Source organism: Primulina eburnea, chromosome 10 (assembly GCF_022965805.1).
Source record: "Primulina eburnea isolate SZY01 chromosome 10, ASM2296580v1, whole genome shotgun sequence".
Taxonomy (NCBI): Eukaryota; Viridiplantae; Streptophyta; class Magnoliopsida; order Lamiales; family Gesneriaceae; genus Primulina; species Primulina eburnea.
The window spans coordinates 4908672-4979739 of NC_133110.1; the positions used below are offsets into that span (position 1 = coordinate 4908672).

General features: G+C 33.1%; 7 protein-coding genes and 1 pseudogene across 9 annotated transcripts; 3 read left to right on the forward strand and 5 right to left on the reverse strand.

Annotated features, from left to right (window-relative positions):
• The first annotated feature begins 9021 nt into the window (after positions 1 to 9021).
• On the forward strand, positions 9022 to 10201 carry LOC140842700 (FCS-Like Zinc finger 13-like). Its single transcript, XM_073210791.1, has 2 exons — positions 9022 to 9751; positions 9931 to 10201. Exons 1-2 carry the CDS (start codon positions 9165 to 9167, stop codon positions 10088 to 10090), a joined length of 747 nt encoding a protein of 248 aa, XP_073066892.1. The 5' UTR covers positions 9022 to 9164; the 3' UTR covers positions 10091 to 10201.
• Positions 10202 to 11576: 1375 nt separating this feature from the next.
• On the reverse strand, positions 11577 to 20441 carry LOC140842701 (oligouridylate-binding protein 1-like). The gene is made up of 12 exons (XM_073210792.1): positions 20175 to 20441; positions 19124 to 19185; positions 18786 to 18888; positions 18187 to 18263; positions 18056 to 18117; positions 17844 to 17931; positions 17685 to 17760; positions 17569 to 17599; positions 16870 to 16989; positions 16443 to 16528; positions 15650 to 15823; positions 11577 to 12030 (listed from the first exon to the last, which is right to left on the reverse strand). The coding sequence occupies exons 1-12, from the start codon at positions 20253 to 20255 to the stop codon at positions 11773 to 11775; spliced, it is 1218 nt and encodes a 405-aa protein (XP_073066893.1). The 5' UTR covers positions 20256 to 20441; the 3' UTR covers positions 11577 to 11772.
• A 2096-nt stretch (positions 20442 to 22537) lies between these two features.
• Positions 22538 to 30150, reverse strand: LOC140842702 (uncharacterized). Its single transcript, XM_073210793.1, is given in 14 exon segments — positions 22538 to 23117; positions 23814 to 23921; positions 24821 to 24895; positions 25187 to 25323; positions 25326 to 25353; positions 25625 to 25725; positions 26062 to 26139; positions 27134 to 27290; positions 27765 to 28034; positions 28420 to 28536; positions 28732 to 28821; positions 28902 to 29114; positions 29230 to 29382; positions 29617 to 30150. Coding segments are annotated over 14 exon segments (2262 nt in total). The 5' UTR covers positions 30010 to 30150; the 3' UTR covers positions 22538 to 22775.
• Positions 30151 to 31545: 1395 nt separating this feature from the next.
• On the reverse strand, positions 31546 to 36406 carry LOC140842703 (protein trichome birefringence-like 16). The gene is made up of 4 exons (XM_073210794.1): positions 36177 to 36406; positions 35302 to 35528; positions 33011 to 33206; positions 31546 to 32495 (listed from the first exon to the last, which is right to left on the reverse strand). The coding sequence occupies exons 2-4, from the start codon at positions 35456 to 35458 to the stop codon at positions 31661 to 31663; spliced, it is 1188 nt and encodes a 395-aa protein (XP_073066895.1). The 5' UTR covers positions 35459 to 35528; positions 36177 to 36406; the 3' UTR covers positions 31546 to 31660.
• Positions 36407 to 39171: 2765 nt separating this feature from the next.
• LOC140842704 (cation/calcium exchanger 4-like) lies at positions 39172 to 41677 on the forward strand (annotated as a pseudogene).
• Positions 41678 to 48872: 7195 nt separating this feature from the next.
• LOC140803754 (protein LURP-one-related 6-like) lies at positions 48873 to 50246 on the reverse strand. The gene is made up of 3 exons (XM_073159637.1): positions 49804 to 50246; positions 49430 to 49668; positions 48873 to 49299 (listed from the first exon to the last, which is right to left on the reverse strand). The coding sequence occupies exons 1-3, from the start codon at positions 50081 to 50083 to the stop codon at positions 49156 to 49158; spliced, it is 663 nt and encodes a 220-aa protein (XP_073015738.1). The 5' UTR covers positions 50084 to 50246; the 3' UTR covers positions 48873 to 49155.
• A 4452-nt stretch (positions 50247 to 54698) lies between these two features.
• LOC140803599 (uncharacterized) lies at positions 54699 to 57619 on the forward strand. 3 transcript variants are annotated; one of them, XM_073159502.1, is made up of 6 exons: positions 54699 to 54716; positions 55438 to 55752; positions 56651 to 56703; positions 56850 to 56894; positions 56983 to 57030; positions 57144 to 57619. In XM_073159502.1, the coding sequence occupies exons 2-6, from the start codon at positions 55609 to 55611 to the stop codon at positions 57583 to 57585; spliced, it is 732 nt and encodes a 243-aa protein (XP_073015603.1). In that variant the 5' UTR covers positions 54699 to 54716; positions 55438 to 55608; the 3' UTR covers positions 57586 to 57619. The 3 variants fall into 3 exon arrangements, with proteins under 3 accessions (XP_073015603.1, XP_073015601.1, XP_073015602.1); XM_073159500.1 differs by lacking the exon at positions 54699 to 54716 and adding an exon at positions 54795 to 55076; XM_073159501.1 differs by lacking the exon at positions 54699 to 54716 and adding an exon at positions 55205 to 55352.
• A 3566-nt stretch (positions 57620 to 61185) lies between these two features.
• LOC140842705 (serine/threonine-protein kinase RIPK-like) lies at positions 61186 to 64008 on the reverse strand. Its single transcript, XM_073210795.1, has 5 exons — positions 63376 to 64008; positions 63009 to 63144; positions 62277 to 62413; positions 62072 to 62195; positions 61186 to 61989 (listed from the first exon to the last, which is right to left on the reverse strand). The coding sequence occupies exons 1-5, from the start codon at positions 63757 to 63759 to the stop codon at positions 61451 to 61453; spliced, it is 1320 nt and encodes a 439-aa protein (XP_073066896.1). The 5' UTR covers positions 63760 to 64008; the 3' UTR covers positions 61186 to 61450.
• Positions 64009 to 71068: the final 7060 nt, after the last annotated feature.

The window sequence follows — 71068 nt, forward strand, 5'->3', positions numbered from 1 at the left end:
AGCTCATCAACTTGATGACTAATATTTCGTAATACAGTAAATTAAACGTTACTTTTGAGAGAGATGGAGATAATAAATCAATATATCTAGGGATGTTTATTCGATCCAAATCGAATCGAATATTCAGTTAACCAAAGCAAGTTACACCAAAAATCCGAAAAGAAAACCAAACTGAATCATATATTGAAACTTTATTTTCTGAACACTTCAGCACTCACGTGAGTACAACTGAGGTGACTATTCATATATTAGATATATACATTACCTAAACGTCAGCGGTGCTCGCAGATGTTGTCTAGGAGATTAAACATATATATTTGTCATATCTAATAGGTTGACATTATCTAAACGTCAACGATGCTCATATAGATACCAACTGTGAGTAGGGGTGGGCACGGGTCGGGTTTTTCGGGTTTCAGGTAGTTCGGGTCGTATACTCGATTTTTTCGGATAGCATTTTAATTACCCGAACCCGATCCGATTTAGGCCACTACCCGAATTTCGGGTAAGGGTCGGGTTCGGGTTTTTTTTTTTTGACAAAGTTACATTTTATCATTTTGTGTCTAACAAATAATATATGACGAGAAATAGGCTTATCAAAATAATATCATCTCATAAATGTGTACAAAAGTTACACAAATAACACAATATAGATTACTAATTTTATAACATATTAAAATTAATTAAACAAAAAATAATTGTTCTCCTAATTGACAGACTTTTTTAATAAAAAAAATTGAATTATATTCATTGGTAATATTCATAATTTATAAATTTTCAATTTTTTTAAAAATATTGATAAGATAAAACTGGTCTAATTGATGAACTCTTGAATTTTCTATAATCTCATATCTGAGTTTGATAACCGTTCTAAGTAGAAGTCTTGCGAGGTGCTTTGGCTTTGGCATTTGGAATGGATTTTGGAATTCTGAAACGTAGAATTATAAGCTTTGCCTTTGGACTTTGACCTTTCCAATTTATTAAAGTGGATCGGTCACTAGAAGCCCATATATTTTTTTTTTAAAAAAAAATCGGGTACCTGATCGGGTAATTCGGATACCAACTCTATACCCGAACCCGACTATTTACCCTATTTTACCCGAAAATTTTACCCAATCGGGTTCGGGTCGGGTGGAACCCGAAAAACCCGACCCGATTGCCTACCCCTAACTGTGAGTGGCAGAATATCACATAGATACCAACAATTTTGATATGATGTCCACTTCTTGTTGGGCAATACATGAGTCTATTAGTAGGTCTTTTGTGAAATGAAACAGATCAAACATGTCTACATTTATAGTAATAAATTGTGTAAATGTCTCACGAGTCTCTTTTGAGACAGATATCCTATTTAAATCACTCATAAAAAGTTATATATATTACATTTATAATAATAAATAATACATTTGACTTAAAATGTAATATATATAATTTTTTATTAGTGACCCAAAATAGGAGTTCTGTCTCAAAAAAGATTCGTGAGACATTTACACAAGTTTTTGTGTCAATATATTACTCTATTTTATAGAAACTCTCTATTTGATGAATAACATAATTTCTATAAACAAACACAAAACAAATCTCCAACTCACTTATTTCAAATAAATCGCTTTAATTAAATCTAAATCTATTCATAAAGAGTTGAGCCTTAGGCTATATCTAATCTATTGCTCTATTTTTATAGAAACTACCTATTTTTAATAATGTAATTTCTCTACACACAGAGCAAATCTTTAACTCATATACTTCAAATTTTATTTTAAAACAGAATATCAAATTTACATTTATCTTTAAACATTTTTTGACATAAAAGCACTCGATTTTTTTTTTAAAAAAAGGTTTTGCACTATCAAGACATATAATTATTCATCATATCAAATATAATATATTTATCTATATATATACGATTTTCCCATTATTTTGTTTTGGGAAAAGAACTAATCAATTTGTAGAATAATGCCAGAAAGGGCACATAAGTAATTTACCACTGTACAGCACAAACCTGTGAATGAATGGGCCCACGGATCACTTTCATTTCCAAATCACATGGGCCCCAAGAAAGTGGGCTTAGTCTCAATAGTCCACAGAAATGAGAAAACAAGATAAAATAAATGCATGGGCCCACGTTCCTACAGAGTGGGCTTAATTATTAATGAATATGACACGTACCCAATCCCCGGCCGGCGAAGGGTTCACCGGAATCTTGTGCTGACTCAATTAACGACTAAATGGGCCCAGGTTGTACATCGGGTCCAATCATTGGAGTGGACGTCACTCAAAATATTACCCACTTCTAAGTGATTTGGAATCCAATTTAATAATGGTAGAATAAAGTGGTTCATGTTGAAAATAAATGATTTGAATATTGAAAAGTAATAGTTGAATATTTGAATGTTGAAAATAAGAGTTGTAAAGTTAGAAATTTGTGTGTGATGATGTAGGTAATGATGTATTTTATTTTTTGGATTATGTGTAATGAAACTCTATAAATAGATCTCTTATTTGTGAAGAAAATCACAATTGAGTAGTGAGAAAAATATTATAAAGTGTGTAGTTTGGTAAATTTTGAGAGTTTGAGATTTTTACTTTTTACCATAAATTTTTACTTTTTCACAACACGTTATCAGCACGAAGCTCTAAAAGTCCTACATACTTTTCCAAGCTCCAAACAGAAGAAAAATGTAACAAAAGTAATAATATTTATTTTATTGTTATTTATTTATTGTGTATTTATTTAATATACAATATAATGTTATTATTAGAAATAATAAAAATAATTTTTTCATAAACTTGTTATAAATCCTGGGAGGATGTTAAGACGACATCCCACACTCCCGGTAAGGGATACGACAAGTATAAAAGCCTATAAGGTTTTTAAACAAAATAAATTATAACACTCATTATAATATTACGATATGATATACATAATTATTTAAACATGTCTAATATTATATATACCATATTATTACCATAAAATTGTACAAATACATATCTTTATTTTTTTGTACACCAACGGTCATAAATGATAAAAAAACGGCTAGTTTTTGCCCTATAAATATGATCTCACAAACACATTCAATCACTCCAACTTTCTCTTCTTTTCTAAAAATTATTCATCATCAATTTTTTCGAAGAAAAAAGAAGATGGCTTTCTCAAGGATATTTTTAATTATTTTGGTTATCATACTCACGAGCCTTGTATTTATCGGAGAATATCCTCCTCGTGCGTTTTCTTTATTTTTACAAATACTTGTACTTTTTGTTTATCCGTTACTTTGTATTGCAATATTTATTAACTAATAAAATGCATCGTAATTTTTTTAGTACCACCATGTCAAATTTAACAAAGCTCAAATTTGTTGCGCTCGACATCACGGGAAAGAATTATATGCCATGGACTCTAGATGTAGAAATGCATCTTGAGTCATTGGGTCTAAGCGAGACCATTAAAGAAAATGGCATATGCACGTCACAAGAAAAGGCAAGAGCCATGATATTTTTGCGTCGACATCTCGACGATGGATTGAAATGTGAATATCTGATTGAAAAAAATCTCATGGCTTTGTGGAAGAGATTAAAAGAAAGATTCGAACATATAAGAGAAGTTATACTTCCGACCGCCCGGGATGAATGAAATACATTGAGATTCCAAGACTTTAAAAAAGTCAGTGATTACAATTCGGCGATGTATAGAATAATCTCGCAATTAAAATTTTGTGGACATGAGGTCACATAATCTGAGATGCTTGAAAAAACATTTTCCACGTTTCATGCATCAAATATTACTCTACATCAACAATATAGAGTACGTGGATTCGCGAGATATTCTGAACTCATCGCCTGTCTTCTTGTGGCGGAAAAAAACAACGAGCTATTAATGAGAAATCATCAGTCCCGACCCACTGGATCAACAGCATTTCCAGAAGTAAATGCTGTAAGTAAAAATGAATTTAAACCTGGAAACCAAAATCAATTTCAAAGACAAGGTTTTGGTCGAGGTCGAGGTCAAGGACGTGGACGTGGACGTGGACGTGGAATTGGTCGTGGTCGTGGACGCGGTCGTGGTTTTGAAAATAATAGAGATAGTTATTTTTATAACTCATCTCAAAAGAGCGTCCCAAACCATCCACTGAAAAGGCATCATGAGAATACAAGTGTTAATGAGAATCACTCAAAAAGATATGAAAGTTCTTGTTACAGATGTGGTACTCCAGGACATTGGTCCAAAGTTTGTCGAGCCCCTGAGCACCTTTGTAAACTTTATAAAGAATCATTAAAGGGGAAAGAAAAGGAGACCAACTTCACTGAACGCACTGACCGTTTGAGTGATTCAACTCATTTTGATGCTGGTGATTTTATGAATGATTTCTCTGGAAATGATCAATATGTTGGTGGGATAGAAATGAACAATATTGATGCTGCATATTTTCTCAACGATTTCTCTGAAAATGAACAATATAATGGTAGAATATAAATGTACAATAATTTATTTTTCATGTATTCATAGAATAATGTTTTATTGTATAATTATGATATGTGTTATATTTAAATATATATTGCCAGTAATTTATTTCATTGCATATTTTTTTGAAGTTCAAATATGGAAAATTCTATGAGCAAAGCTGAAGTTTGCATATCCGATAGTGGTACAACGCACACTATCCTCCGAGATAAAAGATATTTCTTGGAACTAAAACCAACAAAAACAACGGTGAATACAATATCAGGTCCTGTAGGACTTGATTAAAAGATGTGGTAAAGCACAATTTTTGTTACCTAATGGTACAAAATTTTTTATCAATGATGCTTTATATTCACCACAATCGAAAAGAAATTTGTTGAGTTTTAATGATATATATTCCCATGGGTATGATACTCAAACAATGAATGAAGGGAATGAGAAATATATGTGTATTATCACATATAAATCAGGAAAGAAATATGTGATTGAAAAACTATCAATGCTCCCTACTGGATTGCATTATACACATATAAGTCCCATTGAATCAAACATGGTAGTTGATAATTCTTCGATATTAACCAATTGGCATGATCGATTGGGACATCCTGGTTCAACAATGATGCGAAGAATTATAGAAAATACACATGGTCATCCACTGAAAGACCAGAAGATCTTTCAGAATAATAAGTTTCAATGCAAAGCATGTTCTCTTGGAAAACTTATTATAAGACCATCACCAGTCAAAATCCAAACTGAATCACCAATGTTTCTTGAACGTATTCAGGGTGATATTTGTGGACCAATCCATCCACCATGTGGACCATTCAGATACTTTATGGTATTGATTGATGCCTCCAGCAGATGGTCACATGTATGTTTATTGTCAACTCGAAATGTTGCATTTGCAAGATTACTTGCTCAAATAATAAAATTGAGGAATCAATTTCCCGATTATACAATCAAGAAAATTAGACTGGATAATGCTGGTGAATTTACTTCCCAGACTTTCAATGATTATTGTATGTCTATGGGAATCATTGTTGAGCATCATGTTGCTCATGTACATACACAGAATGGATTGACTGAATCATTGATTAAACGTCTGCAAATGATTGCTAGACCAATGATTATGAAAACAAAGCTCCCTATTTCTATATGGGGACATGCAATTTTACATGCTGCTTCATTAATTCGCATCAGACCAAGTGCATATCATAAATACTCCCCATTGCAGCTTGCATTTGGTAAAGAACCAGACATTTCTCATCTGAGAATTTTTGGATGTATGGTGTATGTGCCTATTGCACCACCACAACGAAAGAAAATGGGACCTCAAAGAAAGGTTGGAATTTATATCGGTTATGATAGTCCATCAATCATTCGATATCTTGAACATCAGACAGGCGACGTGTTCACAGCACGTTTTGCTGATTGTCATTTTAATGAGGAAATCTTCCCAATGTTAGGGGGAGAACAGAAACATACCGAAAAGGAAATTACATGGTATGTATCATCATTGTTACATCTGGATCCAAGAACAAAACAACGTGAAAAAGATGTACAACAAATTGTACACTTGCAAAGAATAGCAAATCAAATACCAGATGCATTTGCAGACACAAAAGGTGTAACTAAATCATATATACATGCTGCAAATGCCCCTGCTCGAATTGAAATTCCAAAGAAACAAATGGAAGATACTCATGATGTCATTAAATGCCTGAAGCGTGGAAGGCCAGTCGGTTCCAAGGATAAAAATCCTCGAAAAAGAAAATCCATAGAGAAACACGATGATCACAAAATAAAGAATGCTGTTTCTGAAGAAACACATGATGATCACAAAATAGAGAATGGTGTTCCTGAAAAAACACATGATGATGAAAATGTTCTGTCAGAACCACAAACTGACGAGAATCATGAAATCTCTATCAATTACATTAAAACTGGAAAAATATGGAACCGAAAAGATATAGATGAAATTGATGATATATTTTCTTATAATGTGGCAATCGACATCATATCATGAACCAAAATCTTTTGGTGAATGTAAAAATCGGCAGGACTGGATAAAATGGAAAGAAGCCATCCAGGTTGAATTGGATTCGCTAAATAAACGTAATGTTTTTGGACCTATAGTCCTTACACCTGAAGGTGTAAAACCTGTTGGATACAAATGGGTTTTTATTCGAAAGCGAAATGAGAAAAATGAAATAGTAAGATATAAAGCTCGACTTGTTGCACAAGGTTTTTCTCAAAGGCCTGGAATTGATTATGAAGAAACGTATTCTCCTGTGATGGATGCAATTACGTTTCGGTATTTGATTAGCTTGGTGGTATCTGAAAATTTAGAAATGCGTCTTATGGATGTTGTTACAGCTTACTTATATGGATCACTTGATAGTAATATATATATATATATATATATATATATATATATATGAAATTACAAAGTTCAAAACCCAGGGAATGTTATTCTATGAAATTACAAAGATCATTATATGGGTTAAAGCAATCAGGTCGAATGTGGTATAATCGACTAAGTGATCACTTGATGAAAAAGGGATATGTAAATAATTCAATATGCCCTTGTGTTTTCATTAAGAAAACAACATCCGGATGCATAATTATTGCTGTATATGTTGATGATTTAAACATCATTGGAACGAATAAGGAAATTCAAGAAGTTGTGTCATATTTGAAGGAAGAATTTGAAATGAAGGATCTTGGAAAAACCAAGTATTGTCTGGGTTTACAAATTGAACAAAAAGAATGTGGAATGTTTGTTCACCAGACAAATTATACAGAAAAGATCCTTAAACGTTTTAATATAGATAAAGCAAATCCTTTAAGTACTCCAATGGTTGTTAGATCATTAAACATAGAAAAGGATCTATTCCGTCCATGTGAAGATGATGAAGATATTCTTGGTCCAGAAGTACCATATCTAAGTGCCATCGGTGCCCTTATGTACCTTACAAATTGTACAAGGCCTGATATATCTTTTGCCGTGAATCTGTTGGCAAGATTTAGCTCATATCCAACAAAGAGACATTGGAACGGAATTAAACATATATTCCGTTATCTACGAGGAACGACAGACTTGGGACTTTTGTATTCAAAAGATGCTAATCCAAGTATAATTGGTTATGCTGATGCTGGATACTTATCTGATCCATACAAGGCACGTTCCCAAACTGGATATGTATTTACTCGTGGAGGCACTGCAATATCTTGGCGTTCACAGAAACAAACGCTCGTAACAACTTCATCAAATCATGCCGAGATTATTGCACTACAGTGAAGCAAGTCGTGAATGTGTGTGGTTAAAATCAATGACCCAACATATCCAAATTTCATGCGGATTATCATTCGATGAGAAGCCTGTGATACTATATGAAGATAATGTTGTATGTGTTGCTCAAATGAAAGAAGGATACATAAAAAGCGACAGAACTAAACATATTCCTCCTAAGTTCTTCGCATTCACCAAGGAGCTTGAGAAGAATAAATGTATTGATGTTCGTCACATCCAATCAAGTGAAAACTCATCAGATCTCTTCACAAAGGCACTTCCTACGTCAATATTCAGAAAGCACATATATAATATTGGGATGCGCAATCTACGAAATTTGTGAAGAATTGTTCATGTCAACATCAGGGGGAGTTTACGTGAATGCACTCTTTTTCCCTTACTATGATTTTTATCTCAATGGGTTTTTCCAAGTAAGGTTTTTAACGAGACAGTACAAAACACGTAATGAAGACATCATCGTATCATGATCATCATCACAAGGGGGAGTGTTGAAAATAAATGATTTGAATATTGAAAAGTAATAGTTGAATATTTGAATGTTGAAAATAAGAGTTGTAAAGTTAGAAATTTGTGTGTGATGATGTAGGTAATGATGTATTTTATTTTTTGGATTATGTGTAATGAAACTCTATAAATAGATCTCTCATTTGTGAAGAAAATCACAATTGAGTAGAGAGAAAAATATTATAAAGTGTGTAGTTTGGTAAATTTTGAGAGTTTGAGATTTTTACTTTTTACCATAAATTTTTACTTTTTCACAACAGTTCAATTATTTTGAGATCAACTTTTACGATTGTATAAATCTCGTCTTTTAATTTTATAACAACTCAACTAATTTTTTATTTTATCTATCTAAATAAATAAGACCAATTTGGAAATTATAAAAACAATTTTCTTAGCAAAAAAAAAAAAAATCGATTTTATGGCAATAGGTCTCTTTGAGACGGTCACTAATCTTTATATGTGAGACTGGTCAACCCTATCAATATTCACAATAAAAAGTAATACTCTTAGTATAAAAAGAAATACTTTTTCATTGATGACTTAAATAAGAGATCCGCCTCACAAAATATGACTTGTGAGTTTCGTACAAGTTTTTGTTTTTAAAAATAACAAGATTTTATTTTTTTTATATTATAAAAATTATAAAAATTCAATAAAATATAAACAATAAAAAAAACAAAACGCTTTTAAAAATAAATTAATTTAAAAAGAGAGGAAAAAAAAGCAACCTCACTTCCAAGTACAACGACTCCATCAAGCATATATTGAGAATCCTCCTAATGAACCATTTTTCAAGACTCCATTGAGATATCAAAATACATCTCTCGATTCTTTCTGCAACAAATTGGATATCTTTCCAGCTAAGTAGAAAAGATTAGTCCAGCCATGATCGGGAAAAACCCGAGGCGGGTGATCGGGAGACTCGCCGGATCATTGGTTTCCGGCAATAGATCCGGCGTGGTTGATGTTGTCACCGGTTGGAGAAGCCACTTAGAGCCCAAAGCTCAGTCCCCGAAAGGGATAAAATGTTTCGATTTTGGTGGGGTTGGATTAGGAATTGTGGCGGCACTCGACAAATCCGGTGATCGCGTGGGTGAAACTCCGGCTAATATAGCGTTGTTCAGCCGAAAGATGAGTCGATCCAACCCCATTCCGGTGAAGAATCCGTTAAAATTTGGGGGATATCTGGAGGAATTTGAGATGGGAAGTTCAGAGGAATACACAATTGTGACGTCCCATGGACCAGATAACCACTACACTAAAGTGTATTATGGTGGGATGGAGCATGGTAGGAAGGGTGACGAAAGGGCCCCTTTCAGAATACAAAGCAGTGGAACGAGCACCCGGGCCAGTGTATTCCACATATCTCCGCCAAGATTGGGGGAATTCGACGGAGCTCCGGCGGCCGATTTCCTGAGCTCCTGCAACTTGTGCAAGAAGCAACTCCATGGCAAAGACATATACATGTACAGGTACAATTCTATGTTCCCTAGCATTAGCAAGATGTGTTTTCTCCATGAAACCATATGGAATCAAGAAAATAACTCGATTCTTGATCGATTAAAAACCTTTGAAAAGTAAAGTAAATCACGGTGATTATTAAGTGAGCAACTGGACATCTATCTCATTTCTCTTGCATGGAATTTCGCAGGGGTGACAAAGCATTTTGCAGCTCAGAGTGTCGATACAGTCAAATTGTAATGGACGAGCGCAAAGAGAAGTGCAGATCAGAAAACTCGAGACCCGTCGAGGTTTCGAGCTCGCCCCTTTCAAATGGACATGTTTTCACTACTGGGATCCTAGCAATTTAGCTTTCATGTGCAAAAAAATAACTTGTGCGGTGGCAAAGGAGTCCGTAGATATAATATACCTGTATTATCAGAGTATATAGAGATAGAAACTCAACAAGTATATGAGCAAGGTGGGTTCTTGAGAATCGATCTCTATCGTTGTAAGTGATGATGATATTGACCAAGTTTTGCTGACAGAAAAGTGCGTCAATGGTTAATTTTATGTAACTGTTGGTTTTCCCAAATTGTCATTTGGGATGGTACGTGGCTTGTGATTTACGTGGTCGAGTGGGTGGGTTGGTCAATTAAGATAATATATTTTGCTAACTTACAGAACTGTAAGTATTGCAATATATAGTTCCATGTTATTTGTTGGATTTCCCGAATGATGATAATGTTTGACGCTGGCAAATCCCGCATATATCAAATCTGTCTCAGAAGATGATCGATTACTGTTCGAACATGGAAGTTTAAGAAATAAGCCAAAAACTATCTCCGACCGCGTTAGATGATTCCTAGAGAAACTTCACCTGACACTCGCACGAGGAAGAAAAGGTGAAAATACTCAAGGCAGGATGTTAATATGTCTAGAGTAGATAAACTTTGTTATACCGATCCACTTTTTACCATGTTTGCTTATTTACGGCCGTTGTCGGTGCACATATGGTTCTCTGTCATATCCCCTTGTTTACTTGGACTCATGTGCCATTCAACTAGGGATGTAATATTCGGAGATCGACTTGATAAAAAATTCGTTTGAGCTCGTTCGTAGATTATATCGAGCCTAGTTCGAGCTCGACAATTTTATCAAACAAAGTTTGAGCCTGAGGATATTCGGCTCGTGAGTTCCAACTCGGTTTGTTTAGGTGGCTCGTGAGCTCGAACTTAACTCATTTGTAAAGTTGACAATTAAAAATATTAGTAATAATCCCAATGAAAGGAATTGAACATAGATATATTTAATTTTTAACAAGTTCGAATCAAGCTCAAACTCGATATCAATTGTATGTTTTACGAGCTCGAAAATGGACTCGAACATGGTTTCTTTATAACAACACCTTAAGGTTGATCCAAAAGACACGGAGTCTCGTCCATTTTTTATATGATGATTCTATGCATTGGAATATGTGAAAAAACACACTTGGCTCGTTCATCACCGTAGGATCGACCTTCTTTGGGTACTACGCATCGAACAAACTTAGCTACATACACCACGTGGTTTTATGTTGAAGCCCGCCTGCTGAGGTATAATTTACAAGTCTCCTTCAGACCCAACTTTAAAACTAAAAAAATATCGCAATATTCAAAAAATTTTACTTAATTAAGACAATTTTATCGAAACTTGAAATTTTTTTATAATTGTTAATTAAAATTTTGTTATAGGAATTTGAAAGAACAAAAAAAAGAGGGTTCTGTATCATCTTTTCAAAAAAGATTTTTTTTTTTAAAAAAGGATCCATTTTGCCACTCCCAAGTCGCATCTACGAAACAAATTCGATAATAATGGTGAAATCGAACAATAAAATCCAGAATCTATGTAGTAGTATTCATAAAACAAAAGCTACAATCACTTATAAGACGCACTTAAAATGAAAACAAAAGGCAGCAGCAAAAGTAGTTTCGACGGAAAAAAGAACAGCAGCAACTTGCTAACTTAAATTCCTGCATGCTATTCCAAGCAGCAACACTGTAGATTACCATTGCTACTGATAGAACATGGGTTGTTGGGATGTGCCGATGCTCGAATACATGGTGTCATATAGCGGCTGAGTAGCAGCAGCAAATCGCTGACCCTGTGGATGCATCAGGGCTTGTGCATCACCCATCATTTTACTCAAAGCAAGTTGCCGCTCATAGGCAGCAAGATCGGCAGCCGTAAATCCTGGCATATAAGTTGCAGCTGGAGGAGGTAGAGGGGTAGAACTGGTTCCTGGAGGAGTAGGCTTACTACCCCATGAGCACTGCAGTATGATAATACTTATTTATTAGGTCTTTAATTTGAGCCTTTTTCAAGAAAATATGAACCCAAAATGTTATGTTGTGTAATTGACTGGAACCTGATCAATATGGCGTCAATTAATAGCTGTATAACTATTGTGACAAGTTAAATCAAATGTTATCTTTTGTATAGGATGGTTTTATTTTGTGATAGGATTTATTAATATATATTTATAGATAGATATAGATTTATATTCTTACCAAATATACAAGGGTTCGATCATCATTGTAATTATTTAAGTGGGGCTGCACCAAATGTAAAAAAAAAACATAAATGGAAAAAATATTCTCCGTTTTTAATGGTCTCACAAGCCTAAGGTTAAAAATGGCCAAAAATGATGCCTCATCTTCGAGTAACAGTTTTGTTTCCGGAGATTCTAAAGCCAAACAAGCCCTTGCTCCGATTGCAAGCTTTCTGGGGAATGATCACTCATCCTTTTCAATTACAATCCATAAACTAGCTATAAAAAATTATCCCCATTGGGCACAATCAGTGAAGATCGTGATTTGTGGCAGGAAAAATTAGAGAGTATATAACTGAAGAGTGACCCACTCCAAATTCCACCGTGTCGTCGACTTTTTGGAGTTTTGACCTGTCAGATACGTTTTGGATATGGCGCATAACATTTTTCCAGATACGCTTGGACAAAATTGCAAATATTTTAAAGTTTTTGGGGTCAATTGAAAAAATCCGAAATTTCCGAGAACTAATAGGAAAATAATTAATTAAATGGAATTGGCCCTTGGGTTTTTTAAACATGCTGCACAGGTATAATCCATCTTTCTACCAATCTTTCTCAGGCTGACGTCGCCAGCCTCCTTCGTCGCTCGCAGCTGACGCCGCATGTTATCCCTAAGTTATTGTTTCTGACTTTCTGCTCCACTCTATATAGTTTCTAATTTTCTTCTCCACCAAAAGCCCTATTTTGAAATATTTATATTATTTTAATAACTGTCATATCCTAACCGTATTGTATCTTATATTTTCAGAATTTGTCATTTCCTTGCCGTATTCTGAAAAGAAAAATAATTCTTGGTTTCCAAACCTCTCACAAAATTGTCCAGACCCAATTTCAGGCCCAAATTCGAATGTTAAGAACTGATAATGAGAGGAATACTTTAATTCCATTCTCGGTGAGTGTATTTATCACAGCATGAGATCATACATCAAAACTTGTGTGTTGATACTCCACAACAAAATGGACTGTCGGAAAGAAAGAATAGGCACTTGTTAGAAGTTTCTAAGGCCCTTATATTTACAAAGAACATTCCCTGATATTTGGGGGGAGATGTCTTAACTTCAGCCTACTTGATAAATCGCCTACCAAGCCGCCCTCTAAAGTTCAAAACTCCTTTACCCACTCATTCTTCACCCAGCAATCCAGTACTAAATTTCGATTCGCCTAGCAGTTCATCCTGTAGCACCTCCAGCTCGTCCAGCAGCATTCCCAACTCGTCCAGTACACCCAGCCCTCTTCCAGCCATACAGAACAAGCACATTCCTAGACAGCAAGAACTACAAGTCTACTCTGGCAGGAACAAATCTCACGTTGAGAAAGCAGTCGCGAATCCTACTCACGGCCAGTGAATGACCCGATAGCAAAACCTCCCAAAGAACCAGGTATACCCATTCTTGATCTAAACTGGCCAGTAGCTGTTAGAAAAGGTGCAAGGAATTATACTCGACATCTTATCTCCCAGTTTGTCTCCTACTTGAAATTATCTCTTCCATTTCATGTTTTTACTTAAAATATATCTAGTATATTTATTCCAAGGTCTATCGAGAAGGCATTGAGAGTTTCGGAGGGGAAAGCTGATGTCCTAGAAGAGATGGATGCCCTTGAAAAAAACAAAACATGAGACTTGGTGAGATTACAATAGGGCAAGTGTGCGTAGGATATAAATGGGTTTTCATTGTCAAATATAAGAGACAGAAGACTCTGTAGAAAGGTAAAAACCCCGGATGGTGGCCAAAGGCTTCACACAAACCTTCAGGATTGACTATAATGAGACTTTTGCCGATGGTGCCAAACTCAATACGGTTCAGATCCTTCTCACTTTAGCAGTAAATCTTGATTGTTCTTTGCAACAATTTGATATTAAAAATGCATTTTTAAACGGTGAGTTGGAAGATGAGGTCTATATGTGTCAACCTCCGGGATTTGCGGAGAATCGAGGAGGGGAAACTGTTAGTAAACATAAGAAATCTCTCTATGGTTTAAAACAATTCCTAGAGCTTGGTTTGACAAGTTTTCAAAAGCCATCAAGAGATTTAGTTACAAGTAGGGCTGTTAGTGAAACACACTGAGTAGAGGAAGATTATTGTGAGCATTGTCTATATCAGTATATTGATGTTCTGATCACCGGAGATGATAATGAAGAAATGAACAAAATCAAAATGATGATGCCCAAAGAGTTTGAAGTCAAAGATCTTGGAGCAATAAAGTATTTATTAGGAATGAAGATAAAAAAAAGCAAGAAAGGTATTTTTATTACTCAAAAGAAATACACCTTGGATCTTTTGGAAGAGACAAGCATGCTAGGATGCAAACCAAGTAAGACCCCAATTGAACATGGTAATAAAGAAAAGATGCTTGAAGGTGAATTAGTCGACAAGGGAAATTACCAGCGCCCTGTTGGAAGGCTTATCTATATTCCGCATACAAGGCCAGGCATTGCATTTGGACTAAGCTTAGTCAGCCAATATATGAAGGCCGTCAAGGTCATCTCAATTTTGTGATATTTGAAACAGACACCTGGAAAATGTTTATTCTTTACCAAAACCAATGACAAGGAAATAAAAGGATTCACTAATCCGGATTGGGCCGGCTCAATTAATGATCGAAAATATTGTACACTATTGTGGGGAAATTTGGTAACTTGGAGGAGCAAGAAAAAATCTGTTGTGGCTAAGAGCAGGGCAGAAGCTGAACATAGGGTATGTCACATGGAATATGTAACTCATTTGAATAAAGAATGTAATGGAAGAATTGAGGATTGAACTTGAAAGCCTATGAAGCTATATTGTGATAACAAGTCTACGATCAGTATAGCTCAAAATCATGTCCATAACTCCATCGTGATAGAACAAAGCATGTGGAAATAGATCGTCATTTCATCAAAGAAAAGTTGGATGAACGCACAATCGACATTGAATATGTTCTCTTTTCTCATCAACTAGTTGATCTACTCACTAAAGGTCTAACAAAAAACCATTTGCGTTTCTTATTTACAAGATTGGTCTTATCATCTATAGACAAGCTTGAGGGGGGTGTAGAAATATTAAGACTAGACTAAATCAAATCTTATCTTCTGTTTAGAATCGTTATTTTTTGTGATTTGATTTATTTATTTGTAAATAGATAAAGATTGATATCCTTATCAAAGATATGAGGATTGGATGAGCATTGTAAATTATTTAAGCGAGTTGCACCAAATGTAAAAAAGGATGTGCTGTGTGCATAAATTAATAAAATATTTTCCGTTTTTTAAACCATTAGTGGAGCTTTGAGAGTTGAATGACAGGTTCGTATATATAGATATAGATAGACCGACCAATGGGTGTATATAATGAATGTGTACCTTTATCGGTTTGCCAAAAAGGATTCGAGCATTTCCCAGCTGGATAGCGCGAGCTGCTTCAGCATGACTACCATATCTTATGAAGCCAAAACCTTTGTCTCGCTGAACACGGATATCCTCAATTGCTCCAACTCCAAGTGCATGGAAATGACGGTGTAGATCAACAGATGTCACCTGCAATGAGTGTTGTTAGCAATATGAACAGAAAATATTTTTTGTCCCAACTCCTCAAACAAGAGCAATGAATAAATCACTATATATGTAACTATTAGCGTCATCAGCAGGGAAACAAAACTAGTGAACAAAAAATTAAATAAATTATTATGTACGTAAAGCAATTACACAGTAATTCATTATTGATCGGAGTTCAGAAAGTAGGCAGGTATGATACATTGAATATCCAGACAAAACAGATTGACAAAAACATATATAAAGGAAAACTTTTCTAAACAAGACGGAGGATTGCAGAGATCACAACCTCAAGGGTGTCCTAGTCTCCTAGAGATGATTGTGGTTCAGTAAGTTTATATATGACCAAATCTGAACCAGTTGCAGTTCTAATTTTTTACAGATCCAAAAGAGTAACTAGTTACCATATGTATGATACTTACAAGGATTCATCAAGTCACATCAAAACAACTCAAATAGCTGATGCAGTTCCTAGTTCACCTCTAAAATTAACATTAACGAACCATCACTTCATTTCAAAATAGAAAGGCCAGATTACCATGGTCGCATGCCACAAAAGACAGATTTTTTCACATAATATAGATAAGCTTAAATATATACTTACTTCAGGAGAAAGATTGCCAACATAGACAGTCGTATACTGTGGATTGTTTTCTGGGGCATCTTCATTCCTCTTTTCCAGACCATCTTCTGCAGAATGAATCATGAGGAAAAAATAATACAACATACGACAAATGTGGATAAACCCAAAGAAAAACCCATATCCTCTTCAACGTAAACCAAATAAATCAAAATTCTAATACATCTAGCAACTGGGGATCCTGCTTGGTTCAAAACCAAGTGCCTCATCATTCAACAACATCAATCATTAAATTCGAAAACAGATGTACAGTAACAATATAAATTGTGAATGGTTAAACCCAACGTTCCACTTGTTAGTTCTACAACATTTGTTGAAACAGAATACCATTGAAATGGTCACTAACATTCAGAACCAGATCTATAAAAGCGATTTATTGTAGATAACTAACCTGATGTTCCATTTGTTAGTTCCACGATGGTTTTTAAATCAGAACTCTGCTGGTCATCACCCAGACCGGCACCTTTTGTGGCCCAGTTGCAGCGGATCTGTCTACTTCCAAGCCACTTCCCTGCAATTTCAAGGGGAAAAGTATTGTTTTAGAACTAAATATCAACCACAACTCGTACCATACAGATTATAGCAAAATCATCATTGCAACCAATTAGGTGTCATAAAAAAGAGCTTTTTCTGAGTCAGCCAGAGGATATGAAATATGTTTGAGATTCTTCGCAAAACAAGTATAAACAGCAAGGGCTCACTAGATCTAACATAGTGATTTTTGTAAAAAAAAAAAATCTTATCATGCAGCCACAATCATCATAACTTCATTCAGACTTTTCATGAATGTATCAACATTACATCATTATTGCATGAAGCAGTAAACATGAGATTAGAAACAAGGATCCCTGAGGTCCAATACTGATACAAAAATTCATCATCAGAGATAAATTATCTTTTTAATCATTACATAACATTTATTTAAATATATCATTTAACGTGAAAATCTAAAAAAACACTGATACTATGCATAAATTTACAGCCCAAAAAAACCGAAAATAAATTAAAAATAAAATAAAAGAATTCCACAAAAGAGACTCAGATTTAAATTTTTTTTTAAAAAAAGAGCTACAAAGTAAAGCATACCCACCATTCAAGTCATTTATTGAACTTTGAGCTTCCTGAAAGTCACACAAAATACAGAATGATTAAATAACTAATACTTGCCCAAATAGCAAAGACAAATAAAAAAATCCATGCTCAGACCTGCTGATTACGAAAAGAAACAAAACCGAAGCCCCTTGAGCGACCAGTCTTCTGATCCCACATGACCCTTGCATCTCTGCATCAATAGAATGATGGCTGTTGAGTTGCTAGTGAAATCAAGGGGGGATCTCAAGGAATTGCAAACAAAATTGAACTTACGAACAACTAGGATAGACAGAGAAACATGCAAATAAGGTAGCATCCGTAACCTCTGGGCTAAGATCACCAACAAAAATATTGAATTGATCTGTAAAATCAAGTGTAAATATAATCAACAAAACTTAGTCCCAAACAAGTTGGCGTAAAATAAATTCGCTAATGGTGACGAAAAAGAGGATCAAAGGTAGAGATTCTGGATATATATAACATACTTGTTGTGTCCTCTCTCTGCGAACTAGCATATGCCCAGTTAACTTTAATAGGTTGACCAAACCTGCAAATTTGCATTTAAATAATCAAGAACCCACTGTAAAGCAAATAATTTACCAATCCACAAACTTACAATTGCCTCCCATTCAAAGTCACGATAGCAAGGGCGGCCGATCGGCGATCAAAGTAATCCACAAAGCCATATGATGACTGCATTACAGGTTGGAAGCACTCATTAAGATGAGAAGATTAGCACTTCAATAAATAAAACCTCCTTCAGTGAAGTAGGTCGATCACTGAATAAAAGGTGATTAAAATGCAAACCTTAGACTATATTCATTATCCTAATAAATACTGGGTAACACAGATATTAACTTTTCTATCATAAAGAGGAAAAAAATGGGAGCTACGCCACACACTCTTTAGGGTAAATTACAACAATAAGAATATTGATGGCAACCAAAGTAACAGAAAGTGTATATATTTGGTTGGAGCATACTTTACTAGTCGTGGATAACACTGAGACAACCTCTAGAAATATTCATAATGAATCAAACATGGATATCTAACAAAACATTCAAGAGCCACAATGAAATTACAAGTCATCTGAAACTGCATAAGCATAGAAGTCAAGAGAGTAAGGGAAGCATGAATACATAGGAGAGAAAAACAAATTTTTCTCAGAGTACATGAATAAGTGAAGAGGTGAAACAATGAGACATAAGGCCACACCTTCTCTTTACGAATGAGCTTGCAACCTTCGAGAGGACCAGTATTAGCAAAAACCTCTTGAAGAAGTGGTTCCGTAACTTGTGGGTGGATGTTTCCAACATACCTATGCGGCATCACAAAATGGTTTATTAATCAACAAATATTGCTCCTTCTACATTGAGATAGCTAGTCCTGAAGTATCATATGCCAAGAGATAATTCAATCAGCATCTATGGAATAACTTAATATTTCAATATGGTGAAAACTGCTTCAGCACAAGGACGAGAAATGAGAAGGTAAATCGGAAAAAGAACAAAAACACAAAGGGCTCAAAAAATCAGGGTTCGCTGGGAACTCACACACTACGGCATGTACTTGAATCAAATCCGGGTGGCAAATTTCCACTCAAGATAGGCTCTATCTGCATGAAGTAAACAAGTCATAAGAGATGTCAGACTGGATAATAAAAAACCGTGAAAACGAAATACAAATATTTAATAGGATACGCTAGATCAAACACAATTTGCATTTTATTATCACCTCAATTCCACATGGACAAAGACATAGAACACATTGAGGTTTACAGAATCCAAACGCAGAAGACACATCTTGACAACAGATTTAAAATCCCACTTGTACATTTCCACATCAACAGATACTTCATCAAACTTCCCGAATTCTACGTACTGAATGCTCCCATTTTGTCAAATTCTTTAATGCGAAGGGACCGGCCCCATCAATTGTAGATACATGTCATAAATTAAACATTCACATTTGACTAACAAAAAGCTCTCTCAAATTTAATTTGTAAAAAAAAACTAGAATTTAAGAACATAATTTCAAAAGTCTGCCGTCTGACTAGCAACAACATAGCAGATATCCAAACATCTCTCTTACATATTTATTATGCATAGGAAAAAACCCAGGAATGCCACGTCTCTAGAAACCGCTTGCCTGATTGCACTCGCAAACCAAGAGGAACTTGAAGGAAATAATTTTTCAGTATAGAAATACAGCACAACTTACTGTGACAAAGCAATTTAACATCAGATTGTCCAACTTTGATCTTGAACTGAAATGGAAAAAGACAGTGATACTACCTAGCTTCACTTAAATAACCAACCATTTGAAAACAATCATCGGTATCCCATTCATGAAAAATTCACCTTTTTTAAAACAAGTAATTATTTATTATACAGATTCTCCACTGAGTCAGGTAAACAAGCAACATCGTTAATATGTTACAAATAATCCAGTTCCGGAATTTTCTTTATAATTTCATTCACCAACACAGATCCGTAATACGAACAATTCAAGCAACAAATTTTAACTGGAAAAAAAAAATCAAACAAAAAAAATAAATGAAAACGTGACAAGGTAAAAAATTAAAAACAAAAAGGTAATAAAAACCTGAGGCTGAGCAAGGAGACCCGGATGATAAAGAGATTGCTGCATTAGCGCTTGCTGTTGCTTCAACCTCTGCTGATGCATCTTCGCCTTTACTCAAAAAAAAAGGGCAGAAAAAAGGTGATAAAACAAAAAAGAAATTAAGGTTCTTACAGGGTAAGAAACAAGAACGGAAAAAATAAAAAAAAATAAAGAAAAATGAAGAGAAAAACAAAAGAAGAAAGGGGAAAAAAACCCTCGAAGGCAGGACAGCAGGTGAGAAAGCACGGGTAAGAAGAAAATGGTGATCGATTATATAGGCCAAGGGGTTCGATTGCCTGGATCTCGTTATTTGTCTTCACAATGTGCCTTAGTTGTTTCTGACCGTTAGATGTAATCGAGGGAATCAGTAACCAGACAATACACAAATATACTAGAAACCAAATATTTAATCCATACCAAGTCAGTAAATACTTGAAATAATTTTATAAATACTATTTGTTTATTGTGAAAATATTTATAAAATTCGTAAAATCTAATTGTCTACAATTTCTTTGTTAATCAACAACATAACTAGCTCATTTAGTATATATTATGACATTGTTGATCGACGATAAATCTTTATTAACTTGGACCATAAACAGAAATCTGCTATATGCAAGCATGATTTAAAAGTAACAACTTGGCAAATATAATCAGTTCTTTATATTTCTTTTGTAAATTTTATTGTAATGATCAAAATGCCCGTAGTGGTAATTAAATTTATATATTTAAAATAATTGGCCATATAATGTAATATTTATATTTGTAATTTAGATTTAATAAAAATAATATTAATATATTTATTATAAATAAATTCGTTAGTATGCAATTATTGTAATAATTAAAATATGAGTAAAATTTTGAATCGTGGGGTACAAATTTGATATTATTCAATTCATTAATATTATTACCATCGTTGATTTATATCTTTTATTTATTATTTTTCTGTATAGTAATATTATTTGAAAATAACTAAAATTGTGAGTAATAACATAATTAAAAAGTACTATCTTGATAAATATTTAAATATTAATAAAATTACTTTATTAAAATTAATTTTATTCAAATAAATAATAAAATTAAATTGAGATTTAGAAATAAGTTTTTTTTTAAAGAGAAAAACATATATTTTTTTTTGGAAGGAATATGATATTTTTTATTTTTAAATTTAAAGTTATAAAAGTCAATATTCAAGTGATGATAATTTATCACAAGAAGAAGGACAAATCATCCTGAAATTAATGTGAACAGTTCGGGCCAGTGCGAACCAAGTGGCTCATCCAACTTTTGTTAAAAACGAGACAAACATATGATCGATTGAGACTATTAAATAATCTCTTTTTTATCCCACAAACCAAAATAACCTTATTGTATGATAAGGAATACAAAAAGTCTTTATCGATCGATGGATTAAACTATCATTGTTTTTGCTTGTATAAAATATTCTAGATAATTTATTTTATATTTTAATAAGGTCGAATGCAATATAATAATTATAATTAGGAAGTGTGGCTCCTTTAAACTATAGGGGCCATGTGGATTGGGGACTATAGAATGTCACAGATTAATTTTCTATTGGATGTTTGGGGTTATTTGCCATTAGCAAGGTCGAAGATTAAAGTCCTCCGACAAGCTGCACTTGCATTCATAAATTATAAATATATGAATTTCAAATTTATTTACATGCGTTTTTGTTATTTAGATAAGTAATACATGCACTTCAAATCTACCTTTTAAATATTTATATAATATTTCATGTTAATTATGATGGATTTATGGTCAATTCAATAATAATATAATTTGAAATTCATTCTACTTTGTATTACTATTGTACAAAAATTAAGACGTGTATTTAATATTTGATCTATTGTTTAATTGTAAATAATAAAACTAACTGAAATTCATGGATTTGAAATCAATTAATCTTTATTTAATTTGGATGAAATTAAAATAACATAAATATATAAATATTTTATAACTATGTTAAGAATTAAACCGTCACAAATATCATTTTATTCTTGTATTTATTGGTGTTCATGTATGTTTCGTTGAATCGATTATAGTTCTATAAATATGTTCATTTGGCCAATTTTAGTCACTCTCCAAATTAATGTAAATTATCAAATTTCTGTAAGTAGTTAAAAAAACGAAATAGTTCAATAAACATATTTATTTGATCAATTTTAGTCACTCTCCAAATTTATGCAATTTAATGACCAAAATTTTGTAATTATGTAAAAAAAAAAAAATCGAAATATATATGTATGTTTGATAACGTAATTATAAATTATAACATATATATTACAAACTAGCTAGAATAGGAAACAAAATAGTACAAACATCAGTTAGAACAACGATTTCATTTGAAATTTCATGATCTTTCAGGACATGCAAATAATAAAATTTTACAAGCTCGCCTCCATTTACATGTAAAATGTGAGACTAATCGCCTTAACCGACATTTAAATGACCCCCTAAAATACACGATAAACAGTTCCTGTCACGATACAACATTCTTATAATCTCATATCTAAAAATTTTATGCCAAGAATTTTGATGTATATCTTATGAAGTACTGTTTTACTAGTGTTGACCACCACAACATGCCTCGCAGCACGCGTAGCAACCTAAACATGCCAAGGCTCCACACAACTGAGTGAGCACGATTGCACATTGATCATTCATTCGGGAGCACATTTGGATACAGCACGGGCAACAGCAGTGGCCGCAAAGTCTTCCACAGCAGTTGGACGTGGCTTTGATAAATATTTCTGCAGCTTCAGGGAGTTTGGTGTCACTAGATCCTGGAGGTATGTTTTCCTTCGTTGCATCTATATTGCCAAAACCGAGTCCAACGTTGTTCAGAACGATCAACTTTTGTGGTTTAGAGTCTTCGGTCTTCTTATGACGGGTTTTGTTGGACACCTGCGAGCAATGCATATAATTGAAGTAGACATTCATGTTATTCTTGGAAATAACAAATGTGACCTAGAAATCAAAAACAATTCTCAAAAATCGGAAATTACATTTCTTTTTTACTTGATGCAATATGTTGGAAGTTCTCAATTGACATATTTGTACAAATTGTTTGTGAGCTGTGTACCAAGTACACGCAGCCTTTTCCCCGGTCTCGCCCCTGCTAACTTAACCACTAGCAAAGAAGCCCATGGGAATGCCTTAGTTGAGATGAAGTGGGAGGAACTTGAAAATTCTCTCCAGTCAAATTCTCTAGTTTACTATCTGAAACTCTTATAAGGCTGATTTGCTAGTCTTCGCAGAGTGGCGGACTTGATATGATGGGTAAAATTAACAAATGAGTTTAAAAGGTTGAGTATGTAACATATAGAGTTCAGGCCTATCTTTCATCCATTTATTTTTTTAGCTTTTAGGTCTTGTTAGAGGGTCCAATATTTAGTGCTTATCCCTTTATGTATTTGATTCCTTCAATAAGTTTGCCACGGTTCAAAATGTTCAAACTGTATTGTTGTTTTGTTTCATTAGACTTCGCAAAACCTAAAGAAACAAACACAAAGTAATCTGCATATGAATGATAAAAGTGACATTTAAATTTAAAAAAGAAAAAGATAAAAGTGACTTTTTCAAAGGTTCAAGTAAATGCACCTGTTTCGAATTGGTTGAATTTGCACTTGTTTTCCCCTCCGCTGTCTCAAGCAAAACCACTTGAGTATACTCCGAAAAAATGGCATTTTGGACACTCATTTTAGCTATCTATCAATACAAATTACAGCTCATCAAGGGCTACACTATGCCAAATGCCAACTAACCAATATATTCATACTTATCTATGCAAGCTTTCCACACCAAGACACAAGTCATATCCTTAATTAGTAGACATATTTTTCTTCAAATAATAAATTAGTAGACAGATTTTCCCTTTTTTGATACATGACAAATAATAATAGGCATCACAATGAGTACATAATGGCGGGCGAATGTAGAATGAAGAGTTCGTACGACTAGTTAATTTCTGATAGTGAGCACCTGCTCCAGCAAAGTTTTAAATTTCCTTGGAAACCTAAATGGTTCAACAAAATTTTGGGCTTCCTACCCAACTGAAAAAAAATTCCACTCTTGGTTTAATTTTGTCAATGTTTCCACCAAAATTCTAGAATATCCTGGAAGAACCAATAATATCAAGTTTGATTCTCACGAAGTTCCATGGGATATCAAACAATGTATTAGATGCTGTGCACACTTTGTCATAGCCAAAGTCATTTAATCAACAGTTTACCTCCAAAACATGGTTACTTTCAGTACTTTAAATTGAATGATGGAACTTTCAATTATGTCGTGTAATAAACAACCCCACATACATCTTACATACAGATATCTTCATTTAAAGTACGAATAATTGTACTTGGTTGAAAACATTCAAAATTTCATTTGAAAGTTTGAACAATTTATGTATATTGAATTTTTTTGTAAATAAAAAATGGAGTTTCGTCATCCACCATATCATCAATTTCCAAGAAGTGAGAAACATTTGATACTTTGTGTTCTCGTGACATTTCCCAAACCGAACCCACTATTTTGTCTTATGAATATCGTCTCAAAACCAAAATATGTGGGGATTATGTGTTGACTGTAATATATCAAACTGTTGTTACCTTTTCCTCGAGCTCCTTACTTTCTGAATACCAGGCCTGAGCTGTAAGGAGTTCAATATGCTGCTTGGCTACTATCTGTTAATAATACAACATTAACATAATCAAAAGATGCCATAAAATGAGCAACTAGATGAAGTTGGTTGAAAAAATATAGCTAAAAAATGCACTTGTAAAGGAAAATTTAAAAAAACCAATGAATTGATATTGCAATGAAACAGATACATAGAAAATTTTGCTAAATATAAATTCCAATAATCCCGATCATGATGTTAAATATAAAGTCAACTGGTCCCCATATAATCAATTTATGGCCATTCAACTAACAAAGAAGAAAGAAGATATTCTAAAGCACCAAATGACTCACACCTTGTCAATAGGTATCTCCTTTGCCTCTTGACTCTTCAGTTCAAGAGAGAAATTGCTTGTATCTGGTCGGACACCTTTAACTTTAAGAATCTCTGGAAATGTTCCACTGTATCTTCCAGACACTATCAAGGGACTTGTGAAAGGTCTGGAATTCGAGAAGGAAACACCTAACATAAAAGATCGACTCCTTGTTAAAAACATGCAGCGAATTAACAAGTGACAGACAAATACTAGACGGATGTAGTCCCCACAAAACGAAATATTCTGCTTGGGAATAGGATTTTGTAGATAACGGGAAAAAAATAATCAAAATCAACGTAAGTTATGCGCATTCAGAAAATTAAGACAGCAGACATGAAAAAATATTTCAGTAGTGCTGCATATACCAGTAAACCACTAACTGATTCTTAAATTATGAAGGAATGACAGTGAAAGTACCTCAAGATCATCAAGTCCATCTACATTCTCAAAAGAAATATTTGCAAGGAAGATAGATGAGGCTCTGGCAAATAGTCCTTCCATTCGAATCTCGATTGAATCTGTCAAATTTTGTAAAACAAATTAGAAAATAGCCTTGTATTGCTTGGGGAAACTCTCTCATTCTTCAGAAAGAGGTAGTTTTTTTTCATTACAATATATTTTAAACAGAGAATATCAAAATTACAGAAGTGTAACTCCAGCAAAAATTAAATAGGAATATATGGCCTTTATTGAAATCATGAGAGAGCACAACAAATTTAATTTTCTTTTATAGTGAAACAACAGCTTTGTGATTATGATGAGTGTTTTACCAAATATTTGAAGGAAGACAACGGGAAAATCAGGCACAATATTTTGTGGCACCATAGTGTTGCTAGAAGAGGGCTAGAACTTACCCACATCAATAGCAGAATCATAATGCCCACGACCAATTGTTGCAAGCAACTGAAGGAAGTAATGATTACAGAAATCACCTACATATATTTATATTATCGATGAGACAACCAAGCAAGTATCTCAAGCATGCAATGAGAAAAGGTTGCTCCAATTCGATAAAACATAGAAATGATATTTAGCCATCAGACATGACTTCCCCCAGATCTTAGGAGTCTGCAAACCTAAAAGTGGAGCACTTAATAACCATCTCAAAACTTTATTGTGAGGGAAATCATTGGTAATAAGAATATAACAAATTGTAATCAATCTATACCATGTAATTTATGTTATATCTAGTAGAGAATAAAATGACGTACTTTATCATATCTGCAGAATACATTGGTTTACATCCATACATCCACATTTTAATTTATAAATAAATGCAAATGTTTATGAGTTATACTACACTCACGAAAGTTAATTACTTTATAGATGATTATACTGTATATGGAACTTCTCGGGGTACAAATATGTTCCGACATCACTATCAGTAGAATGAAAGGCTGATTTTTTTATACAGTTTTTGGGATAGTTATGCAATGTTTATTTTTATTTTCCAGAATCAGTTTCTCACCTCCAAAAATTAATTAAATACTATCATTTAATTTTATTTTATTTTCACAAAACAAATTTTCCCTAGTTTTCATTTCTTCCAGAATAACCATTACTTTTAACAAAATTTTCATCATTTTCCAAACATACGCCATGATTATGTTAAATTTCAATTTAAACTATATATTTTAACATTTTACTGTAAATTTATCCAATCAGTTCTCGCATGATTTAACAATCATCTACTCTAATAATTTCATTTCCAAAACAAAACCAAACATATATTTAATTCCCAAATCATTCCTAGAGAATATTTCTCCAAAGCTTTTTCCTGAAAATTTCCAAAATAAGACCAAACACTACATTCGTAATTTTCCCAACTATTTTAGGATGCCTTTACAATGCTTGTACATGTATGCTATAATTCCAATTCTTTTCAACGAATATCAATAATAAAACAATAGTGAATAAAAATCATACCTATGCCAAATGTAGAAACTCGTGGACAAACATTTTTTTGATTTGTTAACTGGCTTTTCAACGCATCACAAATATGTCTCTCATCTTCAACAGCCCCATCAGTTATGAGAAAAATGATTGGAAAATAATTTTGATAATCTGACAACATCTCAATGGCCTGACAAGTAGATGAGTTTCTGTTAAAGATGTCATCAAATAACTTCCATGAATTCTGTACATTTCATTTTTTTCTTAAAAAAACATTGATAATCATCAAACAGAAACAATTTCTTAAGCATGAATAAGCATTAATCATTTCTCATCATTTTGTGAAGCCACTAGGCACGAGTCACAGGGATCAAAGTTGTATATAATAAATTGAAAATCGTAAAATCAATCAAAAACTGCAATTACAGAAGCCAAAACCTTAAAAAGCAAAAGAAAATTTGGTTCTGTTTCTAAACGCACACAGAAAAATTGAGTTTGGTTTGCAATGTGAAAATTCTAATATGCTGAATGAACCCAAAATGAACCACGTAATACATCTTCTTCGAATGAAACCAAAAACAGAAAAGAAACCAGATACTGGATGGTTAAAAGATAGGTGGAACAAGGATAATTCACACAAAGTTACAGAAGAATGAAAAAGTACCTGATTCAAAGGAAGCAAAATGTTTGTTCCCCCGCCAGCCACAAAATTCAAATTAACCCACTGAGTGACTTTCTCGATAGCTCCTGCGGTAGCTGACTCCAAAGATGAGGAAAATAGGTATGTTTTACCATTGAAAGCAATTACATTAAACGAGTCTCCAGGGTTGAGCTTTGAAAGTGCAGCAAAGAGTGCATTTTTTGTATCATCAAGCAGTTTACCCTTCATGCTCCCACTTATATCGACGACAAATACCACAACCCTCCTGAAAACCTGCATAACATAAGTGATATTTGGTGAACATCACTTTGAGAGAAGGGAATGTGCTATCTAAAAATCCACTCGTCATTTACATATGAGCTTTGTACATCACATTAGATTTAAATGTTTCACCCCCATAATCAATATTTTTCTGTCCACCACATTAAGTTAACGCTGTTCAAGTGTTTCTCATCTTGTTCGAATAACCGACCAGTATCATGATGTAAAAAAACATAAGCAGCGTCACTTAAAATCATCTGGTATCACGCTATGATGCATCAATTTGAATGTGGATGGGTAAGAGCACCTTGAGTGGAATTATTTTCTCACTTGTCATTAGCTATGAAAAAAATTTATATTTGACATTAAACATGAACAAACTAGATCCACAATTCACCTTTTCATTCTGCTGCACTCCAGGATAAAGAAAGCAGCAAAACATTTCTCTATGATCCACATCGTGTAATGATGGAGGACTCAAAAGCACACCACCAAAAGTATGGGTTGAAGATATCTGACAAAGGTACGATGAAAGTTGAGCAATATAATAATTTAATACCAGTCAACTTTAAAAATGCATTCGAGGTGCAATTTTTTTAATAACATTTAAATTTTGAATAATTTGCACTCGTGGCATTAGAATATTTCTAAATTTCCATTCCTTCTCCAATTCAACGCCAATTACAAATATATGAACAAGATATCTTACTGCATATGTGAACACAAAATCACTTCTTGACCATGTGAGAACTTCAGAGTCATACAAGAAACCCAACTTTCCCGCTTGCCGTAGCCGCTCCTGAAATTTCCAAAAGAAACTGAAATTTAAATGGCACCAAATTATTTCGTATGATGGTAAAGAACCAGAAGAAATGGTACCTTCAGCGGATGACTCGTAGTTTTGCACAAAACTTCAGTTCCCGAACCAGAGTTAACATTCAACTGTATCTTTTCACGCTTAGAAATCTTCTTACCAGCGGGCGTTACATACTCGGGAAAACTAAATGGAATGTTCAAGGTAAATTGGCCATCACGATACAACAATTTTTGAGACCATCTAATTTTGACCGAAAGATTGGTTCCTCCATCTATCTGATAAACAGTAAAACGCATGAAGACTTTGTTCAATACGACACAAAATACTAAACACTAGAAAAAATTAAATAAATAAAAAACGCAGCTCGAGAACAAAAGATGAAACACTTGCCTGTGGGACTTTAAGAGTAAATATATGAGCTTTCAGAAAGCCTCCATCTTCAATCTTGGCTGCCTTTTCTGTACCAATTTCATTGTCTATGGCAATCAGTTGAGTACGATATGATTTCCTTGGTACCTCAACCTCAACACCTAGAAGTGAACCCTGTTAGCCAAATTAATATGCCTCTTGAGAACAAAACAAACATTTTTCAGTCGAGAAAAAAATTCAGACCATTCTTCATGTCATTTTTCATAAAAAGAAAACAAACAAGAAACCAGAAACCAGAAACAAGAAACAAGAAAAAGAAAAAGAAAACCCACATCTGACAAAGAAAGTTTTCTTTTGTTTCTTTTTACAAAAAAAGGACAAGAAAAGAAAACTTCGACTGAAAGCTACCTGTTCGCCCATTGGGACAGCGATGCGGCAATCACAGCTGCGGTTGCCCATGACGCAATGCACGCGCCACGAGCCCGTCACCGTCACAAAAGCCATGTCCAGATAAGAATCCACCTCAAGCGAAACCCCACTCATCTGCAAGGGAATCAAAGCCGGCGGATCGCACCTCCCGTGCACGTGAGGCTGATAGCTCGGCATATCGGGATTATCAACAATCGCGGGATCGCTGATCACGGCGTAAATCATTGGAGATGCAGGGAGGAAGGAGTATCCCGCGGCCCTCTCCATGGCAGTGGGTGGTTTGGGAGGCGCCACTGCCCTGTCCTTGCCAAAATATATCCGCTTGGAGAGGCGCAGGCCATCCTCAACGGCGGCCTCGAAATCCTCGGCCATAGAACTAAAGGGATGGCACGGAAACAGGAAAATTGATTAAATAAAGGGGGAATTATTGGTTTATTCTGTGGTAAAGCGGAGTTTTTCTTGATTACAGTAGCCTCCCTCCTCCTCCTATTTCGAGTAAGCATATAATGACAATAATGTAATAATAAAAGGAAACAAAAGCTTTAGGAAAAAGAGACACGGCCATTGGAACGTTGGAGTGGACGTTATTCAAAAAACTAATTTCATATATAATATTATTTCTTAATTTAGATATTCAAATCGATCCGTTTCATTAATATAAATATTTCATTAAAAATTTACTGTTTTTATTATTATTGAATTTCGACATTTTTACTCAAATTTAATACTTTGATGTCAGATGAAGTCGAGCTCATTTGAAAACATTTTTGAGAACTAAATTCCTAATAATCAACAAAATAGTCTTATGCATGAAAATATAAGGTTAAGAAAAATAAATAAGTCGATTATCATTGTTATTAAATAAAAGATGAAGTAGCTGGTTTTTTCAAGGTATAGTGTTGCAATTTACAAATATCTCTGCAGTAATAAAAATAGGCATGTCGCGCTTAGGGGTGAGAAAAAATACCGAATTTTTGATATACCGAGATTATATTATTGTCATTGTTATGTTCACGGAAGCAATGTGGTGGACAATCCGATGACACCAAACTTTATAGTTTCTTATAAGCATATCTATGAATAAAGAATTGGTGGATCAAATGATAGAAATTGTACTGTGACAGCATTGCAAAATTCAATTTCTACTTATTTTTTCGTTAATTGGTTTTATTTCTATTTTTTAAAATTGACAATTGCGGTCGTATATAAGTTGTGGGATATTTGTTTATGCTAAGAAAACAATCGAAACATAATGTTAATACTATTATAAAGTTAAAAAAAATTATATTTTTGGAAAAAAAGGGAACACTCGATGCTACAACACTATCACTCATGGATCCTTGCAAAAATTGTAAAAACTATTTCAGTTTCTAGTAGAAATTTTTTCCAAGAGAAACAAAAAAGAGAATTAAAGATCTATTTTGGAGGAAATGATCGTGCTGATTCCTCCCCCTTGTAACCGCTGACTTGCTCGGTTTTCCCATGTGATTGTATATCAGGGCCAACAACAAATACCTCGACCAGTTCAGGTTCAAGGGAGGGTGATCGAGGGGACCCAGACTTTAGATCTCTTCTCTATGGCAGGAGGTTTCTTTCATGTCAAGAGTGTGTGTGTTGGGGCGAGGAAGGTAATCAAAAAAGATAGAAGATGAGACTCTATCAAATTGCGCAAAATTTCACGAACCTAAATTTGAATTCAACTAAACAATTGAAGTCAAATGGAGTTTAAAGATCTCAGAAAAAAGATTTTCAAGCTTGGGCTCGCAAACTCTTAGCTTAAGCTTATGAACTCATATCGTTGGATCATTTCATGTTTTTATTGTATCAACTAGTTTAAATTCAAGAAATTTGCACATCTGTTGAGCATCTACACCATTAATATACTTATTTATACAGCACACGTCAAGATTTTAGCTTGTATCTTCTCATTTAACACTATAGGTGCCAAAGAATAAGCAAGAATGAAATAATGTTCAACCATCAAAGGCGATCGTAATTTACGTGACTATGAGCTTCATGAGAACTAGAGCTGCGCAAATAAAATATCATTCCATGTATCTGGAATACCAGGCAAGCACCAATGCAAACAATCCTGCATCCCAGTTGTCGGTCTAATGCTGTAACGAGATATGTGACCTTCGTCTCTCAGCTGGGATAGAGCCGTGATGTCCAGAAGCTTAACTCTGGTTCCATTAACTGCCCCTGCTGCAATACCATCACTGGAATAATCTTGTACAACCTCCTTTCCATGCGAAAGTGGAGTGATATTGTCACAAGTTCCCCCAGTGTTCCAGTCTCCATTGAAAAAATGCCTGGGTGATATAGAACGGAAAAATACTTTCAAACCTGGATATTTTGGGAGCTGTGTATTCACCCATTTGACAATACTATATACTGTAAATTTTTTCGCATCCATAATATCTGTGATTCCCGTGTTTGTGTTGATCTTGGGGATGCCCCCAACGTGCATGATCCAACGATTAGCCTTCAGCTTGTCTTTATTCCAATGGTGTCCAGTATTCAGAACAAGAACGTCAAATTTGTGAAGAAAATTATGCAAAAATGCTGGGGGTCGATCCAGATGCATCGCAATATCAGTGGTAGAGTTGGATGTGTCGATGGGTTCTAGGTCGCAGAGACTTGCTGACCAGTAGTAAAGGATGGTGGTATTTGTACTGGGGAATCGATAAACCCATCCATCTGGTCTGATGGCCCCACGGGCTTTTACAAGACCGTACTCGTACCCAACATTGAGAACATCGGGTCTTTTTTCACCACGTGTCACCATGCACATGAGCGACTGGAACTGTTGTCGACCTAGTGAGTCCCCGACAAAAGCCAGAGTTTTATTCCTCATTCTGTGTACAGGAGAAGAATTCAAGTATTATATCAACAAGTTAAAGAAATACAGCATGCAGCAAGTAAAACATTGATTTAGCTGTACACTAAAAATAGAAGATCTCCAAATGAAAAAATATTTAAAAAATTAAAATACCAGAGATTTATTTAAAAAGGACACAAAATTACATAGGTATAGATGATATTTTGCATATAAAAGGTTGTGTATTCCAATTAAAGCCAAATTCTGAAGGGCAACTAATGGATCAGGCTCACTTCAAAATTGTAGGACCAAACTAAAAGTATTGCAGGGTGAGTAATCTTACAGTCAGTTTTAATTCTTTAATTAACAGGTCAGAAGTACATAGATATAACTATGTTATTTAACCACTCAAAGAATGAACAACTTCAAGGTTCAGTATTTGATCTACACTGAAACTAAAAAGGGTGAAGAGAAATCCATACTCAATGTAAACTTTCATGATTTCAAGTTTCAGTTAACTGATACCCATCTACAGAAAGAATGAAAATATACCTCGTCAGGAACTTGGAAGCTGTGAACGGTTCAGCACTACATCCATTGGGTTGCCAGCGTAGTTTTTCATATTCAAAGTCTTTGCGTTGCATCAAGCGACAAGCCCACATTGGCGACAACCATTGCTTACAGTCAGAGCCAGAGTATAATGGCCAGCTATCGTCAAAGACCCATTTACCTTTGGCATAGTTATAATCTGAAAATTGTTAAAATGTCAGGAACCCGAATAGCTTTCCTACATAATATGGAACCCATGTGCCTCATGTTAAATAAAAAAATAAATCTTGCTCATGGTAGGAAATGAGAAAAAGAAAAAGACAAGGGAATGGGCCAACTTCATCTAGGAACTTTAGCATTTCAGCTTTTGTATGATGAGAAGTACCTAAGGTATACATTTCTTAGTGCACAACATACACAAGCACTCGAACCCCTTGTTCTAGAAATTTGTCTACAAACTTTTTTTGCAGAAGCAGAGAATAAGTTTCTGGTTTGCTTTCTTTTGAAAGATGATTCATAGTTTCAGGGGTCCTCTGATGTTACCAGGAAACTTTCTGTCTATTTCAACTACTCATTTTCTCTCGTAAATTGTCCAATTTATTATTTTTCCTCAAAATGGCTTTGGTCGTATTCTTTCTAAAACGCTGGAAAGATCTATACACCAACAGAAGAGAGTTAAAACTGTGAAATCTAGGAAAGTCAACATCTTTTTTCTGCAAGACCAACTTCAGAGCACATACCAACTATCCTTACAAGCCATGAAAGTCTGTCAGTTCATTAGAAATTTTTGGCATATTCAGATCTTGGATATAGACCGAAGCATTGAAGTTCAGTCATCCATCCAAATTACTGACAAGGGAATTCATCTGTCACCAGAAGACTTTCACTCTTTATCAGAATTATGGCAAAAGAGAGAGATGTTCCCCAGTGTGACATCGAAATGTCTGACAGATGAGATCACTTACAGTAAGATACTAAAAATTACCAAATTTTTGACTTTCTGCATGAGTTTTAATAAAGATTCGGATGAAGTTCGAAGGAGTAGAAGTATTCTAGGAAAGAACGTTTTCAAAACTTAAAAGACATGTTCTCTGATGTAAGATTTGATGACAGGAAAAGAAAGTATCGCTTACATCGTTTCAAACATTATTCTAGAAGCAGCATCACAAAGTTCTGCTGTTACAAGAAACAAAGTGGAGGAAACTCCATAAAATCTGAGTAAGGACCATAAAGTCTATGGTGAACACTGCAAAAAAACTGATCACTCAGGACAATTGCTCGAAATCACATGGGAAGCGAAAAGACTGGAAATCTCATAAAAAAAAATCTAACAAGTCAGTAAACTTGGCCAGGGAAAAAATGAGACAGTCTCCAGTTCGCTCTCCACTGGGTGGGATTACTTTGAAAAATGCTGTATAAATAAAAAATTTGGGTGGGATTACGTTGAAAAATGCTGTATAAATAAAAAAATCCATAGTTAATACCAGGCAAATCACTTCAAACTAAAATGCTCTAACCACTCATTCAGGTAATATAAGACATGCCTCGTCTGTTTACCCTTGCAATAATCCTCGAGATGGATGGTCATCAACAATGGCAAGTCAGATCATGTTATAGTTCAAAATTGCAATGGTGACGTAAAAGTAACTTAGGCAAATGGACAAAAAATGTAGCACATATGAAAAAAAGTAAAATTATTTATGCTGTGTTGTTTTAAATTAAATTTTGTTCTCTTTGATGTTTAAGTGATTCAAGACTAAGAAAGGATAAAATAGAAAGAGAAGACAAATGAAAACTGATATTTAGTAGCCAACATGCAAATATGCAATATAAGGAGAATCGCAGTCATTTAAAAAACACGTAGATCTTCACAATTTAATATTTTTACAAGTTCATCATGGTAAAAATTCACATTTAACAGTTGGGACGCATCATAGTCATTTAAAAGTGAAGCACCACAACTATTTCAGCTCTTACAAAAATCACTATCTCTAAAGTAGGAAGGATTATTGACTGTGAGAAAATTTTCACTCCTGGCACCAAATGAAATTATTGGAAACAGCTGATAAAATTACAATTTCTTCATTAATCCAGGAGTCAGGCCAAGGGGGAGTCGGGCAATTACTAGATTAAAATCTGAACAACAAAAAAACTGCAGATACAGAGTATACTGATGAGGTCTGACGAAAATCGTAACAATTTTTATCATCCAAAAATCATATTAAAAAAAAAGTTCAACAAAAAGTGACATTAATTGAATGTGAATCGGATCAATATCATGAATAACGACAAACCTTGATCTAGTTGCGATATGCACATCTGGGTTGGAATTAGATAGGAGAGAAATGTGGTATTTGTCCATGCCAATACAAGCACCGTTGCCGAAACTAAACCAATGAGAACGAGGACGACCTGTGAAACCTTGATTCCACGAATGCCTTCCTTAATCATTAAGAACTTCCAGGAAACGTGCTTAAAATTATCCAAAATCAAAATTCTTGCATCTTTACAAGAATGACATCTGTAAAATATGGAAATCGTCAAAAGCATTCCACGATTATCATACTCGATGTTTCAATCCACTTCAACTTGAAAGTTCAATTTCTAGAAAATTTTATTACTCGAACATGTATAGAAAATTTCAAGCATAATAAATGCAGTAGCACAAGTAACGATCTCCGAGAAGGGACCTCGTACAAGGTAAAATACAATAATTTCATAAACAACAAACAAGAGGAAGAAACACCATGCCTGCCGTTGTCAGTATCAGTAGCCTCGAATCATCGAGTAACAAGTAATGCCCCTCCAGCTCAGTTCAATTTATCCCCAAAACATACTTCTGCTATTTAAGGCATGCACGGAATGAAATTACACGCCATACCTTCATTCACTTTAAATTAACCCAAACAATTCACGCAAAAAGACTCACACTCACAAAAATCAAAGATATCGCATTTGCTACCTACTCTCTGTTCATTCCAATCTCATGACATCGTGAAAAGAATTTGTTAAGTACGATAGATTACTCCACTACACTTGAATTCAACATATGCCAAGATCAAGAAAGCAAATTGAAACAAACGCATTCAACACAAATACACAATAGAAATTCGGGATCAAAACACACCTGGAAACAACATAAAATGCAAACAAACACAAAAGGGATTACCATAACAGTGGATTCATTAAACTCGGACGAATCAAATCCAAAGCAAACTCAGCATTCTGAGGCAACATTTCATAAGGCTGAGGAAAAATGAAGTCAAGCGATCAAAATGTGTCGGTGTGCTCGAAAGATTGCCATTCTATTGTAGCCGCGGCAGCTGGGAGATCGGCCATGTGTACGGCTGAGAAAAGGAAAGGGTCGGAATCAAAACAGATCTAGGAGCCGACATTAATGTCAACCCTTATACGATCTATAAATATATAACTTAAATTTTAAAATTATTATTTTTTATTAAAATTAAATCAAATCAACTTATTTTACGAATTTGGATTCTCTTGTTTAACTGAAAACACAACACGCTCTTTTTACACGAAAAGATCAACCGATTATCTAGTTTTGTCTCTAATCATCAAAGTGCAAAACATCATTTGATGTGTTTCTACTACATCAAATGATCAAAATATCTCATTTTACATGTCTTCGCACCGATTCAATATGTGTAAATTTGGAGACACTGAAAAGTATTAACAATATTTTGTAATAATTTTAGAAGTGATGATCAAAATTAAAGGCATGTTCAACTAATTTCAATTTAGAAAAGAGACAATAATAGATTATACTTTTAGGAAATATTATATTAATTAATTTTTATAAATCATTTATATGATATAAATGGTGTATTTTATGTAACAGAAAATAAATTTTATTGAGTCATCAAATTAAAAATATATCATATTACTCCAAACTAAAATTTTTTAAAAAAATATTAGCTAATAAAAATTAATATGTGTGTGTATTATATACATTTATTTTACTATTTAATTAAAGTTAAAGATTTTTATACCAACAAGTTTTATGTAATTAATTGTATTCAAAATCCTCAATTTTTAAATCCAAACATGAATCTCTTCTAAATGGAGCAAATGTACTTGAATTTTAAAGATTATATATGCTTAAATTTGAGAATACTAGCGCATAAAACTATTGATTTTACTTTTTTTTTTTTTTACATTTTTGTTTGGGTGTTATTACGCTACGAATCATTATATTTTGGCATCTGAGCAAACAATCAATAAATTTTCATCCCAATTTTTGCATTCACATATGTTTTCGGATGAAATTGGGAATAAAGCATTTAAAATCTGAAAAATATATATGATATTTCATAACTAAATATTTAAAATCAGACACTAATATATGATTTTTTTATTATTCAAACATGTATAAAAAATTTATATAAATGACAAGTCTTTTTCGGATGAAAATTCAATACAAAACCTTGAAAATGTTATATTAATATACTTTATTTGAGTACTAAATATTTTAGATATGACAATAATATATGATTTTTTAGTACTCAAACATGTATAACAAATTTAGTATTAATGACACATGTTTTTTCGGATGAAAATTGGTACAAATATTGAATATGTGATACTAATATATGATATTTCAGTATAGAATCTTCCAAATCGGATATTAATATGTGATATTTGTGCACACAAATAAGTGTAGTAAATATTGAAGTAAGTACAATTTTTTTTTAAATCAGAGATAAATGTTCAATCCAATAAATATTGAAAACACATCTAACTATATATATATAAAAAAATCTTCCTTTGTATATTATTACTTTTAATCTTTAATAAAAAGATGGATATCTATGTCCTTTTAACACCATTGTCATTTCATAATAATATAATTTTATTGTGCATACAAAAATTTCTTCAAAATATTTTATGGATTAGTTTTTTTAATATATCGGGTAAACTTACCCATATAAAAAATATATATGATATTATATTTTATATAAATTTTTTTTTATCACAAGTATAAATAATATCAAATGTGAAACTGTTTTATAAGATAAATACTCTTTATATTGTTATTTATTAAATAATAATAATAATAATAGGTCGACATGTTCAAGTGCATTAAACGTGGCAGGAAAAGGAATGCAGCCAACTGGCGTATGGTCGGAATTCCACCAATTGTGATTTTATATTTTATTTTTTTTGGTATTTTGTGATTGATTTGGAGATGATATTTCTGCACGTAAAAAGCTTTTAAATACCAACTCCTTGTATATTTTTAAGTTGAAGAAAACCTGAAAATCAATCTCACACCAAAGTAATAGCGATTTCAAAGTTTATTTTATCTTATCTATGTGAGCATTGTCCCCATAAATATGATAAGACGAATGTCCAAGATTTGTCCATGCATATGTAGGACCCGCATTTTTTTTTTGAAATTGTATGTGTGACAAGATATTATCCGTTGAAATGAAGCGATGGTAGTGTCCACATAGGTAGGATCTCATAAACCCGATTTCAATAATACGAATATATTAGAATGTATAGTTAGATAATATTTAAGATATTTGATAACTAAAGCTATATTAATAATGCACATTTTTTCTGGTTTCATAACTTACAAAGTCTAAAATTTAAACATATTCGCGAATCTTTATCTGTGAGACATGTCAATCCTACCGATATTCACAATTAAAAGTAATACTTTTTAATGGATGACTCAAATAAGATATCTGTCTCAAAAAATACGACCCATTAGATGGTCAGACACAAGTTTTTATCAATGTAGATTTAGGATAAAATTTATGACATTTCAAACTCCGAAATCAGATATAAAACCGTCTGCTAGATGAGGTAAATGTGTCTGACGGTTTATAACATAAAAGGAAAAATAAGTTGATTGTTAAGAAATAAAAGATGTAATAATTATTTTTTAGGTTATTTTGTCTTTTGAAGTTTTGTTTTTTAATATAATAAATATATACACAGAAGCGACTAAATCGAAATCAAAGTTGGCATCGAAATCATGCATGGATCGAAGCTCAGAGGAAAGACAAGTCCAAATAAAATGTGTCCTATTTTAGTTGTCGTCGTCATCAAATCATTATATCTTAATATATTTTATCTGTAAGGTTAAGAATAAAAAGATTCCACGTGGCACACTTCAGTGTTCTCCAAAATTTCTTGGGCTTCTCTTGTCGATTAAGGAACCAGCTGTCGGATTTCATGCATCGTATACATAACATGATTATTTTCCTGACGCGCTTGTACGCTAGGAATAATTTTTATATTTTTATTTTTTTGAGCGTGGGTTAAATTCAATCCGTAGCGTGAAAATGATTTTCCATTATATATACGCGTTGTCGTAGCAAAACTTCTCTGAAATTTCTACGACTTTCAGTCTCAGGTACACCCCAGCGACCCCTTTTCGTAGATTTTTGTTTCTAAACTGTGATATTTGGTGGGAATTTAATGAAAATTTCCGATCCTTGAATTGCCAAAGTTTTTTTCTGTGTGTTCTTGTCAATTATTGGCTGTTAGATCACAGTCTAAGTTGAACGAGTTGGAAACAAATGGAATTTCCGAGTCGTATTTATTGTCGTAAGCGCTCGAAATTTCGTGGAATTTTCAATTGGATTTGTGTTTTGGTTTTGTTTTGTATGTTCGCTGGTCAAGAACATATTTTTCAGAGTCTTTTCTCGAAGAATCCTTCTAAAAATCTTGACCAAAATTCCCACTTGAAAAAGGAATTTCTTGAAACCTCTGTGTTTCGGAGGAAAGTGTTCGAGCAAAACCTTGATTTATCCAGGGAAAATGGTACCCAAAACAGGGAGTCTGAGAATTCAAATTTCATACTGGGAAGTGGATACCCGACAACGTGCTCTGGAATTTATCAGCACGACGGGTTATGATACCAAATGTGAATACTTGAGAAGCAACCCCGAATGTAACGCCGGTGGATTTATTGGTTACCTCGAGTTCTTTTACTGTGACTGTGAAAAATTCAAGGCTTTGGGATATGTGGTTCTTGTGATTTGGTTGCTTGTTTTATTTTATGTACTCGGGAATACAGCGACTGATTACTTCTGTTGTTCCCTGGAAATACTTTCCAATCTGTTGAGGTTACCCCCCACCGTTTCAGGGGTGACTCTGCTTCCTTTAGGGAATGGTGCTCCTGATGTGTTTGCTAGTATTGCTTCGTTCGTGGGTCGGGATTCTGGCGATGTGGGTCTGAACAGTGTGTTGGGTGCAGCTGTTTTTGTTACTTGTGTTGTTGTGGGGGCATGTGTCATTTAGCACAGCCGGGAAAACTGTGCGTATTGATAAGAAGTGCTTCTTTCGGGATGTGGGGTTCTATATTTTTACTCTCCTGTCGCTTCTATGTATTTTGCTGGTTGGTAAGGTGAGTGTCGGAGGTGCCATTGCGTTCGTTTCGATATACTTGGTTTATGGCCTGTTTGTTGCTGCTAAGGAGATATTGAGAAAGCATGGTAGTAGGCTGAAGTTGGGGTCGGTTGTCCATTTGTTACCTGTTACGGGAAGTGCTTTGTCTTGTGAAAATGCTGAGGATGAATCTGTTTATGCTTCACTGCTTCAGTCCGATTCGGAGGGGAGTGTGCCTCATCTCAAGTCTCACATTCCTCATTGTGTATGGACTTCAAATGAGACTACGAGTAAAGATGATCATCAGAAGAAATTGTGGGGTTGGAGTGAGGAAGATTCAGGTAATGATCAGTCGTTGTTTTCTTGTTCTAAGTTGTGGTCGTTGCTAGAGTTTCCTTTAATGCTCCCTAGGCGGCTGACGATACCCATAGTCGAGGAGGAGCGGTGGTCGAAGTTTTACGCTGTGGCTAGTGCCTTTTTTGCACCTGTGGTACTGGCAGTCCTTTGGAACACTCAAGGCGATTCGGGTCATCTAGCTAAAGGAATTAAATATTTTGTCGGTTTTGTTGTTGGTGGTGTACTTGGAGTCCTGGCACTATTATACACGAAAACCGAACACCCACCTCAAAAGTTCTTACTTCCTTGGGTTCTGGGTGGATTTTTTATGAGCATAATCTGGTTCTATGTGATTGCCAACGAGCTCGTTGCACTGCTTGTGGCATTTGGTGTTATCCTAGGAATCAAATCAACTCTTCTCGCGCTTACTATCTTGGCATGGGGAAACTCGTTGGGCGATCTCATGGCTAATGTCGCCATGTCGATGAATGGTGGAGATGGTGTGCAGGTCGCTATTTCAGGATGCTTTGCAGGACCTATGTTCAACACGCTTGTAGGTCTGGGCCTTTCTTTACTCATTGGAGCTTGGTCCAAAAAGCCATCCGTGTACATCATTCCACGAGACGTCACCTTATATTACACTCTCGGGTTTCTAATGTTGGGGCTCGTTTGGTCCCTCGTTATGTTGCCACGAAATGGTATGCGGCCTGGAAAATTATTGGGAGCCGGCCTGATGATCATTTACTTGTGCTTCTTAACTCTTAGAGCAAGCATTGCTATCAGTGATGGAATGCTCAATGGTTCGAGCTAGCGATTACAATCGCGGCATTGTGTGATTGCATAGAGCAAGCCAGGATGACTATAACTTAGTTAATCAACTGTTTCTCCTTATGTTGTATGACTGTGAAAACTTGTACAAATACGGTACTCGGAAGCTCCATTATTAGTTGTATCTAATGCAAGTTTCTGCAACTTATGCGTGTTGTTATCACGAATCCGACTTGGTTCTTCATATCTGTCTGGAGTTTTTGGCCCCTATCCGATCAAGATTTTGAACTCACAAAACGATGTCATTGAATTTTAATTAAAAAAATACAGGACATGGAGTAGAAATGGACTTATTCCACATGTTGGCATCGATTGGTATGGTTGCTACAGATGATGGAGAATATTTCACATTATCTTCTAAACGTGATATGTGAAAAAATATATTACAAAACATTATCTTTATCTTATCACTCTGCCACATATCGTTAAATTTTATTATTTGATAAATCCACCGAATGAATGACTTTCTTCGCTTAGCAATCAGAGAGATGTGGGCAGCATTGAATCCACCGACAAGGTTTTGGTCGTATGTTGAAGGCGAACACCTTTATCCCAACTTTGGCCGATGTGACAAACTCCCGTATTTTTGTTTTCAAGTGAGATGACAACGATATCACAAATAAAAAAAAAAAAAAACAAGTTATATGAACAAAAAAATAAATTTTCATAAAAAATGTTATGTCCTATTTCTCTATAATATAATAAAGAAATGCCCGTAGATTCGAAATCGATTGATTAACCAATTAATTAGAGATCGAATTAACAAATGGAATCGAATTTACTTGTAAGTTGGGGTTTATTATAACAAAATCTTATCGGTGGGTCCGTGTTCAACGCCAGAGAACCTGGTTCCCATTGTTTGTGGGGCACGGATCATGCTTCTTTCAGCTTTAACGTACGCATCCATCCATTCAACTTTATCCGCCCAAATAATTATTTAATACGACAAACACAAAAAATATATCATAAATATTTATTATAATTAAATCGTGATATTTTGTTATTATATCATAACATTTTACTGTTATCTCATAAAAATTTGGTACTAAATTTATTATAAGATTTTTATAAATTGAATTTTTGAATTGAATTTTTTACATCGTAAGAATTATTGTATATATTTGATTTTACATGTAACATTACTTATAATTCCCTACGTTGAGTCGTGACTTGTTGGCGATTTTATTCTCTGATTTGGATTTTTATCCCGTCAGACTTTCATATTATATCATGACAACAGAAAAGTGATAATTTTTGTAGATTTGCGAAATTAACATCAGAAAACGTTATATAGAACAATAGAATATAGAGTGGGTCTAATGTGAGACCGTCTCACGGATCATAATCTGTGAGACGGGTCAACCATATCCATATTTACAATAAAAAGTAATACTCTTAACATAAAAAAACAATACTTTTTCATGGGTGACCCAAATAAGAGATCCGGCTCACAAATACGACCCGTGAAACCGTCTCATACAAGTTTTTGCCTAGAATATATTGTGATCTTCATCCACTGTAATAAGAGTATGTCTCTTGTGAGACGGTCTCACGAATCTTTATCTGTGAGACAGATCAACCCTATCAATACTCACAATAAAAAAGAATACTCTTAGAATAAAAGGTAATATTTTTTCATAGATGACCCAAATAAGAATATGTTTCACAAAATATAACTTGTGAGACCATCTCACACAAATTTTTGTCATATAATAATTACCCTACCGTCAATGTGCGCGCTTAAAAGTTAAAATGTGTTTTATAAAAATATAGAACAATAGAATCGATTGTGTGATCTATGGTGGAATTTTTTTGTTTTGAATGATTTTGAATGAGGGAAAAAAAGATAGACTATTATTGAGTTAAATGATTGGCGAATTATGATAAGTTATCACAAAAACATAAAATTAAGTATGGAAAAAGAACAGCAAATTAAGAACATTTTTGGAATATTAAAAAAGACTTCACCAAAAACAGTTTCAATTGAGTTGCCAATCATATTTATGTTGTAATGATAAATTTTCATACGAAATATCTATAATTGATAGGTAATTACCAAATAAATTATATATTGAGTTATTAACAATACAACATCTTCGGTAATCACTCCCCTTCAAGAACTCTTACAACTCCCAAGCAGGGAAATTTGATTTCAGAATGCAATAGTCGACATTGATTTTACTGTAGACATTTTTAAAGAGAATGAGGTAATACGCAACCACAATTTGTCCACTACATTTTGATTTCAAGGATGGAATCAAGTTTTTTTTTTATATTTTTTCATCGTGAGATTGATCGATTCGATCTATATTTGTAAAATAAAAAATAGTACTTTTGATAATATGAAAAATAATATTTTTCATAATTCGGATCAAATCTGGAATTTGTATCACAAATTTGACTTACGATAATAAAAAATAATATTTTTGACATGAAAAGTAATTTTTTCAAAGGTGACTGAAATAAGATATTTGTCTGATGAAATTAACCCGTGCAATCGTTTCATGAGAGTTTTTGTTTTAGAGTAGGTCTCATGTGAGACCGTCTCACGGATCCTAATATGTGACACAGGTCAACCCTACCCATATACACAATAAAAAGTAACTCTTAACATAAAAAATAATATTTTTTCATGGATTACCCAAATAAAAGATCCGTCTCACAAAAACCACCCGTGAAACCGTCTCACACAAGTATTGCCTTTGTTTTAATGTATAGAGATAAATTTGTAGAATATATCAATATGAATGATAATGGAATAGATGAATTGCTACTATAAATTAGGGGTGGAGAAAAATACCGTATTTTCGGTATATCGAGATTACCATACCGAAAAATATCGAATTTTTTGGTATACCGAAATTTTTGATATACCGAAATTTTCGGTACGATATGGAATTTAAAATTTTCGGTATATACCGAAATACCGAAATAATATATATAATATTTTTAAATAATAAAGTTAAATTTTTAAAAAAATATAAGGTATTTTATTTGGTATAAAACAATATATATCGATACCGTACCAAAATAAAGAATTTAACTTCTGTTCGAACTCATAATGTTTGAATAGTCCAAATCAAAGTTCAGTGAAACAACTCGACTCATAGTTGATAATTTAAACTGTTGAGAAGTCTTATCTATGTAGCATAACCTTACAGCTAGCTAGAGAACTGGATACTGAGCTTCGACTTGTTGAAAATCTGACAAGCTTCAGAATTCACAGGATCTCACACATTGTTGCAAATATAACAGATAAAGAAGTCGCACATGTTGTGGTTGAATTTTATTGGTGTTCATTGATCTCTTGGATCTTCAGACACATGTTGCAGTTGGTATTTATTGCCTTGATGGATTTGTTTTTATATATCTTTCCTGGTCTCTTTGATTGTCTTGATGGATTTATTTAGTATTGGTAATCACTGACCTTGAAATTACAAGAAAATGAATTTTTTTACAATATTTTCGGTATGACGGTATTTTACCGATACCGTACTGACTTTTCGGTATAATGAATTATAACGATATCATTTTTTTATATCGATATTTTAGATACGATATATAATATCCAATATTTCGATATGATATCGTACCGACCACCTCTACTATAAATTATGCTAGAATTGTGTTTCCAATACCAGATGGTACGACATACGTTGAGAAATGGTAGGAGCATCATAAAGTAGATGGATAAAACATTTAGGTATCGTCTCGTGTAGATGATTGGCATGGAATCGATTTTTTTTTATCACTCCTTCTCTCATGTTCGGTTGATGTATAGCCAACCAGTGATAAATAATAAAGCCTTTTTTTTTAAAAAAAAGATGATTAAATAAATACGAGAGAAATAAAAAAAAAAAACGAGAGGAACTATTTATTTATCATATGGCGCTCAAGCTAGTGACTACTCGAAAAGAGTGCATAGATAAGATCATAGGAGAGCTTGAATAGCCAAATAAAAACTTACCTCGTAAATAAAATAGTATTATCTATTTATACATCTATTTTTTTATCGTTACATCTATATATCATATATCAGTAACCAACGTATATGTTTCAAGTGTTAGATTTGATGATTAAATAATTCAGGAGTAAAATATTGAAAAACAATCAAACAACTCTTATGATATTTACAGAAGGGATTATATGTTCATATATCAGACGTTAGATCCGTTCGAGATCATTTGCTATACCAATTTTGATTTTATGGGATGTCAAGATAGTATGAAAAATTACATTGCACTATATTTATTTGCTGACATAACGTTTTGTCTAATGAAAGAGTGCTAAAATGTTATTTATTATAGCTTCATTTATCATGACAGTATATTTTATAACTTGTTATGTTGCGTCCAATCAAGTTTCTAGTTGTTAAAGGAATAATTCAGAGCGAATAATTGTTTATAAATCACTTCGGTACAAACTCCATAATTGTGGATCAAATTATTAATGGACTATCACCCAAAAGATTTTTGTGCACATTATTTGTATATGTATTTGGTCAATTAAAGATATTCAGCTTCAGTGAGAGTTTGTAATTTTAATGGTTTTATAGACATGTTCAGTAATTCGATTTATGATTATGTAGATTTATTTTCTGCAGAAATAAATTTCAAGCTAAGTTACACTCTGGTCATGGCTAAAGTTTGATTTCAATAAGGTTTAAGAAGGACCAGCTGGAAATAGGCATGTAATGATCATGTTGCATGCAATTTATATGATATACATTAACTTCATAATCTATGTCATTCGGTTGTGTTGGCTATGTGGTCTTTGATGAGTCTAGTTACCATGAGTGCAGCGAATGTCACGCCCCGAAACCGGGGTTAGTCGACATCGGCGTTGTTCATCAATCACACAATCGAAAAACAACCAGCCTCGTAGCATAGAATAAACCGAAACCAGTTTATTTCATAAATTCATAAAAATTGAACATTGTCTTTACAACTGAAAAATAAATAAATGCGGAAACGTTTTTACATGAAAAATTAAACTGCTAAAATTCGAAAAAAATAAGAACATGGCTAATACTAATTTCGAAATCACCATCCCCAGAATTGTTCCGACTCTTCTTCCTCAACCTGTTCTTCTGATTTATCTGGGAATGTTGTAAGGGGTGAGTATTTTGGGTACTTAGCAAGTGGGGGCCGTTCGAGTACACAACAACATGCATATAAAATTTCGAAATACACACACCATGCATAATTTGACTCATACCACATTCGTATCATTGACCTGACACTGAGATTCCTCTACTTTCGATGGTTTACTGAATTCAGTCCCTAATTTTTATTTTACTAAGGGGACGAGGCCGAATCGGTTATATCCCCACCGTATGAGGGTCATATCATAGTTGGGATTCCCTCCCATATCAAGTCGAATCCTCACAGTGTCAACATAAAACCCATGCAGAAATCATAACCAGAAGGGGTAGAAGAGAATTGTACTCGACCGAAATTTAACAAAACCGAAAAATTCATGCACCAAAAATACACAATTTAAAACAAGCCCAATTACCTTAATCTGGTAGAAAAAAAAACGTGAAAGGGTAGATGGTTGCACAGGAAATTTCGAAAATTTCCTTCTTCGGCGGCTGGACGGCAGCGCTTCGCTTCTCGGCTGAGCAAAACTCGAAAGTACCTAGGGGACTAGGGAGGGAGAACTCGAAAATTTGCTGTAGAAAATGGTGTGAATTTTCGAGGTATAGGCCCTCCTATTTATAGGGGTTGGCTGCTATCTCGATCGAGTTTATCCGCGCGTTTGAATTTGAATCGAATCTTTATCGAGAATCGTGATATAATCGTGATAACGGGTGATATTCTAATCTTTCATCTCAATCAAATTTCGAAATTATCTAATAAATACACGATATTATTTTCAAGTTTTTGAGTTCAAAATGTTGTACACGATAGAATTATCCAGTCTAAAATTACAAACACTATCGCGATAAAATCAAATCTTGGATTTTACAGCGAAGACACTTTGATCCTATATTGATGTGATTGATGGACTGTATTGATTATAGATACATTCGGAATAATAACATTTTTGAGCTCATAAAGTTATTTTTCCACGAACATAATTATAAGGTTACACATATAGCTAGGGGTGAGCAACGGTTTGTTTGGTCCGGTTTTACTCTACAACGGTTCGGTTTTTCGGTTTCAGTTTTGAATATCTCTAGTCCAAAACCGAACTATTTTATTACGGTTCAATTCGGTTTTTTTGTAGTACGGTTCAGTTTATATGGCCGGTTATATACGCTTAGCTAAAATTTGTTACGAAATAAAATTATTAGTCACTTTATGCCTTTAAAATTTAAATCATAGTATTTTTCAAACATTTAATGTGTGGGATTTAATTTTTTATATAAAAAATTAAAGAAATATATACATAAAAGAAAAGAAAACATCATTTGGTGAGTGATGAGAAAGAAGAAAAAACGATCAGATTGAAAATTGAGAGTTAATGATATTAAGTTTTAAAATCTTAATAGACTCATTATACATAAAAAGTCTTATACTTAACAATAATATGACCCTTTATACATAAAAACCTTATACTTAACAATAAAATGGCCGGTTCGGTTTTTTCGGTTTTTCCAGGGATTAAAACCGAAAACGAAACTGAAAAACCGAATTTCATAAATTTTAAAACCATAACCGACCGAAAAATCGATAAAACCAAACCATTTAAACCGAATTATTCGGTTCGGTCGGTTTTTTCGGTTTTTCGGATTTTATGCCCACCCCTACATATAGCCCAAGTGAGCGATTGTTGGATCAATTTTATTTTTATGAGTTATATGTAAATAATTATGCATTGCAGGTTGTCTATTAAGTTAAGCTAAAATAAAATGATCAACTAATGTTTCGAGTTATTGGACTTTAATATATATATGTCATAAGTCTTAAATGTATAGATGCATAAATGTAGTTTTGTTTTTATGATGAGCTAAAACAGGATATTAGAAGGCAACAATAAATGACAAAAACTTGTGTGAGACGGTCTCACGGGTCGTATTTGTGAGACGGATCTCTTATTTGGGTCACTCATGAAAAAGTATTACTTTTTATGCTAAGAGTATTACTTTTTATTGTGAATATGAGTAGGGTTGACACGTCTCACAGATTATGATCCGTGAGAGGGTCTCACATGAGACTCACTCATGATAAATATTATCTATATATGGTCATGGTCCACATATTGAGGTTTATCACATTCCATATTCTCTCCCCCGTTAAGAAAATAGTTTGGTAGAAAAAAAAAACTAAAGGATTTATCTCAAGGAAAAAACGAGTAGATCTGAAAGATCAAGACACGTTCTAAAAAATACAAGATTTCATGCGATAAATATACATCGAAGTTTGACTATTTTAAACACAATCATAATTAAAAACTTGCCTAATTATTTTGAATATCACATGTATAGATTCAACAACTAAAATTAAATTCCAAGTTCAGAATACATCAAAATCAATCACTTCAATTAACTAATATTCCAAAAGAAGCCCAAGAAATCGAAATTGTTGTATGTCTGTCTCAATTAAGAAGACTCAAATCCAATCTTTTCCCGTGCTAGGAATTTCAATATGGTCAAAGTCAATTGATAATCCAACATTTCAGCATCTGGTGGATCCATCGTATATGTAATCCAGAACCGCAATCATTCCGAAAACAAAGGCTTGATCAATTCCAGCCTTTATTCTTACATGGTACAAATCCCTGCTTGACATCACCTGCTCCACCTCTTCCCTAACACCAATCTACATGCCATAAACAAGAATTTCTCACTGTAATTACTGAAAAATAAACAAATTTGCAAAGATGCAATGAAAAGAGAAGAAAATCGCGGGTTATATATTATTCTCTTCGACGAATATTATGATTGTATACCTGTGCTATTACATCTCCGTAGGAATTGACAATGGTGCAAGACCTTCGCTGGAAATCACCCATGATTTCAAGGTTTCTGTAAGTGCCGAACTCCGTTGATTCAGCGGAGATCCTGATGGGAGTGTTGCTCGAAAGACATGAATTTGGTTCTTTTAAGGTGAAGACAAGCTTGTCTGATCCCAAGAAGTCACGAGTGAAGCCTTTCCATTGTCTTGTGAAGCTTAGTGCTTCGATGATTGCTCCCTGTAACATCCAAATTATCACCAAAAAACAAAGAAGAAACTTCTCTTTTGTATCAATCTTGATCACTCAACCTTCTAATCATATGAATTCAAACATGGATCAGATTACAATATCAACAAAAATGTGCTTACATGCCTTTCTCCTGACAAGTAGCAAATCATTTCCCTCCCCATCCTTAAGAATCATCTCTTCTTTCTTGCCAAGAATCCCACATCCATCCACTTTAAAAACAACCCTTTGGCCACAATCCGCCACCACGAATCCACCACCATTCGGCACATTCGGCCGCCTCCTAACCGCACAAACTACCTCATCAGGCGAACAATACACCTTGCTCACTATTGGCATCATCATTCCTCCACCTGGCTTAGAAGCCATTGATTGGTCTCTTGTACTCAACAACTTGAACATATATAATTAATATTCCGTCAATATTTAGTGTATTATCGCTTAAAAGAACAATCCAATTTATAGACTATGCAAATTGTTGTAAAGTGCTTTGTAATTATTGTGTGTTTCTTATGAATTCAAAAGTTTGGCAAGCTTTTCTTGATAATGGCAAACACAAACTAAAAACAAATGTGTAATCTGGTGTGAATAGGGGCAGATTCAAAGGACTTGGTTTTAAAAAATTTCACTATGATATTATTGAATTGCGGCCTTCTGACGTAATTCAAAAAGAGCTCACGAGCTTTTGAAATATGGCTGCCTAAGAGGTTTTAGGGGGAATATTTGAAGTATATTAAATCTTCGGTTGTTATAAACACAGGGTTAATTGGGACACTAAATTTCTTGAGTTAGGCTTCGAATTTAATGAATTGATTTTCACTTTAAGGTAACTTTTCCAAATTGATCTAAAAAAATTATATAAACCTTCACGAGTGCTAAAACTCGCATTAATTAATGTCATATACCAACTTCAATTTGAACCGGCGAATCTGGGGGTTGATTCAATCCTACATGTAGGGGTACTACACACATGATAGAATCAAGCGACTAAATTTAGCCACACATACACGAGATCCACTAATTTTTTTATGTGTGTGAATCTTGTCCATCCAAATCATGTGAAGGCGGTGTCCCCTTAGATAGCATCGACTTATCCGAATCTGGGATATTTTCCACATTCATAGGAGTTCGTCTATGTTTTTGCTTTACGGCGCGACCATAAAGATATTATCATAACAGTTGATGCAGTAATCCATGTTTCGTCGTATTAACATTATTATTGTAATTTGGTAAAATGCATGAATGAGTCAACCACTCATTTAACTTATATATAATATAATCTCCTCTAATAAAAAATTATGGAAAATTATCCAAAGGATTACATTTTACAAAATTTCATAACCGAAAAACCCAAATAAAAAAGGTCTTATTCTAAAAGAACCTATTTCAATTCTTTTTAATTTCAAAAATATTATTTGATTGAATTTTAATTTTCTTTCCTAAATCATCCTCGTCCTTTAATGTATCAACCATTGGAATATATTATAAAAATAATAAATGTACTATTGTTTAAATATTTAAAAATAAAATTTAAGTTAATGTTCATAATCATCACTAAATATATTCAAGTTTTAAAAAAAAGAGTTAGTCTCATGTGAGACCGTCTCACGGATCTTAATCCGTGAGACGGGTCAACCCTACCCATATTCACAATAAAAAGTAATACTCTTAGCATAAAAAGTAATACTTTTTTATAGATGACCCAAATAAAAGATCCGTCTCACAAATACGACCCGTGAAACCGTCTCATACAAGTTTTTGCCTAAAAAAAAAAACTATTTATATTTGGATAAAATTTACATTAAACATAGAAAACTAAGATGTCTAGAATTTCACTACCCCGAGACTTCATTTCAAACTTTAGATCTCGATTTTAGATGAACTATAAGTCAAGAGTTCGTATAATGAGTTTTAATCTATACTATTATATTAAGTGTGAGTGCTTAGAATAACTACCTTTGAGGACACCAAAATATTTAATCTCATAATTACCCTTACTTACCATACTTAAAATTTTTTCAAGTCACTCCATATTTTAAATAGAAAAAAATCAAAATAAAACTTCCTTTTTAAATCGAACAAATTTTCTAAATCGAAAATAATTTCGTGTTAATTATTTATTATTATTTAATCGAATTAAAAATCATAATAGCACATGCAATACATATGCATCTTTTACTAGTTAAGATAAAGATTTCATGAGCTTTTTATATGCGAAAAGTTCACAAGCGATTTCTTTTAGTAATTTATCGAAAAATAGAGGGTTGGGATTCGAGGGAATCCAGATTTCTTTAAACACTATATAATAATAATAATAAGAATAAGAATAATAATAATACTAATAATAATAAAGTTTCCTTTTGGAAAGAGATGCTTTGGCTTTACCAATAACATATGAGGTTGTTTCAAAAAAAAAATAAAAAAATAAAATAACATATGAGGTAACGTAACGCCACTCCCAAGTATTGTATGTCAAAAAGTTTGATTGGATGATTACTTTGTGACATGTTTCATTTAAACTCGTCAAAATGTTTTTTTCAGTCAAGTTTCATCCGACCAGAACATTAGATCAGGATAAGTTTTCGGGGATATTTTGGATCAGTTATGATTATTAGATCTGTCATTTAGGATATCGAAAAACGACGATGTCTTTGGATTCATATAAGTGATCATAATTTTTTCATGATGGGTCTTATGTGAAACCGTTTGACGGATCCTAATCTGTGATCTTAGCATAAAAAATAATATTTTTTCATTAATGACCCAAATAAGAGACCCGTCTCACAAATACGACATTGTGAGATCGTCTAACACAAATTTTTGTCTTTTTTCTATAGATATTGATAAAACTTTATTTAGTGTTATTAAGTATAAAGTGTTTGGTGTGTCAGTGTGTGGATCAAACTTTACATTCTTATCGATTATAATGATCCAATCCTGTAAAATAAATAAGACTGCAAAAACTTGGGGCATTTCTTACACCATCTATATCCCATAAACCCAAGTTTTTCTATCCAAAATTACAAAACATCAAATATCTAAGAGATTAAATTTTATAAAATCTCATTCTAAATAGAATTTTTTAATAATTAATTGAGTGGGGATACCCCCATTCTGTCTTACCAAATACTCGTATATATGTTTGTAACTAAAAGTCATGAAAAAAACTTGTGTGAGACGGTCTTATGGGTCGTATTTTGTGAGATGAATATCTATTTGAGTTATTAATGAAAAAGTATTACATTTTATGCTACAAGTATTACTTTTTATTGTGAATATGGGTAGGGTTGACTCATCTCACAGATAAATATCCATGAGACCGTCTCACAAGAGACCTACTCAAAAGTCATGGCCATTGGATTCAAGAAAACTTTGTGAACTTAATTCAACGCATCATCTAATAATCTATATCTAAACAAAATTTATGTCAAAACCCACCAAAATCTCAAAGTTCGTGATGTTAACACATTTCCACAATAGACCTTTTATGGCCTACTTTGGGCTTCAATTGACACAAATAAGAGCCCAGTTCACTACAACAAGTCAATTGTTCGAGTTCGAGTTCGAGTTCGAATTAATCTTAAATTAATTTATTTGATATTTCATGAGTCTATTGTGAATTTTAATATTTTATTCAAATGATTTATACTGAATAATTATATTTTTATCGATTTGATTAGTTTACATCCTCATTCTAAACTAAGTTTTATGTCCGACCGTACTTTCCATGTTTAATAACGAGTTACGCCCAAACACAACTCGTTCTAAGCTATCGCATTTTACTATATATTACGAAAAAACTCATCTCATTTCATATTGGATATATTTTAAGATTGCTAGGAGGCCAATATTCGTTATGCCCAACTCAGCTCGTAATATATGTACCACATGCAGTTTATCAGAAATTATAGCCAACTTAGCTCATCCCATGCTTGATATAGTTTTTTTGCTTTTGTTCATGTTATCTATACGAGTGATGTTCTTATCTACTGAGCACATAATTATCTATATGAATAGCATTTATCAAGTCGTTTTTTTAGTAATATTTTCTGCAATGATATTCCTTATTCTACTAAGGATATGTTTATTTTCAGTAAGTTTTATTTGTAATCTCATGTCGCTGAATCAATAAAATTATCGAAATCATTGTATTTTAATTATGTAAATATGTAGTTATATATCGTGGATTACCATATGAGAAGAGGTACTCACATGACATGGACTTACATAGCTACAATTCTGAATGATCTCTATAAATGTTTAGATAAAACTTTTTTTTTAAAAAAACAATAACATGTAAGAAAGTCGATGATATTATAAATATAAAAAAAATATTTTTTAGACGATTTTACGTATATTTCTTCGTGATATGTGTCAATTCTACTCATATTTATAATAAAATGTAATATTTTTGACATAATATATATATTTTAATATATGACCTAAATAAAAGACAAATATCATGAAATTGAACGCAATGAAATCGTCTTACAAATTTTTTAATAAATATATATAAGATAAAAACTTGTGTGACACGGTCTCACGAGTGTAATTTGTTAGATGGATCTCTTATTTGGATCATTCATGAAAAAATATTACTTTTTATGTTAAGAGCATTGCTTTTTATTGTGAATATCGGTAGGATTAACAGATAAAGATTCGTGAGATCATCTCACAAAAGACCTGCTATATATATAAAATTGAAAATAGTAAATATCATCTCTGATTTTATGATCCACACTTACATTAGCACACCTAGTACCAGAATGGGATACGATCAGCCGACCAGGCACACAGAACCGGCTCAGAAATGCCATCAAACAGCCTATCAACAAATCTTAAAAAATTATATCATCAAATCTTAACAGCGCCAGAGATTCCTCAGTCTCCCAAAAAAAAAAAGAAATGGTTTGAAAAATTTTCACCACGCTCGTATTTTTACTTATGAAATCTAAGATATTTATTTATATAGATGCTGTAAAAACGAGGATGAATTCCACAGTTTCAGAATCAATCTCACTCAGCAGCCTGTCACGTGTGCTTTCTGTACAACTCTGCAACTCCACCACCAAATTACACACACTCACTGTGTGCGTGAAAGCGACTGTCTTCTTCTTCTTCGTTTGAATTTTTTTCAAAATGAAAAATGGGTTTTCAAGAAAATTTGTTGAAGTATTCTGATTGGTCGAAATGAAATAGATTATTATTAATTTCGTTGTACAGAATGGCTGTGTCATTCAATAATGTTTCTAAAAAGATAATAGTAAATTTCTTCGTAGATATTTTCTTCCTATCTCATTCTTTCCGCGTATCCTGCAGCTTTTTTCACCGTCTTTTCTCTAAAATTTCCATCATTGTTCGAAGAAGAAAGAAATAGAACAGTCTTTTTCAGCTGGTACTTATCATTTATCATTCAACCTTTTTAATTTCTATGTAACAAAAAATAATGGGTTTTTTTTTTGGGTTTTTTACACTTCTTTTTATTTAATCCACGCAACAGCAGACAGGAGGTCTGAGTGAAGTAAATGCATTCATTTATGTCTGTACTATATAGTATAGTATTTCTGCGTGTATATATAGTGTATAGCTTTGTTCTGCAATTGGTTCTGCCCATAGTTGTTGTGTGGCAGAGCTTTTGGGGCTCTGGGGACCCCTGTAATTATACCACTGAGTCAGAATTCAGTCATTATTTCCTGTCTTTTTTCCCTTCCATTTCCAAACGTTAACCTCATTTTCTCGCATCTCTCCTTCTGCAGGCACTGTGTGCGGTGTTTCTTAGGATCTATTCACTATCTCACTGCAGAAGTCGCATTGAAAAGTTTCGATCTTTGGGACTTTGATTTGGTGCCAGTTTTTAATGGGTGATTTCGTGTGTGAAAGTTGAGATTGCCAAAAAAAAAGGGAAGTGTCGGGATTTTCTTGGCGAAATGTCTGATTTAAGGAGAAATGGCTCTGTGCCAACGCTACCGCTGCCGCGGCCTAAATCGCCGCCCAAGTACCCTGATTTGTACGGGAAACGGCGGGAGTTGGCCAAGATTCAGATTTTGGAGAGGGACATTGGTTTTCTTGAGGTGATTTCTAAAGATTTACACGTGCAAGTTTGCTCTGTTTTTCTGTTACTTTCATGGCCTATTTGAGATGGTTAGTTCGACTAGTAGTTGAATTCATTTTCATGCTTAAATTCTTCTAGATTCCTTGGTTTGGGCAAATTGAAGTTGGCTAGTTTCGGACTAACTCCCATAAACTTTAATGAGATTTACTAATTTTTGGTTGGTGCCATCTTTAAATACATCTTAAAACCGAACTTTAAACTAATTTTTTAAGTGTACTTTTAATGATTACTCATGTTTCTTTACTATTTTTTAGTGTACTTTTTTACGATTATTAGTAATGCTAATTTTTTACTCTTACACCGGAGGATCTTATGTGTGTTCTTTTTCATTTTTTATTTCAATTTGTATGAGTTGGTAAGTGGGTGGGGTAGAGATTTGAATGAGACGTTAGCAAAAAGGAGTATGGTGATGACAGTGACTGTTAATTGTGTGGGGGAAATACGAAGGGCCCTCGTAGTTTGTGGTGTGTCATCACATAGCATAAGGAGGCCAAAAATGAATTATTTGTTTGATAAAACTTTAATTTGAATGCTTATTTTGGAAATGCATGGACCACTTCAATTTACCTGATTTTTGGAGGATTAATGATTCGTGATGGAGGATTAATGATTCTTGATGGACTCAAAAAGTTCTAATAAAAAAAAAACATTCTAATATATCAGGACACACTCTTTGGTGCGGAAGATAATCGACTCGGATCATACTTAATCTAGGAACCAAACTCTATATACTTAATCACACTAGTTGTGTATGTTACATATCCACGTCTCTTCGAACATCCCATGTCACGTACTTAAATTTTTCGCGAAGAATATATTTCTCGATTTGTAGTGAAACTGCATTTTTGTTTAATCAGGAAGAGCTGAAAGCTGTTGAAGGCCTTCCACCGGCTTCAAGATCTTGTAAAGAGTATGTTAGTTTCTGGATTTCTTAGAGTTTTAATTTCAAGCACGAATTCGAAATAACACGGCCAGTATTTTTGAACTTGGTTTTGTCTTTCATCAAATGATACAAATTAGTAACATACCTGTCTTGATATCGAATTTCATCGGCAGGGTTGCAGATTTCGTGGCAGCCAATGCAGATCCTTTAATACCTACGTGAGAACATACATTGGTTATCTTTTCCATTGCATAGTTCTAGTGTTTTCCGAATCTTTAATCTTGAAATCTTGGTCTTTGAAAGCAGAACCAAGAAGATTAGCAGATCACGCCGCTTCTGGAAATGGCTCTGCGGGTATGAGTTGAAAAAAATGCACAACTCTAAAACCTTCTTTGAAATTTTTCCTACTTCCCCGCTTTGATTTTTTCATTCACAATCTAAGAATAAATCCCTTTTTTTTTTTGCAGTGGATTATCATGCTTCAGTATATCATGGATTTTCTGTTGCTGTCAACACTGCGTGTGCGATCTTGAGATGCCACACTGCCCCGAATGCAATACATGTCGTTGCAGAAACACATGTTTGAGCTGCCGAATCCCAAAATGTCAATGTTTTTCGTGCTGGAATAGCCCATGTTTCGACGACTGTACATGTAGATTGCCTCGCTGCTGCATTCCCGAGTTTACTTCGTGCTTAAGTTGGCCTTCGTGTTTCTCGTGTTTCTCTTGGCCTTCGTGCTTAACGTGCTCTTGTTCTTGTGCGAACCCCTGCTCTATCCCGTGCTCTTGTCCGAGCATTCAGTGTAGATATCCTAAATGTCTCAAGGTAAAATATCCTAAATGTCTTGAGGTAAATGTATGTTCGTATTGTGACAAAAACTGCTGCTACCCTTGCTACTTTTGTTATTAGAATTATAATAATAATGTCGACATATTTAAATGCTTGGATTGTTATAAATTTTGATTCTTTAAATTTCATGGATTTGTACATGCTCGATAAATTAGAATCATACTAAAAATCTTATGTTTGGAATAAGACGTTAAGTTTGATACTCAATTGTGACAAACATCTCGTCTAGTCGAATTAGCAAAACGTAGTTTAGAAAGAAAATTATGAAGTTAAAAAGAGTTCATCTTTTAACCATTTCAGGCACTTCTTAATCTTAGCCAGATCTTGTGAAATTCTCCCATCCAGTGTATTTTGAAAATTTGATACAACACGAGGTTCATCTTTTAAAACTTCATAATTTATTTATTGGTTTATAATATAGTATTTTCCGAAATAATACAAAAATATTTAATTTAAGTCATAAATTGGAAACAATAATCTAAAATCCTTGTATTTGGAATTGAAGTTATTTCAATTTTCAATTCTAAATGATTTCAAAATCTTATGCTACATGTGTACGAACGGACTTAACAATAGGTTTGAAATCTCTTATCGATTATTTTTTTGAGTCATTGCGGTGAATTTTATATTCATTTTAATATGAAGTTATTTCAGATCTTTTATTCAAATATTCTCTCAAATTCAAATCTTTCGATCAGGAAACAATATTTACTTAGAATTTTTTTTGAAAGTTTGCCAAGAGTGATCGCAAATTCGCAATTGGCCTTTCTTGACAGTTGCCAACTAATCTTAATTTTCATTTGGCGATTTCATTTCAAATAATTATCGACACAACATTAATTACATATATTATTGGTACAATTATCATCAATATGCTTATAATTATGGTGGCATACCATGTGTATCTGCAGCATTTAATGTGCATTTAATTTTATACCTTTTATATTGTACTATATAATTTATATTACATTACATAAAATCTGTTTTATTTCCAATGCACATGATTCGAAAATAATTCTGCGATTTTTCTTAAAATAGTTTTTTTTAAAAATAATGAAAAAAAATTTTCGAAGTATAAAATATTTCGAAAATGCCAAAAAAAAAAAAATTGTATGGAGGGACGAAGAACTTTAAAGTATTTTTTTTTTAAATAATTAAACTCGAGAATTATTCCTAAACTTAAGAGTGTGGATGTGTCAAATACGTTCTAAGTGATCATGGGCAGTGAAGGAGCCACATGCTTTTGTATCTCGGATGGCCCAATTACTTTTTTAAAAAATATTATATGTAAATTTTATATAATTCGAGAATAATATGATATTAGCTCGGACAGATCAATTTAAAATATTAAAATATTCTAGAGTTTAGAATTATAGTCCGACCATAGCCATATTTCTGGCTCCGCCACTGTTCATGGGACAATCTTTGGTATTTAAAATAAATGGTATGAGTTTAAAGGATGCCAAAAAGTTGTGTGAAACGGTCTCATGTGCCATATTTTGTGAGACATATATCTTATTTGAGTCTTTTTATGCTAAGAATATTACTTTTTATTGTGAATATCACTAAGGTTTACACGTCTCACCTATTAAAATTGGTGAAACCGTCTCATAAAAGATCTAATATTAAAAGATTATTGAGTTAATCAATTTTATGATACGTTAATCAAAATTTTGAAGAGAATGTCTATTATAAATATTTGCATCGGTCCTAAAAAATCTACTAGAACTTCATATGTCTTGCCAATTGACTCCATTTATTTGGAACCATGTGCCAATTTTTCAAAGGATAAGAAATTATGGAGAAAGATAATCGGATGAGGTTGGATAAATGAATTTAAATTTGCAAGAAGATTTTAAATCTAAGTACACGGAATAACTAGGTTGAGAAATTGATTTGAGTAAAAAAAATACGATGGATTAATTCAAATCATTCGATCTAAACACAATTTTATTACAATATAATTATTAATATGGTTCGAAAATGCATGTAAATTCATGAATTTCGGGCACTATTCCATTATTCGTTTTTTCTTTTAAAAACAATTATTTATTTATTTTTTGGTGAAGGGTTTTTTTTTTTTAAAATATTTCGGATATTTCATTAATTAAGAAGCGGTAGTTGGAAGCGTGGATCATACGGAAAATTGACTCTAGAACTTGAATTTCATAAATTTCGGCGTCCTTTTTTGGTTTTTAATTTAATTTAATGGGATGTTTTATGACTTATGAGGGAACGATCATTATTACTTTATAAAATTATAAATCCTATTTATTTAAATTTAAAAAATATCTGAATTTTATTGTGTAATTGACTGAAAAATGCATTAAAAATATTATTTTATATACTATTTTTTTATATTTTTTTAATATGACATGGATGTGCACTAAAATAGTAATACTAAAGACGTGATGTTCCGCGATGTCACGTCATGGTATAACAAGTAGTATTTTTTGAATTGGCCTCGTAATCATTACAATCCACTAAATTTATAGAAAAATTTTAATAATAATTAATGATTATAGTTAGTATATTGACGAATCAATTATGTCTACATTTATTTTTTTATTAAATGATTTAAATATATTATATGTATCATAAAATTGACTTGTGCAATTTTGTCACATAAGTTTTTGCTAACATGAATTATATTTAAAAGAGCAAAAATGAAGTGCTCTTCATATGCTTACCAATTATCTAAAATCAAATTAAAAACGGGAATTTTTTTATTTCTTATAAATATTGTACCTCTTCTAAAATTAAGATGTCGAGATCAAATTCGGTGTATATATATATATATATATATATATATATATATATATATATATATATATATATATTACATTTGAATTGAAATCGAATTCGAATTAAAATATTCTGGATAAAATAAGGGTGATAATTATATGATAGTTACTTCTCTCAAGGTCTAGTTAATTTCTTATTCACCAAATATTCACTAACCTATTTGTTTAATAATATTCGGATATGAGATATTAATTCTTTCGGGGTTTGGTAAGCTGATTGTGACCAAGCCAAGTCAACTCAATCATCAAAATACGAGGGATTTTAATTCAAAAAATAAAATAAATTATAATCAACGGTTCCAATTCGAAAAAAAATATTTAAAATCCAGCTAGCATATATAATAAAATAATACTGCTCTGGAATGTCAATTCTTTTTTTGTATTAGAATATTTTACTTTTAATCCAACTTAGAATTAAAATTGAGGGACAAATTATTTACAAAATATTAATTTTTCATAAATAATTTGGGACCATTTTTTTATATCTTGGCCATCTAGTAATAATCGCGCCAGTTACCATGTTCAAAAAAATAAGAAAAATTATTTTTATACATAATTTGTATTTTATACATAGATTTTAAGGGATAATTATAATTAATTTGTCACATTTTGTCATGTAAAATTTATATTTTTAGTCATGTCACATATAGTCATTTCGTGAACGAAGTCCAGCATATCGACAGGGGTTCAAAATACGACCGGTAATTCAGTCGTTAACATGATGAAATATGAAAAAACATGCAAGTTACATTATTAAAAATGCAAATTCACTATTGACATGACCAAAACAGAAGTAGTGAAAGTTACATGATAAAAAAGTAATTATTCCAAGTTTTAATAATTCGAACATACAATAAAATAAATAATTTAGAATTTAAATTAAAACCACTTTGAATTTGCAAAGAAATGATAATATACTATTATCAAACAGAAGAACAAAGTTGTATGTATGAATGAAACCAAGAAATGCGTGTGTTATGCCAATTACATTTGAGAAAAAGAAAAGGGAAAGAAGTGTAAAAATGCTCACAGCATGGCCAAAGCTTGCCCTAATAAACTACGAAACCAAGAACATTGTATTCTCGATGAGTCTTCATATATACACTTTGTTGATCCACAATTCATGATCTCTTTAAACCATAATTCGCAGGCGAATTCGACCCTTTTTTACGATCATGTTGTCGCGCATTTTCAGCGAACGAAACGGGGGATTTCGCTCCGTTTCTACACCCTTCATTTGGCCTATTCCTGCGATGATCATGCAACTGAGAACTCTCCTTCTTAACAAGTTCTTTCGGCGAATGATCACTATCAGTCGAAACAGCAAAAACGAAAGTACCGATTTGCAAGTCTTCAAGGTCTTTCAACGGCTCCAAAACTTTGATCACTTCACTTATAATCGGCCTAAGTTTCGGCCGATGGCTTAAGCAATGATAAGCTAATTCTGCTGCCTTTTGAACTCCGAGTTCTGAGTACTGCCCCTCGAGTCTTGGATCGATTATACGGCCGAATTTTCGGGGAGATTTTAGCATTGGCCTTGCCCATTCTGCCAGATTTTGTTCTCTCGGAGGACGGGTTTTGTCTAACGATTTCCGACCAGTTAGAAGCTCCAAGAGCAGTACCCCGAAACTGTAAACATCACTAGCAGCTGTCAAATGACCTGCAAAACTTTACTTTATTAGATTCAAATAAACCATAATTTTTTTGCATCTTAATTCGACATTGGATATGTGATATATTACCTGTCAGTATGTATTCTGGCGCAGCATAACCTTGTGTGCCCATCACTCGGGTGGAAACATGCGTATCATCACCTTCTGGACCGTCTTTGGCAAGTCCGAAATCCGATAATTTCGCCGTAAAATCCTGGAAAAATAGGATATATTTAAAGATTTGTAAAAAAATATTTGTTGTTACATTGGTATGATATATACAACATGCACTTACAGAGTCTAACAGGATATTTGAAGCCTTGAAATCGCGGAATATGACGGGTTTTTCTGCTTCATGGAGAAAGGCAAGTCCTCTAGCAGCGCCGATAGCAATTTTTACTCTCGTTGGCCATGGAAGTGAAACTGAAAATCCTGTGTTCAGATTTTTTTTTTGGGAAATAGAAAAAAAAAATTAAATTACAAAAACAATTTTCGAAATTCTAAAAACAAGCATAACAGAGATTTCAGATTCAGGTAAACAATATCTTAAATAAAATTTTATAGTAAGCAAAATATCATATACTTATTATTATTTTTTAAATCTAACTTATGTTATTTGACCAATAAATAGATTAAAAAATTATGCTTCGTTCCATTAATTTAAAGGGGCCATAGTTCAAGAAGCAAGCTGCTTGATTTATTCAAAGTGGTAGATAAAATAATGGAGTTTGAACTGTCAATAAAAAAGAGAAAATTAAAGTACTTGTGTGAATTTATTTAGATAAATTATTGACAATTTAGTACGCACTAAACTTGCAGATCAAATGTCAACTTCCAATGCATCACCGTCGACCTTTTCTAAATACAAAATAGCCTACGAATTACAGCTACGTACCAATTATGTGTTAGAATCACAAAAAAAAAAAATATATATTGTCTATCATAAGATTTATATAAAATCAGTTTTAAATTTTTTTGAACTTTATGTAAATTATGAAAGCGAATAATGGTAAAATTGATGACTTACTTCTGAAAAGTTGATTTTCTAGGCTCCCTCGTGCCATGTATTCGTAGACAAGAAGCCTATGTTCTTCTTCGCAACAATATCCAATCAACTTCACCAAATTCGGATGTCTCAATTGCCCGAGATAAATCACTTCAGTCTATGAAAAAATGATTAAAAACGACGATTATTTCGCAAAATCGAAGTTATTCATATATTCATCACGACTCAACCAACAGAGGATGATTGAAACTAACATTAGAATTCTACTAATCCGTACAAATTTGATGCAAAAAAGCTAATGATTACTACTTATTATTAGATATAAATTGTAATATTTAGAATATTTCATGCACTTAGCTTATAATAAGAAATGAGAGTGCTACCATACCAGCCATTCTCTATGGCCTTGAGAACCATCCAAATCCAGGAGCTTGACGGCAACGGGCTGAGCCTTCAAACCGGGCCTAATCTTATCATCGATGAACCCCTTGTGCACCGGCCCGAACCCGCCCTCCCCGAGAAAATTACTGGACGAGAAGCTCTGCGTGATCACCTTCAGCTCCTGAAGAGTGAACACATGTAGATTGGATCCCACCAACGAGGCCGACAGATCCTCCGACAGTACCGTGGAGCTGCTCAAATCGGATAGCGAAATCCTTTGGAACGATGGCTGCTGTTTCAAAACAGACTTCTTTGGATCCGGCTTCGGGCCCTCAGGCTTGAAACAGTTCGGGAAATAGTCTTGCCATTTCACCTTCTTCTTAACCGCCATTAATATACGTACACAGTTATTGTGAGATTGAGAAAGGATCGATCTTGAGCTGGATACGAGGAAATAATGATGGGTTTTTCTTATATATTTATTTTTCTTTCTCGATGAGAATATGTAATGTATTCGGAAAATTAATCGACATGGAAAGAAAGCAAGAACTGATATAATATATCACAATATTACACGAACAAAATGAGACTAATCAATATCTGATCTCTCTTTAGGACATGGAGATAGATATTTGCACCCCCTTCTCAATATATATATATATATATATATATATATATATATATATATATATCGATGGACATGGGCGGAGGCATTCAACACGCCATGTAACATAAGTTATATAAAAATACCACTTGTGTGTGTATGCTTTTGTCCACCAATAATATTGAGTAGGTCTCTTGAGACGGTCTCACGAATCTTTATTTCTGAAACGGGTCAATACTGCCTATTTTTATAATAAAAAATAATTTTTTTGAAATAAAAAATATTTTTTTTTAAAACTAATACTAATAGAATATCTGTATCACAAAATTGACATGTGAAATAATTTTTTATGTGTGACCTATAAAGAATACTCGTTTCATAAAATTGGACCGTAAAATAGTAGGGAGGTTTTGTGATTATTAGTAAAATCGAGTAAATTGTATTTTGTGAATAGGTATGAAAACAAAAATAGAGAAAAGAAAATAATGGGAACAATTTTCAAGTCTTACAAATTTGGCCGATTAGAAAATTCCATGGATTCTCCTCCCTCTTGACTTTCTTGGATGTGTGAGCAGGTTTTTTGTTTTTAAAATTTTGGTAGGTTTTTCCCCAAACCATGTGGAAGAAGTTTTAGAAACTATCTTCTTTTACTTTTATACGGATATGCTATAATAATATCACATTACTTTGATTTATATTGTAGGAGTATGTGCCACCGTAAAAAAAAAATATAGTTGATGGTAATAATTCAACTTCGATCTTTTTTATCGTATAACAGCTCAAAAACTTCTCAGTTTGTGAGGTTATCAAAATAATTAATTAAATTTAAAAGTTTTAATTATGTTACAAAATAGTATAAATAATTTTTTTTCTATTAAAGAAAAGAAAATAGAAATTTAATTTAATTTATACAAACCAAACCAAGTACATTAAATTATTTAGATCAAGTTATCTATGTATGCTAGAACTCTAAATTAAAGTTAAATTTGACGAATAAAGGTTCCATTATATTTGAATTTCGATTCTGATTTTTTATTTTTATAAACTGAAATCGAACCATAAAATTTTAGCTCGATCCAGGTTTGAAACCAAAACCAAAAATATTAGAAGATAATATTAATTTTGATATACCTATTTTTAAAGAATCATACTCACTTCCAGATATATATATATTTCCAAGCTACGTGTTTCCTTACGCGGGAATAGCTTTAATTAGTCTACACAATTAGACAGCTTACATAAGAAGTAGAAAATTGTCACACATAGGGATGGAAATTGGCCAATCCTTCTTTTTCTAATAGAATATTCTCCATTTAATTCTTGCGAGGATTAAGTAATTCTTTTCTCGACTTTGCGGACATTAAATATTCATCCTAATCATCATCTTCGCTTCAAATTATCTCGAAATGATAACGAGATGAGCCACAAATTTGTCGTCATCATCCTCAACCTGACATGAATTAAATCACAATCTTCATCACTCCTTCGAATATCTGTTGAATTAACTAAAAAAGTCTTCAAATTCACTTAAAAGATTTTGATACAATAATCCAATTACATATACAAACAATAATATTACTTAACAATACGAACTTTTGTACGTAATATCATGGTTTTAAGAAACAAAAAAATAAAACCACATAATTATCCTGAGATGATGAGTTGGATAATTTGAATGTTATGAATTTGATCAGTTTTTTTTTTTGTTAATTAGTAAGAAAATTCATCATTATTATTGGTAGTAATGATATTGTTATCGAGAATCTCGGAACTGGTTTGATGATGAGGATAACATTCTCGAAGCTTCATAAATTTACACACATCAAGTCGCGTATAATATCCGAAAAAGTTGCAATTAGTGACAAACTTTTAGCCTTTATTTCATGTGTTCCATAATTAGGAAAAAGCTTATGGTTGAACAATGCTACATATCATAGTAAATATATATCTAAAAAATATTATGCATGCCATATAGAAATCTATTTACCACACACACATGCATACTTCCAATTTGGAACGTTAGATATTTGACGAAAAAATCAAATGATAAATTGAAAGATTAAAATAACATAACCATTTCTTAATTAACTCGAGTAAATTTCGAGTCAATCGATTATGAACTATGCAATGACGTTGAATATAGTTCGTAAAATTTTGATGGACTATATGTTTGTAAATTTCGAGTCAAACGATTACGAACTATGCATCAAAGTTGAATGTAGTTCGTAAAATTTTGATGGACTGAATATTTTTCATTTTTATAATATAATGTATGTGTGTAAAATATGATTGAAAAATCCGTGAACACGTCAATGATTTGGTGTGATTGTTAGGAAGGGCAAATGATTAAGTAACGTTATGAAGACCTCGTAAGAAGGTGTTAGGTTCTCTTGCAAAGCTACCTAGCTGTATTATGTATTCTAGAAGCCTGATAATAATAACATTATATATATATATATATATATATATATATATATATATATATATATATATATATATATATATATATATATATATATATATATATATAAATAGATCTCTCATTTGTGAAGAAAATCACAATTGAGTAGAGAGAAAAATATTATAAAGTGTGTAGTTTGGTAAATTTTGAGAGTTTGAAATTTTTACTTTTTACCATAAATTTTTACTTTTTCACAACATATATATATATATATATATATATATGTATATATATATATAAAAAGAGTTCCGAACAAAACACACACACACACATATAGCAGTGGCGGAGCCACATGCTAAGTCCGAGTGGTCTATTTTTTTTTTAAAAAAGGTATATATAAATTTTGTATAATTTTGGAATAATATGATATTAATTCGGGTAGATCAATTTAAAATAGTAAAACATGATTCTAGAGTTTAAAATTCTAGCCCGGACAGAACCATAATACTGGCTCCACTACTCGTGTGTGTGTGTATTAAGAGTACAAATTACAATCTTGAAAATTGGGACATAATTATATATTTTATTTAATTTAAGTATTAGTGTCCCAAAATTTCAATATTGAAAATCATTTGGATTTATATGTACGTGGAATAAAAATTAAAGTTCTTCTTCGTTATAGAAGATTCACGTGCATGTGTAATCAACTTTTGATTCTTGTTGATCCATCTGGATGTCACGTATGGGTCCAGATATTTCATGCAGCAACTGAAATGTTCAAGTCACTAAAAAATTTAAAAACAATTATGTAAATGTCATGGTATTTAGAACAAATTTAAATCTGGAACATCATGTGATTGAAAATATCTCTGCATTTTCAGATTCGTCGTTTTTGCCGAATTTTAAATGCTTTCCAAACCACTTGATGAGGCATGGTGGGGAGAAAGTGGTCGTTGCACTCCTTGAGTAACTGTTTAAAGAACTTTTGTTGGCAACGCCGGTCTTCGGTTAATACCGTCGATCGGGAATGAGGTCATCGATCTCCAACTCAACATCAGGTTCCCAAAAATAAAAAAAAAAATAAAAATTGAAGTATATTTTCATATAGTGAAGGTGTCCAAATTGATTCATCATTCGGTTTGCTCGAATGAAAGTTTAGCCCTCCAGAATTTTTTGGTGGCGGAGGCAGAGGCTATTATCGATATCCCTTTGAACAAATTGGGTGGTGTTGATATTAGATTTGAGTAGGTATCTTGTGAGACGGTCTCACGAATCTTTATCTCTGAGACAGGTCAACCCTACTGATATTCATAATAAAATGTAATACTCTTAGCATAAAAAGTAATACTTTTTCATGGATGACCCAAATAAGATATCCGTCTCACAAAATACGACATGTGAGACCGTCTCACACAAGTTTTTTCCATTAAATTTTGGGAGGGAAGTCCGAATGGTAGATACTGTTGGGTTAACGTTTTTTCTCGTGTCCAAAATACAGCGAAAGTTTTAAAATTTTATTTTGACAATCAAAATATTTGGACACTCGTATGGTTTAAATAGAATAAACATACATATGATGATTAATAATATACATTTAGTGAATTTTCACTTGGCTCCAACTACGCCGGTGTAAGCAAACATACCCTTGTTGTAAATCCCTACGTACGTTCTTCAAGTCTCCTTTCTTCAATCTCCCAATCCGGTCCACGACTAGAAGATTAGTTAATCTTCTTAATTGCACTAGAATATTTAGAAAATGTTTTCGTTGATATAAAAAACTTGAGAGGCGGCTCAAACCCTAAACTCTCTTTAGGGGTGGCCGAATTCTTGGAGGAGAAGGGAAAGGGAATTTTTGAAAAGTTGGATTGTTATGGAGACTAGGGTTTGTGACTCCTTGCCATTTTTATTATCAATGCATGACCTAATTTCCATAAATATATGTTTAGACATTTTAGTTAATATTAATGAACTTGATTAATTAGTTGGACTAGTCCAACAAATTTAATTAATTAATCAAAGTCCATTAAGAACTTTAGTCATTTAATATGTTGGATTTGTACTCCTACAAGCCCATTAAGCATACTTCCCGCTATATTTAATATCTAATAAACTTAACTTTTGAGTTTAATGAATTAAATTCTCATATTTTATAAATTAAACTCCTTGAATTTATTCTCTTCAAATTTTAAATATCACTAAATTCAATTTCTTGAATTTACTATCTCATAAATTCAACTCTTTGAATTTATTCTCTCAAAATTTAATTATCATAAATTCAACTCCTTAAATTTACAATATCATAATTTTATATAAATTCAACTCTTTGAATTTATTCTTTCAACGAGAACAAAATGATCCAGTGCTCGTGTAACACTCAATGATTCAGAGATACAGTTAGCCGTGAGTTCACAACTCTTTGTGATTCAGGACATTTTCTTTTATTCGGGCTTATCCCAATTTGTCCCATTTCATGCACCAATATTTGGTTATGAGAATGTCAGAAATAATTTTTTTTTATTAAATCTATCGAATCATGGTAAGAGCATCTAGTAGCATCGTCCCATGATTCCTAAGTATCACTGATAGTGCCTGCAAAAATAAGTCGATTATGATTAACGTATAGTACGGTCTCTTCATCTTATATATCCCGATCGAATTTACAACTATTGATTCATCGAGGGTTGTAGATTAGATTTGATAGCTATGTGATACAATCATGAAATATTCATAGTGTCACCACATGCACAACTAGAGAACTCCTTCTTCTAATGTACATCTCACACTCTGGCAAGAGATTTCATGTACTATTGTTTCGTTACATAAGATATCCACCCCGTAGGTGAGCGGTGAATTCCCGACTACAGTGCACTGGCTCCTACATATTTCGCAATTGCACCCAACCTCGCCACCTTGTGATCCTCACGGAGTTGGTAAACGAGTCAAAGCGCAATCCTAGTACGTAGAGCCTCAGTGTTATCTCGGGTCGTAAAGACTAATCACGTACAATCACAACCACTGAAATTTCCTCTCGATGAATGATAACCAATTGCAATGTTCAAGGGAGTGTTGTTCGGTACAATCATCGTATGTTTACTCATATGCATTATTGGACGTCTCCATACCCTTACCATGAAACATGGTAATACAACATCACAGATGATAGTCTCAAACTCAAGCGGCATTTATCCTTATTTTTAGGCAGCTGAATCGACTAGGAAAGTTTTTCGAATATATAGTGTTTACAAATTAGTTTCAAGACCGAAATACGATTCATTCGCATTAAAATATAATCAAGAACTTAATTTATCTATGTTGATTGCATGAGTATACAGATAAAGCAAAATGAAACCATAAAAAGTTAAATTATATTAAGATAAATATTGTTTATTACATCCGAGTCAATAAATTCTTTAGCCAACCGTTGACTTCAATGTATTAAAGAATCAGAGGAAAGGCGTAAATTGCGAATTATATGTTAAAGGTTTGTAGGACATCTACTCTAACAGATAACTGTGAAGCTATGCTATCTGCTAGATGAAAGTATTTTTTAGTAAAACTACAGTACATAAGATTGGAAACACTCGGCCACTTGGTAGAGTAACCATGAGTATGTATACATACATTTTATTTTTAGATTGAATTTGTCACGCCCCGGGACGGGGGTTGGTTGACATCGGCGTTGCTCTCAAATTTACATTCGAAAACAACAAGTCTCAGAAGTACGAAATTCAGAAACCAGTCTTTTATTCATAAATACTGAATATTTCAATGTCTGATACAAACTCGAATAATTAATGTTTTACAGCGGAAATGTAAAACAAACCAGACAACACAATGTCTTACAGACGCAGCGGAAAACAACATAAATAAAACTGAGAATTAACAATCTTCTTCACCAGCCCCAGAACTGAATCTGCTCCTCTTCTTCTAGCATTTCTTCATCGTTCTTATCTGAGATGTTTTGGTGGGTGAGTGATATGGTTGTCACTCAGTAAGCGGAGGGCGGAAATAACTCCCAGTTTTCGAAATCATTTTCATACAGAACAGTAATACGAAAATATACAGAAATTCTTATTTTCATAACAGAAATCAATGTTCAGTGTTCAGAAATCAGTAATCGGTATTCAGTAGTCGGAAATCAGAAGTTTATCAAATAAGCACTGAGCACATTCGTGAATTTCATGACTAAACTGATATCAGTCCCCTATACGATCTCTCCTCTAAGGGATGAGGCCAGTAATCAGTAATCAGTAATCAGTAATGTTCAGAATATATATTCCTACCATTAGTTCACTAAGTTTCAGTGCTTCGAAATCAGATAACAAGATTCAAGAACATACTTTGCTTTAAATCAGAAATCCTCAAACGATTTTCAAGATATTTATACATAAGCCCACTTACAGTAATTTGCTAGAGTTTTTCGGTTGAAGTCTGGAAATCTGCTTGCCTCGCTACTGGATTTTACAGCTTCGAAAATGCACTCTCTTAGCTCTAATTTCAAGTTATAATCTCAAGATTTGTGTAACACCAATTCAGAGATATGAGAGTGTTATATATAGGCAAAATTCTGACTGTTAGCCTCTCAATTAATGGCCATAATCTGTCATTAACAATCTTTATTCCGTGTTAAATGCTTCAGTTACAAGTCATGGCTGAATTGGTAACTGTCTGCTGGTTTCTCGCTCTTCTGCTGCT

What these genes read in the sequence shown, in the direction of transcription:
- LOC140803599 (XM_073159502.1), top strand. Translation starts at nt 55,609, where the DNA reads ATGTCTGATTTAAGGAGAAATGGCTCTGTGCCAACGCTACCGCTGCCG. An exon ending in GCAGATCCTTTAATACCTAC is followed by an intron (nt 56,895 to 56,982) that starts GTGAGAACATAC and finishes CTTTGAAAGCAG; the next exon opens with AACCAAGAAGATTAGCAGAT. An exon ending in TTCTGGAAATGGCTCTGCGG is followed by an intron (nt 57,031 to 57,143) that starts GTATGAGTTGAA and finishes TTTTTTTTGCAG; the next exon opens with TGGATTATCATGCTTCAGTA.
- LOC140842700 (XM_073210791.1), top strand. Translation starts at nt 9,165, where the DNA reads ATGATCGGGAAAAACCCGAGGCGGGTGATCGGGAGACTCGCCGGATCA. An exon ending in AAAGACATATACATGTACAG is followed by an intron (nt 9,752 to 9,930) that starts GTACAATTCTAT and finishes GGAATTTCGCAG; the next exon opens with GGGTGACAAAGCATTTTGCA.
- LOC140842703 (XM_073210794.1), bottom strand. Translation starts at nt 35,458, where the DNA reads ATGATTAAGGAAGGCATTCGTGGAATCAAGGTTTCACAGGTCGTCCTC. An exon ending in CATATCGCAACTAGATCAAG is followed by an intron (nt 33,207 to 35,301) that starts GTTTGTCGTTAT and finishes AACAATTTTCAG; the next exon opens with ATTATAACTATGCCAAAGGT. An exon ending in GCTTCCAAGTTCCTGACGAG is followed by an intron (nt 32,496 to 33,010) that starts GTATATTTTCAT and finishes TCCTGTACACAG; the next exon opens with AATGAGGAATAAAACTCTGG.
- LOC140842701 (XM_073210792.1), bottom strand. Translation starts at nt 20,255, where the DNA reads ATGCATCAGCAGAGGTTGAAGCAACAGCAAGCGCTAATGCAGCAATCT. An exon ending in TTTCTTTTCGTAATCAGCAG is followed by an intron (nt 17,600 to 17,684) that starts GTCTGAGCATGG and finishes TGTGACTTTCAG; the next exon opens with GAAGCTCAAAGTTCAATAAA. An exon ending in ACTAACAAATGGAACATCAG is followed by an intron (nt 16,529 to 16,869) that starts GTTAGTTATCTA and finishes TTCATTCTGCAG; the next exon opens with AAGATGGTCTGGAAAAGAGG.
- LOC140803754 (XM_073159637.1), bottom strand. Translation starts at nt 50,083, where the DNA reads ATGTTCAAGTTGTTGAGTACAAGAGACCAATCAATGGCTTCTAAGCCA. An exon ending in ACTTGTCAGGAGAAAGGCAT is followed by an intron (nt 49,669 to 49,803) that starts GTAAGCACATTT and finishes TGTTACAGGGAG; the next exon opens with CAATCATCGAAGCACTAAGC. An exon ending in ACGGAGATGTAATAGCACAG is followed by an intron (nt 49,300 to 49,429) that starts GTATACAATCAT and finishes TATGGCATGTAG; the next exon opens with ATTGGTGTTAGGGAAGAGGT.
- LOC140842705 (XM_073210795.1), bottom strand. Translation starts at nt 63,759, where the DNA reads ATGGCGGTTAAGAAGAAGGTGAAATGGCAAGACTATTTCCCGAACTGT. An exon ending in CAAATATCCTGTTAGACTCT is followed by an intron (nt 62,196 to 62,276) that starts GTAAGTGCATGT and finishes CTATTTTTCCAG; the next exon opens with GATTTTACGGCGAAATTATC. An exon ending in GCCAGAATACATACTGACAG is followed by an intron (nt 61,990 to 62,071) that starts GTAATATATCAC and finishes AAAGTTTTGCAG; the next exon opens with GTCATTTGACAGCTGCTAGT.